General features: G+C 46.6%; 5 protein-coding genes and 1 long non-coding RNA gene across 19 annotated transcripts; 3 read left to right on the top strand and 3 right to left on the bottom strand.

Annotated features, from left to right (window-relative positions):
* Positions 1 to 4,504: 4,504 nt before the first annotated feature.
* LOC124488749 (tumor necrosis factor receptor superfamily member 27-like) lies at positions 4,505 to 8,638 on the top strand. The gene is made up of 11 exons (XM_047051404.1): positions 4,505 to 4,648; positions 4,956 to 5,021; positions 5,312 to 5,425; positions 5,535 to 5,713; positions 5,824 to 5,951; positions 6,061 to 6,111; positions 6,194 to 6,304; positions 6,434 to 6,578; positions 6,694 to 6,838; positions 6,942 to 6,981; positions 7,255 to 8,638. The coding sequence occupies exons 2-11, from the start codon at positions 4,989 to 4,991 to the stop codon at positions 7,563 to 7,565; spliced, it is 1,257 nt and encodes a 418-aa protein (XP_046907360.1). The 5' UTR covers positions 4,505 to 4,648; positions 4,956 to 4,988; the 3' UTR covers positions 7,566 to 8,638.
* A 139-nt stretch (positions 8,639 to 8,777) lies between these two features.
* Positions 8,778 to 32,598, top strand: map7d3 (MAP7 domain containing 3). Of its 11 annotated transcripts, none has more exons than XM_047050433.1 (21): positions 8,817 to 8,916; positions 15,240 to 15,350; positions 15,722 to 15,802; positions 16,149 to 16,312; positions 16,766 to 16,877; positions 17,370 to 17,453; positions 18,209 to 18,316; positions 19,324 to 19,425; positions 19,995 to 20,093; positions 22,411 to 22,536; positions 24,693 to 24,811; positions 26,961 to 27,091; positions 27,241 to 27,500; positions 28,211 to 28,340; positions 28,634 to 28,814; positions 28,902 to 29,006; positions 29,121 to 29,174; positions 29,283 to 29,403; positions 29,509 to 29,695; positions 29,906 to 30,192; positions 30,508 to 32,598. In XM_047050433.1, the coding sequence occupies exons 1-21, from the start codon at positions 8,871 to 8,873 to the stop codon at positions 30,513 to 30,515; spliced, it is 2,616 nt and encodes an 871-aa protein (XP_046906389.1). In that variant the 5' UTR covers positions 8,817 to 8,870; the 3' UTR covers positions 30,516 to 32,598. The 11 variants fall into 11 exon arrangements, with proteins under 11 accessions (XP_046906800.1, XP_046906389.1, XP_046906316.1 ...); XM_047050360.1 differs by having other exon boundaries at positions 24,669 to 24,811; XM_047050511.1 differs by lacking the exon at positions 17,370 to 17,453 and having other exon boundaries at positions 24,669 to 24,811.
* On the bottom strand, positions 20,352 to 20,777 carry LOC124489017. Its single transcript, XR_006958748.1, has 2 exons — positions 20,716 to 20,777; positions 20,352 to 20,679 (listed from the first exon to the last, which is right to left on the bottom strand). It is a non-coding gene; the product is annotated as an uncharacterized LOC124489017 (long non-coding RNA).
* Positions 32,599 to 34,135: 1,537 nt separating the features above from the next.
* On the bottom strand, positions 34,136 to 44,088 carry fhl1a (four and a half LIM domains 1a). 2 transcript variants are annotated; one of them, XM_047051543.1, is made up of 6 exons: positions 43,983 to 44,088; positions 35,820 to 36,001; positions 35,028 to 35,205; positions 34,688 to 34,857; positions 34,421 to 34,607; positions 34,136 to 34,343 (listed from the first exon to the last, which is right to left on the bottom strand). In XM_047051543.1, the coding sequence occupies exons 2-6, from the start codon at positions 35,973 to 35,975 to the stop codon at positions 34,189 to 34,191; spliced, it is 846 nt and encodes a 281-aa protein (XP_046907499.1). In that variant the 5' UTR covers positions 35,976 to 36,001; positions 43,983 to 44,088; the 3' UTR covers positions 34,136 to 34,188. The 2 variants fall into 2 exon arrangements, with proteins under 2 accessions (XP_046907499.1, XP_046907416.1); XM_047051460.1 differs by lacking the exon at positions 43,983 to 44,088 and adding an exon at positions 38,407 to 38,541.
* A 2,390-nt stretch (positions 44,089 to 46,478) lies between these two features.
* slc9a6a (solute carrier family 9 member A6a) lies at positions 46,479 to 56,715 on the bottom strand. 3 transcript variants are annotated; one of them, XM_047051303.1, is made up of 17 exons: positions 56,323 to 56,715; positions 55,675 to 55,874; positions 55,082 to 55,159; positions 54,798 to 54,874; positions 54,570 to 54,682; positions 54,207 to 54,312; positions 52,647 to 52,788; positions 52,132 to 52,237; positions 51,843 to 51,931; positions 51,554 to 51,667; positions 51,209 to 51,320; positions 50,786 to 50,939; positions 50,513 to 50,543; positions 50,306 to 50,394; positions 49,950 to 50,055; positions 49,414 to 49,722; positions 46,677 to 46,711 (listed from the first exon to the last, which is right to left on the bottom strand). In XM_047051303.1, exons 1-16 carry the CDS (start codon positions 56,606 to 56,608, stop codon positions 49,462 to 49,464), a joined length of 2,064 nt encoding a protein of 687 aa, XP_046907259.1. In that variant the 5' UTR covers positions 56,609 to 56,715; the 3' UTR covers positions 46,677 to 46,711; positions 49,414 to 49,461. The 3 variants fall into 3 exon arrangements, with proteins under 3 accessions (XP_046907179.1, XP_046907336.1, XP_046907259.1); XM_047051223.1 differs by having other exon boundaries at positions 46,479 to 49,722; XM_047051380.1 differs by having other exon boundaries at positions 46,479 to 49,722; positions 50,306 to 50,391.
* A 357-nt stretch (positions 56,716 to 57,072) lies between these two features.
* On the top strand, positions 57,073 to 58,492 carry pfdn6 (prefoldin subunit 6). Its single transcript, XM_047020184.1, has 4 exons — positions 57,073 to 57,286; positions 57,537 to 57,607; positions 57,705 to 57,829; positions 58,132 to 58,492. Exons 1-4 carry the CDS (start codon positions 57,223 to 57,225, stop codon positions 58,250 to 58,252), a joined length of 381 nt encoding a protein of 126 aa, XP_046876140.1. The 5' UTR covers positions 57,073 to 57,222; the 3' UTR covers positions 58,253 to 58,492.
* The last annotated feature ends 2,456 nt before the right edge of the window (positions 58,493 to 60,948 follow it).

The raw sequence follows: 60,948 nt of genomic DNA, 5'->3' as shown, positions 1-60,948 counted from the left end.
TTGGCTGAACATCTACTTGTGTGTGCCTGTGGATTCGCATGTGTGCAAATGTGTGTGTGTACTCACCTATGGGCTTTACGATAAGGGTGCCGGGGTCTGCAGTCAGGGTGGTGGGGCCAGTGATGAAGGTTGGTCTCAGCAGATCAGATATGTTAGCCTGAACCACACTGACATCTATCTCAGGTTGCACACTCACATAGACCTCGCTGAGGAAACTACACAAAGACACACGCAGCACAGCCATCGTCACCACAAGTATCATGTTATTCATGCAGTAATATGTCAAATCAAACACACAGTGCAGCCTTGCGTAGGCTTCATTTAACTGGTTTTCTGTACCTGTCAGAAGTTGGTTTCGACAATTTCTCGATGTCCTAGAGAAAAACAAAATATGTGTGCTTATAATTTAAAGTGCATAAAGGTCTGCCCTGGCGCTGACAGGCTGTATTTAAGTACACATGTGACCGTGAGGCATGCAGGAGTGTCTCATCAATCACTGTTGAAGGAGAACCCTTCTTGTGTCTAAGGTGTCCTTCAGGGGCCTAAGAGTGTGTGAGGATATCGCCCTTATTGGGGACAATCCAATGACATCAACATACGGTACCTGAGCTTGTTGGATGCCTTGTATAACTTCATCATTACTTCCACGTGAGACTGGTCTGTGTGGAAACACAGATAACAGAGATTAGAGAAAAGGACTTGCGTCCCCGCTGTGGCTATTGCTTTGAATCATATAGATAGCACCTTAACGTGCAGACACTACATGTTTTAATAATGTGCATACTAAACGTACACTTCTACGGCCTCAAAGATGTTCAACTAAATTGCTTAATGCAGACACCAATGTAGACAACCAAATACCTAAACCCAATATCCTGCACATGTGCACAGCCACATACACACATACATACACAACAGAAGTGCCATGTTTTCAACTATTATGACATTACAATATTTCAGCTACCTCAATGCTGAGACAAATATGTCCTCCACAAAGATGTTGTGAGTAAAAGCGCTGCTCAGCTGAAGGAGGAAGACACAGGAGACTGATGTTATCAAAGGACGGCTGCGATAGTTTCTATGATGACCAAGTCAATATTGCTCTCAAGACACATTCATGTCATTGAAAGAACACATTCTTGTTATACTCTTCTTCTCACCCATTGATGAAGGATTTCCTTCAATGGAGTTACGGGCTTTGGTGAAATGGTGGCACTCATTTGGATTTTGTATAGTGACCACTCTGAAAACATTTACATGATAAATGAGCTCACATAGGACATAGTACATGGATTTGCATAGTTGGTGACAATGACCTCACTGAACATGGATATATGCCATATTTAATAAATATATTAAAAGTATGATCAAATAGAATAGACTTGTGACACCTACTGCAGGTAAGGAGTTTGTCAGGTTTAGGGACACATGTATAGTTCCAGTTCCGTGTGTCCCAGCTTACTACATCACCATCTGTACAGGTCTGGTTTAGAAGCTCCTCAGCGGTTCTTTCCCTCGACCACATCCTAAACAGGCTTATGTCACCCACAAAGTTCCTCCCTGTCTCTACCATCAGGTTGCCAGCCGCATTCACGGTATGTGGCAGCCCGAGAGTGAGGGTGCCATTTTGGGCTAGTGGTCGGGCCATGGTCGCGTTAACAGTCGCCTCCAGCAGACGGCTCCCGTTGATGTACAGGCGGAGCCTGTCGTGGGGGCCGGACCAGGTGAGACAGATGGTGTGCCACTCGTTCAGAGCCAGATCCTTTTCCACAGGAAACATCTGGTCCATGAGCCATGCCTCAATGAACTTATCTTTGCCAGTCAGTCCTAGCTCCATGTGTCGCTCACCACAAGGCTTGTAGACAAAGCCAGTCCATTTGGGGACCTTCAGTTTTGGATGGAGGAGTAGACACACGCTTAGGTCCTCGAGGGCTGGCACCTTCTGGTCCAGCTGCCACAAACAGTTTGTTGCCTTAAACTGTACTTTTTTGCCCCAGAGGCTATGACTAGCCGAGCCTGAAAAACACAGAGAACCCACATCATATTCAATGATACATAAGGTTGGTAACGCTATAAAAAAAACACCTTACTCCCATAAATAAGAGGCTAAACTGCAAATGAAATTATACAACAAGTCAAAAACGCTTTAGGCATTCATTACTGTATTATCAACTGCTTCTAAATCCCTTTGTTGGGCTTCTGACCATACCAGAGCAAAGATGCCAGGCTGAGACCAGGACCAGAAGACGGAGAGCTGTGGAACAGCAAGTTCTTACTGAATCCATGGCCGGTCTGGAAGGACAGCAAGCATACTGTGAGTCACTGAATTAATTGTTAAACCTATCTGAAAAATCGGAACAATGCACATGAAGCACATGTTGTGCCCTCGTATTGTACAAATATCAGACAAACATATCCAGCTGTTACTTACCTGTGGGATTCCCTATTGTAGTCCAGAAGCACCTAGGTCAACCCAAAAGAAAAACCTGTTTAAAATGAATAAATGTATAGTGGACCCAAGAAGACACGTCTTTGGTGAAAGAGACAAATGTTTTTTTTCCATGCACAAACCTCCACGCCTTCTCCCTTTTGTACCCTGAGTTACTTATTAATCACTGGAAAAGCAATAAACATAACTAAGGTCACTCATGGTAGTTGAACATGGGAACTAAAACTATTGTTATTTTAACTAAGTTTCACACACATTTCAGTGGGTTTGGGGAAAGTGGGATTTAACTGTTTTAATCAAGTCCTCAATTAATGTAAATGTTTTCTTACATACTTTTGTTCTCTTTGTCACTCTGTAGGAGCTGTCAATGATTTGTTTGTTTAAGTCAAGTTAAACATGTCTGGAGAGTGAGTCAGAGGGTAATGAAATATTGTGTGATGACGCTGTTTGTAGCCTTAAATACATAGATGTGTGTACACAGATACACACTGATGTAAATCATATCCATACTGAGATAAAATATAATGATAATAAACCATCACTATGTGCTGAGAATATAATTGTTACGATACATATGAATGTAAAAAGGAAAAGGATTCTGTGTGTGTATGTGTTATCATATGCAAAGATGGAGTAAGAAATGCTAAGCAAACATGAATGAATGTCTAAGGATAACCCCTCAAACAAATGTAATTGGTTTTCCTGTCTAGAAATCTGAAGTCCTGCTCTCCTCCAAAGACTGGATGGAGGGAAGCATCCAGTTCTCCTTAAACATCCTGCACTACCACCACCTAGTGGTCATCTAACATCACTAACCCCTTTAGAATCCCTCTCTTGTCAAATTAAAATGTCACGTCCTCTATAATAAAACCTTGCTTTGTCTGAAAAAGAGGACAGAAATCTTAAATGTCCTGGCCTGAACGTGCAGAGCGGAGACAAGGACACTGACCGTGAGGAACCCGAGAAGGCCAGCTCTGACTGGCTGCCCAGGTGTGCTGGCAGAAACTCTGCTGGTAGAAGCAATGTCATCTGCTTACTCCCTCAGTTAGTCCAAGGGAAATGTGGCTATAAACAGGCCAGTTGTTTACAAAGGGATATTCAAATAAAGTACGTATTTATTGTTTCAGCACATCTGGTTTTTCAGGTCAAGTTATCATCAAGTCCATGTTAACATGAGGATTCTGCCTAGCAACAGTTGGAACATGAGCATACAAAATGAGACTTTGTGCTGTGCTGAAGGTGGTGGTGATCACTGAGAGACACCATCAACTGTCTCTTCCACAGTGGGGGTGGATGGTACTCCCAGAAAAACCAAATGCATATCAGGAAAATGTTGTGAACTGAAAGTGATGATTGTCATGTTATCTCTTTTTTTATTCTGTTTATGAGCGTCTGTGGTCTGTGCATCCTTGTATAAAATGAACTCTGCTGATTTGATAAATTTGTCTCTTCTTAACTCTTATCGCAAACAGTGGGCAACAGCATCTGTTTGCACACCTGTTCTACCTGTGCTTGGATTGTTTAAACAGTATGCAATCAGTACTTGTGATGTCCACCTTCCTAGTTCCAAATGACCGTGCAATATTGGGTCCTCAAACAAATCTAATTGGCTTTCCTGACTGAAGGTTTCCTTAGCCTTTCACCTTCTAACGCCACCCAGTGGCCATTCAGCACAGATGCTCCCAAAATGACACACAGAGGGCTCTTTATCTGAAACACAGTGCAGTATTCAACAATTTCCGTAGCATACCTGCACCTTCCCTACCTACCTGACCATGCAAAGGAGGGTCAAGGAGACTCCCCAGGGGGAACCTGAGAAGGCCAGTGGTGACGTGCTGACCAAGTTTGCAGGCAACAGCCCTGGCTTTCCTTTCGCCTGTGTTGATCCGGCAGGGAACCTCTCCTGCGTCACACAACAGGAATGCCAGATGGAGATGTGGGGGATTCCCACGCATCAACTGTAACTGTATGTGCAGAGTGGTAAGGGAGGAAACCAACACACCCATCGCAGTTCCCACCCCTCTCAAGAACTACTCCAGAGCAAGAAGGAAAGCATTGTAACATTAAATACAGTTATGGTGAGATCAGGTCAGCAACAGGTGCGATTTCCTCTCATGGATCAATACATATTTTTTTTTTATCGTATTCTTCTATAGATAAAACCTAACAGTACCACGAGCTACTGTACATCTACTTCAGGTAAAAACGTCTTGCAACTGGACACACTGTTAAGGCATGGTGATTTACAACAAATAGTGTTCATTCTCCAAACCTCAAGGGATACACACTCTACATCTCAATTGAAAAGATATGGATAACTGGATTTTTTTTCCTTTTTTTATAACTGCTAATAATCATAACTGCTGTTTTTAACTACTCTATCAGTGTGTGTTTATGTCTGCCTGAACATCAGTGGACAGGGGTTAGAATGGCTAGGGGTGATGAGCCCATTCTTTTAGAATGTCCCCTTATAGTACAGTTAGCTGTTCTTTGTTCTTTATATAAGGCAGCCCAGAGGGCAAGTGACCTGGGTGTGTTCATGGAGTCCAGTCTGTGTGCAGGCCTGCTCATGGTATGTTTCTATAGCCACTGTGTGTTGTAATATTGCTTTGAAGTTTATCAACCACATTCTTGTTGCTTATTTGTTCGAAGAGGTTCAAAAAAAAATTACAGTAACATTTTATTAATTAAGCAGATGTTTTTATCCAAAGCACTAGACAAATTATGCATATAAAGTACACAAGGAAGGGTCTGTATGCACCAGACGCACTGCCAAGTTATCACATCTCAGATGCCGGGCACAATGCAACAATCACAGTATCTCAACCACAGTGCAACAATAACACACACCTGCATTATTAGGTATCCAGTCTTGTAGCGCTGTCTGTACCCAGCTGTGATCAGACCCAGTTTCTGGACCCTAATGGCACCTGTCTGGAGTGTCCTGTGTGTGGTCCTGGGGAGCAGCTGTCTGAGGTATCCTATGCATGTCTGTAAGTCTTTTTGCATTTTTGTTTGTTATTCTATCCATCTGCACACTATGTGTTACAGTTTCAGTCTAACAACAACCTTTGTCCTATCCCAGGACTGTGGCTTTGGGGATGGTGGCGAGGGTTTCTGTGTGGCGTGCGCTGAGGGGCAATTTAGTATTGAGACCGGCCTGGCTCCCTGCTGGCAGTGCACTCAGTGCAATCTGCTCAACCGCCAGGAGAGGGGGGCATGCTCCCCCACTAGCAACGCCCTGTGTGGACAGTGTGTCGTAGGGTGAGAAGAGTATCACATGAAACACAAGCCATACATATGGAGTTAACTCTGGCTGTTGTCTTGACTCCGTCCATACCATCTGACTATATGTGTGTGTTTTGTGTGTACAGGTATTATGAGCTCAGGAGCATGAGAGGGGAGATAGAACTTGTATGTATGCCCTGCTCCTCAAGCAACTTTCGGAAGGAGTGTTTGCATTCGCAACCAACAGGTAAAAACACCACCACTACCACCGCAGGTAAAAACAAAAAAGATGGGAACACATCAATGTTACTCTCAGTCACTTCATTTGAAAAGGACAGATTTAGATGTTGGGATCTACAGATAATCATAACTTTTCCACCTAGATTTGGCAATCCCTATTTCCAAGAGGAAGTTCAAGGGATTTACACAGCAGAGTGAGTGAACTAGATTAGTTAAAAATATCTGTAAAAACTGCCACATTTTGTTCTCAGACTGTTTCATCTCTTTCTCCTTTAGAGACAAAGACAGTCCAAGTGTCCATGGTTCTGATTGGTTCAGCCTTTGCCTCCTCCATTTTCATTTTGGTTCTGTTGCTTTGGGCCTTTCTGCTGATATTTGAGAGTCTCAGTGAGTATAATTCCTGACATGAAATAATATCCACACTAGATAAATCCTAGTCATGACCAAAACAAATTAGTGGTCATTTTTTATGTAAAGTAAAAAGGGATCATGGATGTTCCCCATGTTTGTGTTTAGAACAGGTGCCGAAATCTGAAGGCCTGTTCTCTGGAGCAGACTCAGATTCTCCACAGTGCTCACTCCTCCCTGACCCCGTAGAGACAGGAGAGAGTTCACCAGGTTCTTTCACACAGACATCCCTCCCAGCTGAAGATCTCCACAGGTTCCTAGAATGTTCCTGTCCTTGTTAATAAAACTAGAATTTGACATTTGGATTAACTTCTGATAAATCTTTGTTACGTTTTCTTGATGAATAACAATCTCTCTCCACCACTCAGAGGCCTGGGCTCATTGAGCATTGAGAATGAGGTGCATCCAACCTCTATTGTTATTAGTGTGACCGCCAATGTCAAGCCCTCCAATCAGCATGAAGAAGATAGGCCTTGGGAGGGACACAGAAGCTACTATCACATGTTAGAAGAGGTTTGCATATCATATTCACTAGGTGCAGTACAATATGGTGTTGGGGTGATGAGGAAAATACACCACTTCCAGTGACTGACTGACTTTTTAATCTGATTATTAGATGGAACAGCAACTGATGAAAATATGCTCTGTGGCTCAAGGTAAGTTACCTTGCAACTAGAGATGGTCAAGATGGTCAGTAATCCCTACTTCCCCAGATTGTGTCATCACTTACCAGAAAAGCTTAGTTTATCACTATCACCATCTACCACTCCAGTGTGGTCAGATTTTTGTGCTTCATTACTTTCAAGTTCTGATTATACCTGCTGCATTCTACATCCTTCTGCATTTCCATTTTGGCAGTGACCAAAAGGTGTCTGTTGCTAAAACTAATGCTATCCACCTACTGCTTTTTTGTGTTTTGTTGTCAAAAGGTCAGAGTCTGGAGAGTCTGGACTACGACACAGTCCAAGATGTGTCTCTGCTCTTGGGCCCGGGGGGTTGGGGCAGTGGGCTTAGGAGGTTGGGTTGCTCTCTGGGGGTTCCCTCTGAAATCCTCACCCACCTCCATAGCTTCCAGGATCTCTTCCAGTATCTCCGTACATCCACCTACACACTGTTGCCGCAACTGGCCCAAGCGGCTGCCCTCATGCCCCACCCCGACATTGTTTCAAGGATTCACCGTGCTCTTGTGGCTAAATGTATGGAGGCAACTCAGGGATGTTGTCATGACACTGACCTATAAGATAAATCATTGTTCTTCTTGGTTCGTGATGTGCTTACTGCCTTAATGGCTACTTTGCTGAAACAAAGGGAAAGATGAGGAGCTTTTTTAATGTGATCAGAATGGAATACTTCTCATAAAATGGACCATTGGGTTAGAACCACTGAAGGCCTATTATTTCTAGTCATTGCTTGATCCATTTATTTTGTTACATGAAACTGCTTCCCTTGTACTGCATCACAGTGCTATCATTTGTCTGTGGACAATGTGAATAGTCTATTTGTTAGCAGTGTTCTGTGACCTAGATACACCCTATGTTCTTTTATGTATCGGCATCACAGGATTAAGAAACAGACAGCCACGTCATCATGAAGCACATTGAAATATAAAAGAAAGTCAAGCAAGCTATGATTGATACAGCAAATATACTAAAGCACTACCCTGTCCTCTCTCTGGAACTTTGGGCATTATTTGTTCAGTAGCACTGGACTGTTAATGGCAGTGTGACATGTTGCAGGACTCCACAGTGTTATAGAGGGAAGTGTAACTGACTGAACCCAGTGTGCTGTTTCTCCCTGTTTACTGTGTATTTTGAATGAGATGCCCGCTGGATAAGGCATGTGAGAAAGGGAGAGACAGTGACGCTAGTGTTGGATGGATATAGAAAGAACACGGCGCTGGGAAAATGTGCTGTTTACTTTTGGGGAGGGATTAGATAGATCTGGAATAGAATAGGGCTTCGCTTCTGTTTGCCATCAGAGTTCCACAACACACTCCACAAGGTAAGTGTTCATGATGTAGACCAATGCATCAGACTAATGGGTAGAAGGGAAAGCTTTCAGGGTTGAGGTTGAAATAGGCTAAATGTATATTATCCAAATGTATACTGAAACTCAATTTTTAGAATTTTGTATAGAACAGTTTTTTCTTTTTTCTTTTTTTTTACTACAGTATCAATAATGACAAGCATGCAAATGTAGGATTAGCCTATACAAATCTCTGTTGTTTTCACCTAGGAATTGTGGGCCCGTGTTAGCCTAGGCCTATAACCGGATGTGTTTAAATCGTATGAATAAACATTTGTGTTAACTGGTGCTTGGTAATCTGCGTTAAATGACAAACTCTAAATGATCATGACAGTTCTTCAAATCATAAATGGCAAGCATATACTCTCAATACTCTCAAATTATAGATCTCACAATAGGTGACGCTGTTGCCTATCAATGTGCTCTCCCTCCTTTTACTTGAATGTCCACGTATCCGTCTGTTGCGCGCCTCTCATTGAGTCTGAAAAAAAAAAAAATAGAGAAGGAAAACTTCACAGAAATGGCGGAGGGTGCAACGTCTCTCAAAGGGTTGCGAGCCCAAATGGGTAAGAAACATATTTACCCAAACTGTTAATATATGCACAATTTGTTAATAGCTTTGTTATATTCTATCTTGCATATTTTCTAAGTTACATGGGAACGTTACCCTACTTGTACTGTGAATATTAGCTAGTTAGCTAAGCAGCCTTAGCTAGAGTTATCCGCTGACAATAGGGGTGGATGTCTCCAACTTGTATCCCCCAGCCGGCTAGCTTACAGTTCAGTTGCTACTAGCCATCTAGCTAGCTAGCTTAACGTTGATTGATATCGTTTGTTCGTGTCTGATTCTCGCTTGGTCATTTTAGGGTCTGTTTGCTGTTGACACTTGCGGAGAGTTTACAGTACCATTCAAGTATAATATTGTTATATTAAGTAAATTACTTTTTTGACCGGCGGTTGAGAGTTGTGTTACCATGGCGCGCCATAGCAACTTTACGCTACGCTATCAGGCTAGCTAGCTAAGCCAATGACAGCGACACTGACATTGTGTTAACTAGCTAATGTGACCCTTAGTTGATCGAAATTTTGCCTCTTCGTCACAGTCAGCAAAGCTACATGAGGCTATACTGATTGTTGGTTGTTGATTTGTTAAGTAGATTTTTTCCTGTTATAATATAGACCATGCATGTTAGTAAGTGTAAATCTTTCGATTGACAGAGCAGTTACAAATCTATAAATCAGAGAAAACATCTAGATTATAACCAGTGTAGCCTCCACAGTGTCGCCTAGAATTGTGTTGACAGGTGGCATAGCCACCACATGTGTCTAGGCTAACTAGAACAAATATGATCTGATTTTGCACTGAGATGCTGGTCCTGACACTGAACTTGCACACTCAGTACTGAGCAGTTCTGCTGTTTTGATGTAAGGATAAAGTTGCCCAATAATATTTGATGAGTTGTCTTGGGTACCAGACAGTGATAAGGCAATATCTCTGTCTGGACTCTGTTGGTTGATTCCCTTCATTGAAGAAAATATTTTACAAGCCAATATCTAATATTTTGTACTGTAGCCTTTAGGACTCTAGAAACTGCATAATTCCTTTGAATTCCTCTATTTCTTCAGTCTTCAACCAACCTCTTCCTGAGTTGATGCCAAAGGCACAGATCCTTTACTGTGTGTCTGCATCAGTAGGTCTGAATGGCGGGTTTGTTGTGACTCAAGCTGGTAGATTAGGCTAAGATTTGAGTGTGTTTGTGTTTTTCCCTCAACATACCCAACTTGGGTGTAGGCCAAAACATTTTTGTCCTGAAAGTAGTCCATATTGTAACTACTCTTAGTTTTGGGGTTTTCCTGCAATTTTCCATTTTCACTCTTAGTTTAAATGACCATCAAACTGGGATGGCTGTTCAGGAGGTGTCTTCAGCCCTCATACCCTGGATTTGAAGGCTAACAGAATAATGTCTGGAATCTATTCTGAGGGACAAACACCCACATGTATGGTTATCTCCTCAAGAACGTAAGCCAGGAGTGTGTGTACCCTGTCATCATGAGGACAGATTAGACGCCTGTCTTGTTCTTGCTGTAGGGCTATTGAAACCCTGCCTGTGCCTCAGCTGCAGCACAATCACAACTATGACAACTATTTCAAAAGTGGTCTAAGTTAACCAAAGGAAGAAATTGATCTTCCTGTTCATTTTTGGGGGGTTTTGCTGGCCATCTAAGAGTTGTTTTTCCTCAAATGTCCAGTCCTGTTCCCTTTCATAGGACGAGTTATCCCTGTCTACAGAGTTCAAAGGTCATGACATATCTCCATAATGGAAAAGCATTAGTAACAGTTCAATTTATCACCAGATGAATAGCCAGGAAAGCTATTGGCCTAGCTGGGTCAGTGATTCATGACATGGAGTTAAAGATAATCTTATATAGTTATGTGATATGCCCACTCATGCAAAGGCTTCTCCCCACCTTGTTTTACAGCAGATATTTGAGTAGCAAATCTAGCCAGCTTCATTTGAATATCCTTGTCCATCTCACATTCGACTGATGCTGATAGAACCTGGTCAATGGTATACCTGTGTGTCTACCAGTGGGCGTCGGAGAGCCATGAGGTGAACCTTAACTGACCCTAAGCCCTGGTCAGCACATTGGCATTAGCTGCTGAGTATGAAGCATTGCCTTCTGTTGTCAGCGTGTCATCATCCCTGTGGCTCTGGAAATAGCCCAAGCTTACCTTTGCGTGAATGTGTCCCCTGTAATCCCTGTCATGTGTGTGTGTGTGTGTCACATACCCTCTGAAGACCTGCATTATTAAGCAGTGTGAACACGATACAGTCAAGACATCTGCAGCACTACATTTCCTGCCAGGCAAGTAGCACCCGGCTAATAGGCCTTTAACCAGACCACTGCTGTTGTCAGGACAGACAGACAGAGAGAGGGAGGGAGGTCCCAGCCCCTCAGTGACCCACTGAACTAACTCTTGGTTCAGTTGTGTCTGTGGGAGAGAGTTTCTCAGAGTGGGTGTCTGCCTGTGATAGAGGACTGATGATTGCAATGTGAGTGTGTGTGTGTGATCTTTTGTGCTTTGTCTATGGGTTGGTTGGAATCGTTGCCTGTCTGTCCTTTGGACGCAATGCTGGAAATTAGCATGTCATCTGAATTCTTGTGAATGCCCTCTATTCCTGATCATGAGAAGATTAGCACAAATGCTTGGTGTTCAGATTGGCTGTGCCTACACTGCTCCCCCTTGATCCTTGCTTGAAATGGCATCTTTTTGTGGTTAACAAACATGTCTATTGATACTGTTGTCAATGAGCAGTTCCCGACATGTCTGGTTGGGTTTGAAAGAGAAGTTAGTGCTGGCTGGTCTGTTTCCTGTTCATGGAGTCCTGCGCCCCCCAGCCTGTAATGTGTGTGTGTGTGTCTGTGTGCATGTGTTTTTATGTTGTGTGTGTGTGCCTGTTCATCAGCAACCCCCTGATGAGAGAGGGGTATTGGTACCTCCACATAACTGCCTGTGGACATCTTAACTAATCAGTACACTCTGTCTGACTGCTCTCAAACGTGATGAAAGGGACATGTGCTGTTGAAGCTTTGGAAGATGCCAAAGCCTTACAGCATAATGCTACCAAGAAATCATGAATTGGCAAGTGATATGGCTGATCTGAGGCAAACCCTTTACAATTTGAGTGAAACTATGATGCATTTGCTGGTGATGATGGGCTTAAAAATCTAGCAACAGTGTTTTGCATGAGGAAAATGGACTCTTGAGGGGAGTGGTTAATGGGCTTTGGCTCTGCTGCTGAGCAAGGCCCCATCCTGACTGTTGTCCTTACGCAGTCTGGGGTGTAGCTAAGCACACACCAGCACCACTGCTGCTCTCAACCTGGCTTTGTGTTGCGTCAGGCTTCAGCCCATTCAGCTCTAATGTATGCTTATCAATGCAAATCTCCATAGTGATGGAGTGAGGGAGATGCTAGTGGCTAGGTGCTCCTCCCGCCCCATGGTTGCTAGTCTCTGTCCAGGTGTCACTGTGCACCTGCTGGGGCTTCATGTCCACATCACACAGGGGCCTCACTCGGCTCATATACCAAGCTCCATGAGTTCATGCTGAATGTGAATGTCTTATGTTATGATGATGTTTCGGTAAGTAGAGGCCAACCTGCTCTGTGGAGCTGAACTAAACAGACTAGTACAGTCCTTTTAGCACGCCTTTTCTGTTCCAACTGGTCAGGCTGTTTTCCAAAGCATGGCTGAAGCTTAGATCAGGGCCAAGAACGTGTCTGAGATTTAGGGCTAAATTGTCGGGCTGCCCTAGAAAGAGAAACTCTAACTTGGCTGCACTCGTTTTACCTACTCAGCCCTTTCCCCTGCCTCTCCAATTTCCTGTCTGCTCTCCATTCCTGCGCCTGGACTGGCTGGGCCAAGGAACTCTGCCTGTTCCACTTATAAGAGGTAGTTCTGTAGGCTTGAGTAGTTAAACTAGCCTAGCCACATCGCAGTATGTGGGCCCTTCCTAACTAAGCTGTTAAATTAGCAGCACTCTTGAGGGTATCACTCAGTGTTTACTCTGATGCATTGTGAGCCTTTGACCCTGAGATATAGATACACCTATTATCTGTCTCTCGAGCCGTTTTATGCATCCCTCAGCAACAGTTGCCATGCAACCGAGCTACTCTGGTAGAGCCAAGGACACCAGATACATCTTGATTGGTTTTACACACGACTCACTTTTCAAAATCAAAGATTTATGTATTTGCCCCATTCACATCTCCCCCATCTCCTCTGTTGAGGGACTTAGTTGTTTATCTGTTTTTCTCAGCACCTTGTGTTGTTATTCTCCTGTATTTTCCCCTCAAGGGGCCGATGGGTATCTATATTAAGTAGCTCATGAGACTTGCCACAACTGCCTTCACCCCCGAATCCTTCCTCACTGCCCTCCACTGTCCAAAGGCCGTAGATGATTAGGGTTGTTGTTCAGATAATTGATCAGTATTTGAAGCTCTCCAACAGCTAGCAAGTCACCCCTGCCCCAATCAAAAGGTCATTATCCTCCCAGTAAGCTAACACCCTTAACCTGGGCTCCATAGCCGCTGGAGCGTGAGAGGAAAAGCAAACGAATGCTAGGCTTCCTATGGGATTAAGGAGCCAGCAGACTTTGACCCAGCCTCTAATCTTTGACCTGACTGCATTGATGCCACTGTTGCTTTGTTTGACAGATATTGATGCTCTCTTGTTTGTTTGTTTGTGTGTCAAGAAGCTTTGTTACCGCCGCTGGCCTGGCAAGGACGGTGGCCTCAAGACCTGCCATCACTACAAGCTAGATACACAGGATGTTAGTCAGTTTGGGACTATTGAATCCTGAGGTCTATTGTTCTGCTTTCAGTTTAGTTTGCTTCTCACCGAACATATCTAGGCTAATGCTACTGAGCTTTTTATATCGTAGCCCAAAGCCCCTTTTAGTGCCCTGTTTGTTTCCTCACATTCACTGATAACCTCTCTCTTCGTTTTATGGTGGTCATTTCCGCTAGTTTTTTGTTATTTTTTCCACCTTCTATTATTATTTATTTTTATTGTGTTTTCCCCGTCTATCTTTTCTGCAGCGTATAGACTGTGTTTCCAAGCAACCTTCCTTAGTTCCAGAGTTTTGCAGGCTGCTGTGAAGTGTGCAGTTAGGGTGCTAGCTGTACCAGGCGAGCCCACATAGGATGACTATGGTGTTGACTTGACTCTCTGCCTGAACACTGTCAAGGACAGGGTGAGGTAAAGGTGCTGTGGGAAGTAGGCCTCATGGCTCTGTCTGGATCGTGAGATGACCCGTGCTGCTGGGGGGGGGGGGGGGGGGGGGGGGGGGGGGGGGGTTGTGCTCACTAGTCTCATAGCCCAAAGCGCAAAGTGTTCCCTAGAGTCTAATTATGACTCTAGGGGCGACACTGACACACAATAGGCTCCATGCTCTGACCGTGTAGTCCTGGTGAATACATGATCCTCCCAGGGGCCTGGTGGGCTTTGTGTCCTCTATCAACAGGATCTAAACAGGCTCAAGTCAAGCAGGAGGTCTGAGCAGGTCCTTTGCTCTTCTTTGCATCTCTGAGGGTGAAGGACAACAGGAGGGAACGAGAGGAAGTTGTTTCGCCCTTGTTTGTTGTTTCATCCCTTCTTTATCAGCAGACAGCGCTGTATCACATGATGACCTCTATGCCACCCTGTCAGCCACTCCTACACACACACACACACACACACACACACAAAGGGCACCATGAAAGTGGCACGCTACAAGAGATCAGTGAGCTTTTGTTCACATCCTTTTCACTTCCTTGGACCCCCCCCCTTGACCCGCTCTCACGCCTTCCTTTAGGCTGCGCTTGCCAAGTTAGCCAACTCCCACGCATGCCCACATTTGACTATGCAAGGTGGTGCCTTCATCGTGTCTCCTCTGCACAGCTCATATCCTTGTGTAGTGTAGTAGTGGGGTAGATGGGTGACTGGGTTTGGTTAATGACTAGTCCCTGGGTTCGGTGCCTGACTCCACTGCAGGCCCACTGTCACGTCCTGTGGGCCACACGGCACTGTGTGCAGTGCACGGCTAGCCAAAGCATTCAGTGTTGGGGAGGAGGGGCAGAATGCTTGGAGGCTGAATGGCTGAATTGTTCTTAAGCTTTCAAATCCTCCGGATCTGCCTAGAACATGCATTCCTATGGAGGACAAACAAGACGCCTTCTCCACCAGCTCCAGACCTCCATCTGCTCTAAGCGCCTAGAGCAGTCTGGTTGAGATGATTGAAATCCTTGCCCTTGCTATATTAAACAGTGTGTGTGTGTGTGTGTGTGTGTGTGTGTGTGTGTGTGTGTGTGTGTGTGTGTGTGTGTGTGTGTGTGTGTGTGAACAGCTGCAGCTGCGCAGGCGCAGGCAGAGGAGCGGCGTAGCCTATCAGGGAACAGCCCAGGACCTGCTGCAAACACCACCACCACAACAGCCAAGACTCAGGGGCCCAGGCCAGGTAAACACACTCTCACTCACCTGACTGCTTCATGTAATGATGAAAGCGGGTTCATAAGAATGGTGCTAAATGCCATATAATCCCCTAATGGGTCACTCGCACCTCTCAGCATTGTCATCCTGTTTTATAGCCCGAGTTGTCATCATCTTATTACACTAGCAGTGGTCAGCAAAGCTCCTTAATATGAGTCACACATGAACAGATCTGCTTCCCAGGTGATTAACGCTGTCCCTGAATGACACTGCAGGCCATTGTGAGGCTCGCCAGTCCACTTGTGTGCGTGTGTGCGTGCGCGTGCGTGCAGAGGGCCGTGTGTACGGACACACAACGTGTGTAACAGCACTGTGTCTCTCTCTCTCGTTGGTCTGCAGTCATCGACGGCGCTGCACTCAGGATCGACGACAGACTGAGAGTTGCCAAAGAGAGGCGTGAGGAGGCAGATAAACAGCAAGGTAAGAGAGGGAGGCAGCGTCTGCATGGTCAACATCTGCCATTCTTTAGCTACAGGTCATAGTGCTAGAGAAAAGATAAGATCTTATCAACAGACCAGAACTCTAATCTAAGTTATTTTGGGTCTGTTATGTGCAAGTGGAGTACCCTGTCCAAGCAAAAAAGTAAACCAGAAAAGTTGAATTTGATATGGTTCAATGGCTGACCTGAGGGGAGAGGGGACTGGACACACACACACACACACACACACACACACATGGACACACACACACACACGGACACACACATACACAGAGTAATCAGACCAATGTATTTGACCCATGTCTGTTTCTCCACCCACACTCACAGCTGCGCGTGAGTCCCAGATCCTGGAGCGCGAGCGGAAGGCCAAGCTGCAGGTGGAGCGCCAGATGGAGGAGCGTCACAGGAAGCTGGAGGAGCAGCGCAGGAAGGAGGAGCAGAGGCGCTCGGCCGTGGAGGAGAAGAGAAGGCACAAACAGGAGGAGGAGAAGGTGCGGAGCATGAGGACCAGCACACAGGAGCTCTAATACAACCCTGTCTCTCTCACCCTGCTCAGATGGGCTATTGTTTATATCTCAGAATCAACTTCATCTCCCAAATTCAATGTCATTCGTTTCCAGACTTTCATTGTTGAGCAATGACACTGGTATGACACGCTTGCTGTAAACCTCCAATGATATGACACACTTGTGATGTGGAGACATTTCGTCCTACAGCATGAGCACTCTGAGCATGAGCATTTTGACCACCTCAATTTGGTATTAGAAATAATATTGCTGTAGTGTGAATGACTTTGCATTCTTTTCTCCCTCTCATTCCCCCCTCATCCCTCCCTTCCCCCCTCCCTCCCTGTCCTCCCTCCCTTCCCCCCTCCCTCCCTGTCCTCCCTCCCTTCCCCCCTCCCTCCCTGTCCTCCCCCCCTCCCTCCCCCCTGTCTGCTGCAGGAGCACTACGAGGCGGTGATGCGGCGCACCCTGGAGCGGAGCCAGCGAGTGGAGCAGAGGCAGAAAAGGTGGTCCTGGGGAGGACTGTCCACAGACGTCGACGGCCGACCCGGTAAGCAGTCCTCTCTGTCTCTTCCCCTCTCTCTCTCTCCATCTCTCTCTCTCTCCATCTCTCCATGCACTTGTGGCTCAGATCAGACGGCGCAGCCCCCTCTCCTCATGATATGTTAGCAGCAGAGACCAACCGTGACGCAGGTCTGTAAACCCCTGCTTCCTCTGAGGCTGCGAATCCTGACCTGCGCTCCGAGTTCCAGGCAGCCTCTCTGGGCCTCCTGTATGCTTGATCAATGTGTCTGAACGCTGTCAACAGGGCCTCCCTGTCGACAAGGCATCCACAGAATGGATGCGACATGCTAACATGAATGTGTTCAACTGCTTTGCGTTACTGTGACTCAGCTAGAAGAGTCTAATGAGCTGTTATTCATTGTACTGTCTGCACCGTGCCATGGATGGGGATGCTAGCCGTTAGCCATGTGTTAGCCTTACTGTGTGTCTGGATGGATGAGAGGGAGAGCCGTCCTGAGAGCTCTCTTCCCCCCCACAGGAGACTCCGACGGAGGTGCATCCTCACCGGTAGCTATAGTTATCTCCCAGGCGTCTCCAGAAAAGCCCCCCAGGACCCGACAAGGTGCTGGCCCTTCTTCACCCCCCCCCCCCCCTCCTGTAGCAGCACGGCACAGACTGGCACTGGCACTGTAACCTAGCTAGCCCCTGGCCTGTCTAACTCCCACTGCCTCACTAACTTGCTCCTGGGTCTAGGAACTCTGTCCCCCCCCATGAACCTTGGAACTCACGGAATGGATAAACCCACGGACTGTGGCCTTGCTCTCTGTCCTGCTCTCTGTCTGTCTTTGTCTCACTCACTTGTTCATTGTCATACACTTCTGTGTTAGGGCGGTCACATGGCGTCTGAACCCAGAAGGCACGGAGAGGTGTCAAAGCGCACCACTATTTATTATTGACTGTTTCCAGCATGCGGTGACCAGTGTTGTTAATGCTCACTAGATCTTTGGTGTGTCTTGAATGGGTCATGTCTTGTGCATTCCACAGGGAGTACAGCTCTTCATACTAACTGCTGTGCCTAAAAACTGAATGGCTTTGGTTTGGCACTTGACAAGTTCAAAATGAGTTTTGGCTCACATTTTGGCATGTGGGACAATGAATAATAAATGCACCATAGAAGCACATTGGAATTAGAAAGGTTTGGCTTTTTTAGTCTCTAGTTTTATATACTCCCTAAGTAGACTAAATGAGTGAATGTTGGTGGTAGGACAGTAGGACCCTGCAGAGCCCTGTCCTCCCTCCTCCTTTCTCAAACTCCTCTCCCATTGGTCAGGCTCCTGTGTAAACCCCTGCTCCCCTGTGTGTCGTCCTCCTCCCTAGTGGATAAGCGCTCCACGTCCACCATGAACCTGAAACAGTCGTCCGAGGCTGGCATCAGCAAACGCCTCTCCTCCTCCTCCGCAACCCTAATCAACTCTCCCGACAAAAGTAAGTGCCCTCCCTCCCTCCCCCGTCCCTCTGTGCTCCCCTCCCTCCGCCCCTTGCCACTGTGAACTCTGACTCCTCTCCCCCCATCCTGTATACAGGAACAGCGGGCCTCCTTGCTCTCATTGGAGCATTAAGAGACTGGTAAACCAATTGCCTAAATTGCTGTCTCGGGTCCCAGCCAATGATAAAGCGGCATGAAAACCTGATTCCATTGCATCCTTCTTTCGTATACTCTGTTTTATATCAACTTTGCAGGAAATTGTAGCTGAATCATGAGGCAATGAGGGTGTCTGCTTACTGATCTATTCTACCTCCTGATCTAGCCCTACTCCTTTCTTCCTCTACATCTTCAGTTGTCCTTGTACTGTATCCAGCACTCTGATTTTTCCAATGGAATTCGGCCTGCTTTGATTCACAGGAATTGCTGTTTTAGACCCGGCCGAAAACGGTCCGTATTATAACCAGTGAAGTCACATCTCTCCACAGTTTCCTTTCCCTCCGCCGAGGCCAAGAGGCCTCTTAATTTTTTCCCACCTCTCTGACATGGCTGATTTCTCTCTAACGCCGTCCGTCTTGGAGCTCACTTCCCCTTGCCTGTTTCCTCCCTCACTAGGGTCATGAACATACTCTGAAATCAGGCAGGGCACAGTGTGGGTTTGTAGGTCACAGGGATAACCATCCCTCAGCTAGAATCCAGTCCTTTCTCTGGACTAGTGATATGGCCATTACAAGACAGACCACAGCAATGTGTGTGTGTGTGTGTGTGTGTGCGTGTATTTGAGAGAGAGGGAGAGAGAGAGAGGGAGAGAGAGAGAGAGAGAGAGAGAGAGAGAGAGAGAGAGAGAGAGAGAGAGAGAGAGAGAGAGAGAGAGAGAGAGAGAGAGAGAGAGAGAGAGAGAGAGAGAGAGAGAGAGAGAGAGAGTGTGTGTGTGTGGGTGGGTGTGCGCTCAATGGCTAGAAAAACTGCTGCGTCACATCTTCACCGTGGGTGTCTCATTGTCTCCCAGGTGTTAAGCGGAGGAGTTCGTCTTTGAACCGGTTGCCTAACAACGGCAATGCCTCTCAGCCAACTAAGGAAGCCAGCAAAAAACCTCAGGTGGAACAGACAGGTGCCTAAGACCCCCACGTACTACCCCAACACACCCCCACCAACACCCTGCGAGCGCCCACACGTCTTCCGTCTGACCCCAGGTCTACACAAGGGCCCGTGGAGTTTGGAGGAGAATGACGCCACTCACTGAGCTGTGCAGCCAAGTCTACTGTACTTGGTGTAGTCAGAACAGTCGTTTTGTGAAGCTAATTCCATCTCGATCAGCAGCCTGACGTTAGCAGTGCGCCACAGTGCAGCTCCTACTGGACATCACCATGCTGTACTGTAGACTACTGTTGCAGCTATCCAGCTGGGATCAGTAATCAGATTAGAGACAGACCTGTTCCCCTGGTCCGTCTGCACATGGGGGATCACAATGTCCTTCCGACACACCCTGTCAACATGGACGTCAGGCCTCTTAAGTCTCAGCCCGTTGACTTGTAACTGAATAACACAATCAACTAAATGAAATCCATGTGATGTATAGAATGCTGAGGATGGGGGATAGTGGGAGGGACTTCCTCCCTCTCCGCCCCTCGCTGTCCCTGATTGGCTGTAACCCCACCATGTGCGTTTTCCTGTCCGTAGGCCCGTCCGTGAAGAAGAGAAGCTCCTCCCTCACACGAGATGGCAGGGGTAAAACCCCGCCCCCTGCCAAGCTCGAGAAAGGGTCATCGGACGAGCAAGGTGGCTAGCATGACCAGTGGTTTACAGTCTCACCCCCCTTGCATCGCCGGGCTCCCTTGTGTCCATAACAAGCACACCTCCTCGTTGTCCTCTGCTCACTCACCCGCACACTCTGCAGCGTTTCAGACCATCAACGGCGGTTTGCCTTTTTTTAATGAGGTTGTGGCAGGATGCTGTGAAGTGCCCAGGCTACAGTGTTTTCTGTAGCCTGGACCTGGATGATTCTCCTGTCCCTTCCTCAGTGTGTGTGTGTCTCTCTCTCTTTCCACACTCGCCCTCGTCTCCAGCCAACCAGCCGTGCTCTGCCCTGGACCGTCTCCTGCTCCACTAACTGACTCCCGGCCCCTCTGTTCTACCTGGCTCTGTACAGGGCCGGCAGCCCTGTGTTCTACCTGGCTCTGTACAGGGCCGGCAGCCCTGTGTTCTACCTGGCTCTGTACAGGACCGGCAGCCCAGGGCCGGCAGCCCTGTGTTCTACCTGGCTCTGTACAGGGCCGGCAGCCCTGTGTTCTACCTGGCTCTGTACAGGGCCGGCAGCCCTGTGTTCTACCTGGCTCTGTACAGGGCCGGCAGCCCTGTGTTCTACCTGGCTCTGTACAGGGCCGGCAGCCCTGTGTTCTACCTGGCTCTGTACAGGGCCGGCAGCCCGTCTCTCCTTTGTCTCCCTCTAACAAATCTCTCCTGTGTTGTGCTCACAATGTCTCGCTTTCAGCTAATCTTTTCTTAACCTTTTGTGCTTTCCATTTTTTATATTGGACTCTGAGCCGCACAGCAGGAATGGCTCCTTTTGTCTGCGCTAACACAATGTTTTGTTTGTTTGTTTGTCACAATGTGTTTGTTGTTTTCCCCCTCCCAGATGACGTGGATTTGGCACGTAGGTCTCGTGCCCGTGGTGGTGTGTGTCTGTGCCAGCTCATCTGTAGCTCTGCCCCAACACCACCCACGGCCTCTGAGCTCTCACTGGGGAAACAGGCCAATGTGCTGCTAACTGCTCCTCTGTCTGTTAACCCTGCCGGTGTCTGTTAAACTGTGTGTGTGTGTGTGCTCTCATGACATATAGTAGGATAGCTAAGAAGTGTCTGCATTTCACAGGTGTCATTCACAGGACAAATGTTTCCTTGTTGCTGTTTTGTGACCCTAGCTGTGCAGTAATTCAGTCCTATACTTGTGCCTTCGACACTCACTCTGAAAGTCCCAATATGGAGTTGATAATCCACCGTAACAAGTTAAACCTGTCCATTCCCCAACTAGGCAGCTCCAGGCCCGCTCACTCTCCCAGCCCCCCTGCTCACCAGATTCCATACCCCTGGCCCAGGCCCTCAACTAGCCTGGAGCGGTAGTCAGCAGTGTTACAGTGGGCCTGGCTAAAGCCTCCCACACACAAGGGCCCCTGCCACTTAACAGCTAACAAACAAGTCTGTCTGCAACAGATGTCCCCTCTGTCAGAGTCCCTGAAGGAAGAGAGAGAACGCAACTCGCCCATACTCAGTGCCAAAAATGGACATCGCCTGGAGGACTCCTCTACTGCGTCTCCCACCTTCTGTTTTGATTTATCTCCTGGAACTGGGATCAAAACCCTTAAGGGCCACGGCTGTTTCTTCATTTCATGAAAGCGAGAGCTGTTTGTTTCTGCTGTCAAATTCAAGGTCTCCCCATGCCAAGAAGTAGATGTCACTTACGCAAACTGAGTGATTTAATTAAACAATTAAAGGAAAAGTTACGAGCACCACAAAGTATTTCACAATGTGGAATCTTCCGTCTGAAACACGGACAGAATCTGAGCAGCAGAAACAAGAGTTGCTTGGTCATGATCACTCTTGTACGTTTTAGTCCTCAGCCCCACGCCTCTCTCCCACCTAATTTTACTCTATAGCACCGCCCCCCTCTCTCTCTCCCTGTCTCTCCCTCCATCTCGCTCTCTCTGTTGAGCTCACTAATGGTCCTTTTTACCCCTCCAGCTCCCCATCTGCAACAGGGAGACACTTTTAATTTGACCTCATTGTTCCTCACTTCAATTGTTCTTCAGTTGCTGTACAATCACTCCTGGTTTGAGTCTCAATACTCCTCCATAGCTCCCTTTTGTCCCTGTTGTCCTTGATTATTACTGACAGACCAATGGACAGGGTCGGAAGCCATCGAAGACTATTGAGACTTGGCCACGGTTCTTATGTTGATTCTCTCCTGCTGGTTGAAATCACATAGTGACCCTTCCAATCCTCCCACCCCTTCTTTGTGTTTATCCCCTCCCCCCTTACCTCCTCCTTCTTCTTTCACGTTTCCACATTTTTGCGGGGTTGGGCTCGTTCCGGCCATGTAGCTCGCAGGCCCCTGGTCAGCCCCATGGACGGAGGGGTCCTCAGTCGCCTGCTCACCCCCACCCAGGCCTCACTAGCTAGGAGCAAGAGTGCCGCCGCCCTGTCGGCCGAAGGAGCAGACGCCCCAGGTAACCCCCCGCCCCCATCCCGAGGAGAGAAGACCGACCCCCTGTAGAGAGGGAGGCTGCTGCAAGGCACAGAGACCTCCAACCCCCCCGCCCCCGCCCCATCAGTCGTCTGTCAGATATCACCAGCCAGCTAACGTTTCCACACCTTGTCCCCCCCCCCTCCCTCATAATGTCACCAGCGAATCTAAAGCGTAAACCAGTGGCTTGGTTGTTGTTGTTGGTGGGTGTGTGTACAGAGCAGTGGTGGCTTTAGATTAGGTGCTGCTGTTTGTTTTGGGGCCCCTGCTTGCTGATTGCTTCTTAATTAGTTACATATGGGCCGGCCTAGCTGGTACGTGGTTAGTCATGCTTGACGTTCACAAGTAAAGTCGCATCACAGCTTTCTGCAGGCGCACAAAGACATGGTCATGGCCCCTGTTCACATGGGGGGTTTTTAATACACAATTGGCTTTTGTGTGCAGAGAGAGAGAGAGAGAGAGAGAGAGAGAGAGAGAGAGAGAGAGAGAGAGAGAAGGCCAGGGAGCCGCAGTGTGTCTTGAGTATCTCAAGGTCCATGCTGGGAGCTTTGCTCTAAGCTGCTTACCTGTGGGTTGCGTGACAACGAGAGTGTTGTGGTTTGTGTGTGTGTTTTACTAATGAGCGCTGGGAGTTGGGGACCTGTTTGAGCGCTACATCATGTCCCTTGGTTATAACACAGAATATGGCTGAATATTTTCTCTTATGAATCTTCTGGTTTCACTCAGCTCTTACCGCTTCCCCTAGATGGCTGTATTACAATATTGTTGGATGTGAAACAGAGCGATATAGATAAATTGCCTTGCTGAACCGACCCATTGGATATTTGAACTGCTGGCTTTTCTATTGGCTGTATGGACCCATTGACCTCCTTAACTTTCGCTGTCAATTTACTTCATAACCAGCCTGTTGGGTCTGTCCACCCACCAGATTTAAGACATGCAACCTAGTGTTCATCTAAAAGCTTTGTTGCTCTACATCGGCCACCCATTGAGAACTATTAGCGGGTTAGCTCTGGAGCGCCCCTGAGGGGGCTAGATGCTGGAACAGCATGCATCAGCCCTTGCTCTAGCAGGCTGGTTTCCCAGCCCCTTGCTAAGCGGTCAGTGTAAATGACGTGTCTGTGATGTGGTCAGCCCCGGAGAGATCCTCAGGCTCGGGGATTAGCACGGGTAATCCCTCAATCTGACACAGCAACACAAGGCACAGCTGAAGTCATGACCCAGCCAGCGGCCTGGTTAAAGGGCTAGTGCTAGGCTAACTCACAACTGAACTTAAGCGCCCATTAGTACCTTTCAGGGGGCAATACTGGGCCTTTAAGCTTGTTTGTGTAACTGTTTTACCACTGTCGAGCTATGAGACTGGTGCTTAGCTGTGGTATCTTGTTAGCTTATAAAAATTCAAAGGGATTCGTTTTTTGGATGGAGTTCAAGCTAGCAAGAGATAAAACATGTTTGCGGCAGTAGGCTCAGCTCTGTTCCTACAACCTAACAAATCTTTATTTTCTGAACACTCCGAAGCTGGAGATGACCTGGTTTTCATGTAACACTCAATGATCACTGCAAGACTGTTGCCTTCTCTGGTATGCTTTCATTGTTGCTAATGGAGTGATGTGGTGGTGTGTGTAGTGCCCTGTAGTGCAGAGCATGTTATGGATGTTTGTGTGTATGAGCTGCATGGATATTGGTGTGGTGGTGGTGGTGGGGGGAGGTGTGCTGTGTCGCTGTGTGACTATGCTCAGTTGTATGTTGCTGGTGTTCAGGGCAGGTGTGTTCAGTGTTGTGTTCAGCGTTGTCAACCCTGGAGCTTCGGCCAGGGTTGCCATGGGCCTGTCCCCCTCTCTGTGTGTCCCCTTTCCAGCCCCTCGCCTACGCCACCCACAGCACCCTCACCCAACAAGCCTGCGCCACAACCAGTTCTAAATCTAATACGCAGACGTGTTGTTTTGTCCCCCCTTTGCTCTCTCTCTCTCTCTCTCTCTCTCTCTCTCTCTCTCTTTCCTTCTGTCTCGATCTCTCTCTCTCTTCCTGCATCGGCTTCGCTCACCCTACTCGGCTGCTTCTCCTGCTCCCATTGGCTATGCCGCCCGGCCCCGCGATGACTGTGTCCCTTACCAGTGTGTCACCTGTGTCCTCGCTCAGCCTCGGCAAGCCCCATGCACCCGCCGCCGCGCGGGCCCGTGCGCAGCCGCAGCATCGACCGGCAGAAGAGCGGCATGCCCACCTCCGTCTCGGCCGACGGACCCCTGGACCCCTCCCTGGTGAGTCCCCTCCCCCACAGCCGGAGCACAAAGTGACCTCTTGGTGAACGAGGGTGTGGAAGAGACAGTCAGCTGAGCTGTTGCTTCAGTCTTCATGAATGGAACGTTTGTCCTGTCTACCGCGGCTCGGTGGCTGGTGGTGTCTTGACGCCCTGGGTTTCATCGATGACGGCGTGGTTTATTCATACATGTATAGCCTCTGTTTCTCGTCGAGGGGCGCTAGGGAAATGTTCACGCATCAACATCATGTAGATGTGTCATGCCTTCCTTTTTTTTTTCTCTTCCCTGAAAGGGAACCAGGATGGAAGTTACTGCCGATAACGCTTATCTCTGCCAGTCTTAAACGATACATCCTTAAAAAAATAAAGGCGGCCCGCAAATGACATCGTTTTATATGCACACATCCTGTTAGATTTGCCTGTCAAAGCAGCTTGCCTGTGTTCTCTGTGATAGAGAATGTCCTCTCTCAAATCCTCCAAGGACTGGAGGAGAGACCGCTTCACGCCAGTCCGCGTTGCCAGTCCGGGTTGTAGCTGCTAAGGTTAGCGTCCCGCCCCGTTTCCTACCGACGGCTGAACTGTGGAGAATAGGTGACTGCAGACCAGCCCAGGCCTTCTATTGAGCTGTTCTGTCTCATGACTAGGCGTGTCTCTCCTCGTTTGTACGTGCAGCCTGCAGGTCTGTGCTGCCCTGAGCGGGGCGTACCGCCAGCCTCTGGCTCCTGGCCTGGTCGCCCAGCCCTCAGGCCCCCCCTGTCTGTCTCTCACAGGCTGTCTGTCTCTCTCAGGCTGTCTGTCTCTCTCAGGCTGTCTGTCTCTCTCAGGCTGTCTGTCTCTCTCAGGCTGTCTGTCTCTCTCAGGCTGTCTGTCTCTCTCAGGCTGTCTGTCTCTCTCAGGCTGTCTGTCTCTCTCAGGCTGTCTGTCTCTCTCAGGCTGTCTGTCTCTCACAGGCTGTCTGTCTCTCTCAGGCTGTCTGTCTCTCTCAGGCTGTCTGTCTCCAGTGAAAGGATGAAGGAACACATTGTCACAGCCGTTGGACAAAGAGGTTCACAATAGCCTGGTGGTTAGAGGAGGAGCGGCCTTGTCAGACCATGCAAAGCAGCAGACCAGGCCGCTCCTCGAGGTGTGTGTGTGTGTGTGTGGCCTTCTTAATGTGAAATGTGAAGGCAAATTTGTGGGCGGTATTTGCAATGTTCCGTGGACTGTTGAACCAAAGCTCAAATATACATTAAGATAAACGATGGTGAGGTTAGCTGGCCCAGCTCTTTTCTCCTGCCTGCCGAGGACAGGTCTGAGGCAGGAAGTGGTGTGTGCGTGCGTGTGTGATGGAAACTACATGGGAAATCCAGAGCCCTATTAACGAGGGAGGAATGGCAGCTCTTCTGATGCGTTCAGACACTGATGTGTGTGAGAGAGAGCGAAGTCGTGCATGCGCATGTTTTCCTAGTGATTAGTTATGCGTTCCCTGGGTGTGTGCATGGAGAACACTGAGGTGACATAGATGGGAGATGGCAGAACTCCCAACAGCCTCTCCTCTCCCAGCCCCATTTCTCTGGCTCCTCTCTCCCAGAGTACTCCAAATAAAGAGGAGGACTCCAGAACCTTCTCAAGCCTGTTGGGAAGGCTGTATTCCCTTCAAAAGAGCCAAAACTTAATGTTTTGTGCTCAACAAATATATATCCTGAACTCAAACGTACACCAAGCAATACCTGACCACACCTCTCAGCATGTTTGCCAGCCTGACCGTGAGCATGCGGGCATTAAAAACAGATGACAAAGAATCAGGCGTGCATGATGACCTTCAGGGCTGGACAGGTTATTCCACAGGCCGCCTTTGCTGTTGAGGGAGAGCGGAAAAGGGAGACCTCAGGGGAGACTGTCTCTCAGATCCAGTGTCTGTGGTCTCTCTCCATGGTATTGATTGGAGTCCTACTGTGTCAGGGCTCTGTGTTGAGGGACTGCAGGTCTAAGTGGGCTTTCAGGCACTCATGTTTCATCCCCAGCAGCAAATGACGTTGGCTAATCAGGGCGACTGTTCTAGCCTCTGTGTAACCGTACATTTCAAGGTTGTATTTTCTGATGTCATGAACGGGTCATTTCCCTTTCGGGCTCACGCCGACTCACTTTCCCCCTGCCTTTCTCTCTATCAGAAGGAGAAAAGGTTCACCTCACCAGGAGGCAAACGCCCGGCCTCGCCCGCCAGCACCCCGGGACGCAACCGCTCCCCTTCCCCTGCCCCCCTCCCCGCCCCCAAGAGAACCCCCTCCCCTGCAGCAGCCAAGTAAGAATCCCCCCCCCACATCACCACCAACCCCAAATACACACATCACCTTGCTGTTTGATTGTCTAGAAAAGAGCAAAGTACTAGTACATCATTAAAGTTAAAAGCATGTTTTTTTTCACATCGGTTCTCTTCCCCCTCCCTAACAGGCACAGCCCCCGCAACCGCCCCTCCTCCCCAGGGGGACTCAAACAGCGGCCCCCGTCTCCCCACACCACGTCCGCCAAGCCCCCGCCCATCCAGAGACCCGCCCTGACCCCCACTGGGCCCCCCACGCTGAGGAAGAGGGACTCCAAATCCAAGGAGCTGGGCCCCGTCCTGCCCGTCCCCCAGTCCTCTGAGACCCTCCAGACCAGCACAACCCCGTCTCCCTCCCCCACCGCCACCTCCTCCAGCAAGACCAAAGAGGGTGAGAGAGGGAGCCCTCGCATTCAGGACCCACACACACACACACATACGTCCTCAATACAATACCACACCTTCTGTCTGTGGTGAATGTTCATGCCATATAACCCCATTTTGGTGTAAGCAGAGTAGCAGCCCGCGCCAGTCAGGATTCTACTCATGTGTGAAGTCCTGGACTCAAGTCCCTGATGCAGTGGGGTTGAAACCCTGTACAGCAGGACTCTCCTTTGCGGTCCATGTGTTAGACTGACGTGGAAACACAGCAGAGCAACACTATGTATTCTCTGTGGACCAGGAGAGGCCATTAACTCCCAGCTGGAGGCACATCCTGTCGCTCCACACTGCCCCCCTCTGGCAACAATCATGTCCTGCAGGGGAGATCTTTATTGGACCCTGGTAGGGTTAATGGTGTTTAGGTCTGTATGCTCAATACTGTCTATAGGGGAGACAGAGATAGGCCTATGTTATCTCCCCCAGTCCTCTTCTCTCTCCTTCCTGGAATCGACTCTGTGTGTCTCTCACCTCCTCTCCCTGCATTTCTTACTCCTAACACACCGTGTCTGTGTGTGTGAACAACCATAGCCTCCATTACCACACAACTGTCAAAGCTGGCACACCCCTGCCTCTGCATGTGGGAGCAGTAATGAGTGTGTGTGTGTGTGTTTGTGTGTGTGTGTGTTAACCCTGCGCTGCTGGTTGGCTCCTCTCCGTCAGACTCCAAGGCCATGGCGGGCACCAACTCCGCCGCCGAGGCTGCCAAGATCCTGGCGGAGAACCGGCGGCTGGCGCGGGAGCAGAAGGAGAAAGAGGAGCTGCTCCGCGTACAGAGGGAGGAGGAGGAGAGGTGAGCAGGAAGTAGAGGGGGAGGCACAGGGGGGGAGCAGGAAGTAGAGGGGGAGGCACAGAGGGGGGGAGCAGGAATAGGGGCGAGAGAGGGCGAACTGTCCTCTCAGCAATAATGATGTTATCTCTTGAAGGAAAGAGGAAGGAAGGGAAGAGAACCAGTTTAAGCTTTATAGATTTAGCCCAGGGTTTGATTCACTGTCTTCCATGGTTACCATGTTGGGCTTTCATCCTAATCCCTGTGTGGCCCCCTACCCCCCCGGCCCCCTCTCCCCCCCCCCCCCCCCCCCCCAGGCTGAGGAAGGAGGAGGAGCAGCGCCTGGCGGAGGAGGCCAGAGTCAGACGTGTGGAGGAGGAGAAGAGGCTGGCGGAGGAGAAGAAGAAGCAGGAGGAGGAGGAGGCTGTGAGGGCGGAGGAGGACAGGGAGAGGCTGGAGGCGGAGGAGGTCATAAAGCAGGCAGAGCTCCAGAAGGAGGTGACTGCCCGCGCACACGCGCTCCCTTGTCAGAACTGATGTGGGTTGGTTGGTTGTTTGACTGACAGCCTCTTTCTCCAATCCCAGCGTGAGGAGGCTGAGGCGCGGGCCCTGGTGGAGGCGGAGAGAGTGCGCGTGGAGAGAGACAGGATCATGCAGAAGAACCAGCAGGAACGCATGGAGCGCAAGAAGGTGTGTAGGGGTGAACACACTCACTGCATCTAACACACTTATCTGAACACACTTATTTCTAACATAAGTCTCTTTTTATTATTGTTATTATTATTTTTGCTTGTCACCCTTCAGAGGATAGAAGAAATAATGAAGAGAACAAGAAAGGGGGAACAGAACGATTTCAAGGTGACCTCTTTGTGTCCTACACCGTTCTTAATTCTGATTATGACGCATACTGAAAAAGGGCTATATCATCTTGTACATACTGTAACCCTCTCATCCTGTCCTGTACAGAGAGATGGAGAGGATGATGGAGAGGATGATGAAGAGGATGATGGAGAGGAAGATGAAGAAGATGATGGAGGTGATGGAGAAGAAGAAGAGGAAGTTGACCAGATGAACTGTGAAACCACGGGTAATTGGCCGCGTTGCAAATCCAGTCTTTTGACGTCTGTGTTTACACTGAACCGTTTGTCTGTTTGCATGTGCTTATGACTCATGCGCTTGTTTCTCCCTTCAGAGAACAAGATGGTGCCATCTGGAGATGTCGCCATGGAGACGGATATCGCTGATTCGGTTGGGCGCGGCCTGCCCTCGGATGGACCAATGGGAGAGCGGGAGGAGCCCGTGGGCAGTGTGAATGGAAAGCCGGAGGTGGACGACAAAGAAAACAACAATGGCAGCACAGAAGAGCCTTTGGCTGTTAGGTGTGTACTCTCACACACACACACACGAACACTCTCAACACACAAACTTACAGCTGCTTCTTTTGTGTCTGTCGTTATACCTGCACATTGTTGCAGTCTAAGCACACATGCTGTTTTCCCTCAGATAAAAGCAGATCAAAGTCAGTGTATCTCTCTTGCATACTTTTCCCGGCTAACCTCTGTACCTGCTGGTGTTGCTCTGTGCTCCAGTCCCGTGCCTAAGGGCCGTCTGGTGGAGGGCTCTGAGTTCCTGAACGAGGACTCCAACAAGCTGGTCCCCGGCCTCAACGGCAAGCCTGGCCCCTGGTGCTTCGAGGAGCTCATCGACCTCAACGTCCACTCCAAGGGCCGGCCCCTCCTCCAGGCCCCTGAGGGACTAGGCCAGGGCCTCATCGACTGTGACGCGGGGCCCGACGCACCTCGGGTGGCCTTCGAGGACAAGGGCGCCCCCGTCCCCGGCCTCCACCCTTCTAGTCAACCCATGGAAGCCCTGTCAGGTTCGCTCGAGGGCTATGTTGGTTTGTGCTTGTTGGGAAAGGAGACTGAGAGCATCTGTTCCCCTTGTCTCCTGGGTGAACCATTTTCTGAGCCTGTGCAAATATTGTTTCAGTATTTCAGTTTGTATATATATATATTGACATTTTCTCTCTCCTTTTCTTTCTCATTCTCTCTGTCTCTCTCACTCTCTCTCGCTCTCTCTCTCACTCTCTCTCTCTCTCTCTCTCTCTCTCTATGTCTCTCTTTCTCTCTCTCTCTCTCTCTCTCTCTCTCTCTCTCTCTCTCTCTCTCTCTGTGTCTCTCTCTCTCTGTAGAGATGTGACACTGCGGCCCCTCCTAGAGAGACCTGTGATTATTGCACTCCCAAAGTTCCAGACCAGACCCCCCCAGCCTCGTCTGGACCACCTCAGCCAGAGGAAGAGCACAGGCAGGGAGAGGGGGACTCACCCCCCCATCCCCATCCCCAAGTTTTAAGAAAGAAAAAAAAAACAAACAAGATATGCTTCAGGGAAATCCTCATGTATTCCTTCAATGTGCTCGCTTCACGGCCTCTCCGTTACATGACTCGGTTATCATTTTGTATCTCTGTATGAGTTTCTGTTCATATTGATTTATCTTTCTTTTCCTTTTTGTTGTGTTTGGGGCAGGGGCGTGTTGCTGTTGTAATTTATTAATTTTGGCTTCTTGTTATGTAATTAATGGTTCTTATGTTTAGTATTTTTGTTTCTCAGTTTGAGAATATTCCAGAATGAATGCATACTTGGCTCTAGAATTGGGAGGTGAGCATTTTGAGGTATGAGGAAGTCGAGCAATGCAAGGTTTCAAAGCGCATTCTGATTGGTGGGGACTCAGTTGGGTTGCCTGGGTGCTGTTGTCTCTCAGGTCCATCCTCCAGGAGTTCTCTCAGCATTTCCTGTAGAGCAAGCAAGGAGACAGACCAGCGGTACAGCTGCGTACCCAGTACACTGAGTAGGAGCACTGTGTCATCCCATCCAAATTGGAATCTGACCTAGAATTCTGGATTAGTCCGGCTTCTTTTTCTAGTATCCAGTGACCCAGCCTTACTTGGGAGTAGGGCGAAGTTATCCCTTACTGCTTTGCCCCCCTAAAATATGCTGTCCCCACCTCTCCCCCCCTACCCTTCCTCCCTGGACCAGCAGGGGGCGCACATGACCCACTTCACCTGCCAGGCCTACTGCTTTCTCATTCAAACTGAGGGATGTAGGAATCGTCAAGCAAAGGTAGATTGTCTCGTGAATCTTTCTTTCATTTCACATTTATGGCCTGTAGGTTTTCCCCTAAAATGTTGACACTTGGTTACTGTTTTACATGTACATAGATATACTGTTTATGGTTAGCTACTGCTCATATCAAATTCAAATTGAATTGCATCCTGATGAAATGCTGAGGTATAACTTAACCCCCACAGCAATGACTGCATGGATCTATACTCAACCATATGAATGACTATATTCCAGGATGATTAACCTGTATGTTTGGTTAAGTGCACATTCATGGTCCACATATTTCATTTTGAAGTCACTTCAGACGTCTTCTGAAGGGTGCGTGTGTGTACAGTACTATAGTCCCCAAACTGACACTTAAATGGATTGACGTTCCCTCACGACGCTCAAAGTTCCTCTGGGCTAAACACTGTTGTCAGCCGTCTCAGACTAGCAAGCTTCACTGTGTTTGTATGCAGTCACACATGTCTGTCTGTCTGTCTGTCTCCATCTTCGAATTCCAGTGCTTGTCCACTAAAGCCCAATGATCCTATTTAACATACTAGCTGCTTCTTTTCTACCTTACCTCTCTTAGCAAAACATTTCAATTATTTTTGTAATATATAATTTGGCTGTCTGTTTATATGAAAATATATTTCAACATATTTAAGTGTTATTGTATTATGTATATAATCAGTATTAGGCCAATGCAGCCATGTTGGGTGGGGTCATGTAGGGGGAACGGGTGTGGATCTAGTGTGTATATGTCTGGTCATGTGTTCTAGTTGCTGTCCTGTTGTGTCGGACTCGTGTCCAAGGCCAGGGTAGTTTGTTCTGTTACCACAGTCTGGTCATGTTAGGATGTTTTCATTTACAGGAACACCCCACCAATAGGGGGAGCTCTACTCATTCTGTGTCCTGTGTGATGGGAGTTGTCAGTGGAGCCCAGTTAGCCAGTCTGGTTCTGGAAGCTTCTGCTTGTCTGAGCCCCAGCCCTCTTGACATTGCCTTGGTAGGGTGGTAGGGCAGACTGATGGAAGTCGAGGTGCTTTTGTGATGTGACGTGTGGATACATGCTGTGGAAGGTTGCAGTCGGATACAAATGTTATTCGGTCAGTCTGTGATAGTGTTTGTGCCGTCTTTTGTTTTGGGTTTCTGAAAAGGTTGATAATAATAGAAAAAGTAAAGAAAAAAAAAGCTGTGTTGAAGCTTGAATTCCCTATGCTTGAATCGTCCAAACAGAGTGGTTTGGGGACCTTGTTTGTTTTTTTCGCCTCATAGCCTATTGACTCAGATTGTCATGCTATTAAACCAGAAGGCTCTGAAACGGCTTTATACACACCCCATCTGTCTAGACTAGTGGCCCTAGAGCTGAGCTTTGATTCAGAAGCATAAAGAATGTTGCAGACTTATTTAACAGCCCATAATCCATTAACACGCTTAGAGCAGCCTGTTTTTAGGTTTCACAAGCAAATTGTTTTTTTCTTGATGTTTCAAAGGCGCATGAAGGCTTTCTGAATTACTGTTAGGTTCATGAGAAGAAGCCTTACTGTACAGGCCCAGTTTAGTGAGCGAGTTGTGGTGTTTTCTAGAAGTAAATGAAACATGTTTCTTAACTGGTTCCTTCAAGCCAGGCCTTGTTTTCAACCCCCATCTGAGTTCTAACAAACCTTCATCTGTTTATTCCAAGAACGTGCGGTTCCCAGGTTCTTCAAATGAAACACAGGGTCGTAACTGTTGATCTGCATGTGTGCGTCGTTCACTTGGTCAGTGGAAACCCTCAGTCCCAACGAGAACCTACAGGGCAGACGCTGCTTCTAGGAACATAGTCCTGGTCCTGTTCACTGGTTTCTGCCAAAATGGAGTTAATTGTTCTCAATTTTATGACAGACGCCATTACGGTAGAATAGAACAGTGCCTTAGATTGAGAATAGGTTTTATTTTGTTACAATTACTAAAAAGAAATGTCACGCGTCCTTACCTCGGCCATGACAATCATTCTACCAGATCCAGCCACAGTGTGAATATGATTTGCTCTCCAGTGGCTCTATACACCTAACAAAGCCCTGTCCACAAAAATATATTTGTAAATATCTCTAAAATGTACTGAGAACATATGAATTGTTGAAGAATAAAGTTTTGCAAAGTAAAAGGCTCTTTTTTTATTAGTCTGGTTGCATTGTAGCACGTGCCTGTTTAAATAATCAATACTGCAATCAGTCGAGTGTTTTATTTGCCTTTATTTGGCCATGTTGTGCATTTACTACAAATGGTCACACCTCCTCAGAATGCTATATGAGCAGAATGAATAAGCAGAGTCCTCTTTGGGTCTAATGAAAACCTTACAATACCCTTCAAGAGATACCTTACACATCTCTGCACCATTATCCGATAAAGCATGTATAGTATGTAATTCAAGAAGCATTTGTAACAAGTAAATGTCATATTTGTTTTCTTATAACAGTTCCAGTGAAATATGGAAAAGATCATTTACTAATATGGCTACACGTTTCTGAATATTGGCCAAGCTTTTTGGTAAGTCACATTGCAAGCCTACGAAAGCAAACCAGTTGTTTGTTAGTATTCGACAACGTGCGCTGAAACTGAACACTGAGAGATACCTAGGTTTATATTCAAACTTCATTAAATCATATTCATGCTCTGCAGTTTTAACTATTTCCTTTCAGAATCCCCATACTGGTCCAGTATACATCAGTTGTTTTGTCCTATCACTAAACAGATCACCGGAGCACCTGCCCCTCACTGGGCGGCTCACACCTTCTTGGCACAGTCGGGGCAGTAGATGTCCTCCTCGTTGATGACGAAGCGCTTGTTGGCCAGGGAGAGGGAGCACTTCTTGCAGTTGAAGCAGTACTCATGCCAGGAGTGACCCTCATAGTTCACCACGTTGGTCCCGTGGCCAAACCCTGGAGGAGGTGAGTGAACACCAGGAATGAGTCCAAGATCTGAGTGTGTGCGAGTGTGTATGTGTGCGTTACCTTACCTGTGATGGGGTTCTTGCAGGCATTGCACTTCTTGGCCACAGAGGTCTTGTAGCAGTCCACACAGTAAACATGCTCCTCGTGGGAGGTGAAGCGTGCCCCGGCCAGGGGCTTACGGCAGGTACGACACACAAAGCACTCAGAGTGCCAGGGCTGGTCCTGGTAGCTCAGACCCCCTGAGGTGATGGCCTGAGGGAAGGAGGGGTGGATCAGAATCGCTATTGGAGCTCAAAAAGACATCATTAAGGGTGAAGGTATCTCGTGTTTACCTGCTTGCAATGGAAGCATTTCTTGGCAAACTTCTTGTCGTGGCAGGGGGCGCAGTAGATGTCATCGCCCTTAGTCAGGAAGCTCTCAGTGCCGATGGGCTTCTTGCAGTCATAGCAGGTGAAACACTCCTCATGCCACACCTTGTTCTTATACTCCACATTCTTTGATCCTGCAAGTCACACGTGTCAGAGTCACTCTAGAATATAATAGAAAAATGCATTGTCCACACTCCAGACATGCTTTGGTTACTGTCACATGGAAACATGCAAAACACATCTGACAGTGTACATAACAGATGTAACTGAAGCGTGCCGTATCAGAACCCATGGGTGTACCGACCTGGCATGACCACCTTGTAGCAGCCCTGGCACCGGTTGCCATCCTCGCGAGAGCCGCACTTGCCACACATGATCTTGCCATCGTCCCTGGCGCTGAAGGACTCGCTGGCTAGCGGCTTGTAGCACTTGGCACAGCGGAAGCAGTCCTCGTGCCAGTAGCGGTTCTTATGGTGCAGTTCCTGGACAGGAAAGAGAGGAGGAGAGGGGGAGGAAGGATCACATGATACCGAAAACAACCTTCTCCCTCTTCAGTCATTTTTCATGGATTTACACTTATATTTTTACATTTGACAGGTTTTCTGTTGGAGAACTGAGCCTGTCCCATTTGGAAGGCACTGAGTGTCAGTTGGAGAGCAGCGCTCTCCTCTGTGAAGGGGCTGGCAGCCCACATGTCCACTCTCACAGGACGAGAATGGACACGGAACAAACACCTCAGACCTCATTAGCATTGATAGTGTGTTCATCACACGTAAGGATCTGGGACTGGAGATCAGTGTCGTGTGTGATGATGCTCATGGTGGAGGAGGGACGAATCATTGAATCCAGGCTTTAATCTGGGCATCTGAACCAGAGCCCAAGGGCTTGGTTGCTGATTCTATTATTGAGCCATAAAAACTAAGAAAGATGCATGTGCACAAACACATGCATCTCTCTCTCTCTCTCTTTGTTTCTCTCTCTCTCTCTCTCTCTCTCTCTCTCTCTCTCTCTCTCACTCTCTGTGTCTCTCTCTCTCTGTGTGTCTCTCTCTCTCTGTCTCTGTGTCTCTCTCTGTCTCTCTGTCTCACACACCCACCTTGGCATCGACACCAATGGGACGGCGACACTCGGCGCAGGTGTTGGCACACAGTTTGTCAAAGCACTTGGTGCACACGTGTTTCTCATCCTTCTTCACGTATTTCTTGCCTTGCAGGTTGTCACGGCAATAGTAGCAGTCGAAGCGTTCGGTCATTGTGGAGGTGAGATAGCTCTTCGGCCCTTTAGAAACATGACACAGGGATGAGATTTAATGGCTGACAGACTTTCAAGGCTAGTTCCACAGACCAGGTTAAGTGTAGTCCTAGATGGGACATTTTAATGGTTTCTGTTCATCAAGGGAGGCTTCTTAATTTAATACTTAATTATGAAAATCCAGGCAGTAGATTTAAATTATTGTGTTATGATGTTGAACTGATTTACCACAGAGGGGCAGTGTTGTCCATATTTAGATTTGATCAACATCATACCAGACCCACTCTACCACTGGAGAGAACTCACCATGCAATCCATAGCTAATATACCATCTTAGTACTTTAGTAAGATATACATCTCTCAACACTCAGTATGATATAGTACTTACAAGTAAATCCCTCAAACTTTACACAGCTGACTATGACATCATCATCCATCCATGTGTGAATACAATAAAACTACAGTGTAAACGACATGCTCCTTAAAGATATTTCAAATAAACACACACACACACACAACCCTGTCCTGTCCACCATAACAACACAGAACAGCAGGAAGGTATGCATGTTCAAGATGTACCCCCACAGTGTGTCCTCTAATCAAGCCCAGCCGAGCACGGCTTAACCACAGCATGCCAGACCGCTGAGGGAGGTGTGTGGAGCCCCGTGGGGGGGGGTCAACGTGGCTCACAGATGTCTGAACAGGGCTTCACTATGAAGTCATCCACTGTCTCCACGGCTGCTGCTTTATCAGGCTTTGCTGGAAAGTTTGTCATCTTATTTTTAGAAAGCCTGGCTCACTCCCTCACTCCATTCCATCTCTCTCTCCCTCTCTTTCTCTCTCTCAACCCTTTTGTCTCTCGTCTAGCTAGCGAGATATCATTGGTTGTTTTTGTAAACAGAGTAGTCCCTTCGCTCCTCTCATCAACATTCCGGCATTCCCATCACAACGGGCAGCAGGGAGCATTCACAGGCACCACCAGAGTACAGGCTCTCCCAGCTTTTTCGAGCGTTTGGTAAGGGTGTGTGTGGGAATGTGTGTGGGTGCAAGAGAGAGAGAGAGAGTGTGTGTGAGTATGTAGCTTCTTGCCTTGATTGACCTTTCAGTAAAGCTGTTACCTGAACTCTGATTTAAGACTAGTCAGGCAAAATTCTGCAACACAGTGTGTCAAAAGGATAGTCAACAGTTCACACATTTAGTGATTTAGCAGACGCTCTTATCCAGAGCACACAAGCAAGGCTATAATTCCATTTTACCTGTAATTTCTTTGACATTTATGTTAAAGGATTGTCATCTCTACTTTCTAATCCTGTTTTAACCACGAGAGTGGTAGAGGGGGGAAATACCCTTGACAAAATGACGTTATATTCTGGTAACCATAGGAACACAGCAAATATTTATGAGAATGTTTTGCAGCTCTGTAAATGATGTGTGTCTGTGTGCGTGTGTTGAGGAGAAGCCTCAGGCTCTGGTATGTGCTCCTAGCTACAGAGGCTGGTGGAGATGGATGGATGGACTTGAATCCAATCCAATTGAATCCAATTGGCAAGAGCAGGCCAATGGTCTAGTCAGAAGGTCAGTGTCATGTTATTTTAACACAATGGAGAAAAGCCAGATAAACGATCCAAATGATCCAAATTCCATACTGAGTACTTGAGCTCACATGTAGACTCTTGGTCTGGGGAAGATTTTGAGGTCAGAGCCACTGGAACCATTGTTAGCATATAAATGTCCAGTGATTAAGCACAAAGCCTTTCAGAAGGGGATTATAAAACAGCTGCCCCCACGGAAACAGCCATGGTATGCACCAACAGTAAGTTCAGGAGGGGTTGGAGTTTACCACTTGGGTCTCTGGGGGGAGAACACTGCACTCCACAGTGAAAGGTCAGAGTGAGAGGGATGGGTGGTGAGTCAGGGTGGTGCCAGAGATAGCCACACACTGGTGTAGATGGATGCTCTTACGGTTCATCAAAGCTGAACCACTCAACACAGGGAGGTGGTGTGAGTCAATAACATCAACAGCTCTGGTCTTAGGGCCATCTGTGACCTCCAGGATATTACAGAACAATCAAACACACTGTTAAACAGCTTGCTCACTGTCACATATAGTATGCCTGTAGAGAGCTCATTCAATCACCATGGAATTAATCCTTGTTGTTCAGTGATGATTAAAAGCTATATAACCAAACGCTATCTCTTAAAACTGCATCAATACCACAAAAGTGCATTCACCAAGCCTATCCTTGACATAGCACAAACTGCCAGAGGACCTCAACTCATGCACTTTAAGCCTCACTGATGTTAGTAAATCAACTTCTCCAGCTCCAATGTGAAAATGATACTGTAGCCTAACTATCCTGTGTTAACCAAGTGTCATCCCTGGAAGAACCATTTCAGCATCCCTCCACACCTCCCCCAGTCCCCTTCTTTACCTGAGTGTCTGTAGGTCATGGTGAAGTCCGGGAGATGGAGAGAGAGTTAGATAGAAAGACAGATGAGAAGACAGAGCCCAACTAACAAGGAGACAGTAGTATCCACAGAAGACCCAGAGACAGGAACACCCCCCCACACCAAGGTATGGGGCTATATACCCTCCTCTGACCCATGCCCTGCCCACCCCCATCCTCAACCCCCAGCCCAGCCCATCCAACCCCACCCCACCCCCCAATCCAACCATGAAGCATCCTCTCCATGTAAGGGTATCATGCCTCTACAGAATAGGGTGTAGTGGGGTCAGTGACAGACCTAGGCGAGGATAGTAAGAGAGATCTGATTCCATGGCGATGACATCAGAGGTACTACAAAGGGTTTGAGGGATCTACAATGAGGACCCCCTAAGGACTAAAGATAAGCCCACTGGCCCAACGTCATGTTCTGCTAGTGTTGAGGCAGTGTTGACGTCCACACAGACTAATTAACACAAAGTATCAAGGGAGGAGTCATGCAGCAGAGAATGGATACTACTAGGCTGGCAGGGGAGCGTCATGGAAACAGTATGTGAATCAGGTCTTGGGTACACCTCGGTTTCTGTATGGTTTGCATCATCACACAAACTTGTTGTTGGTCTACTCAAGATGCTGTGAATATGCCTGTGTGTGTGTGTGTGTGTGTGTGTGTGTGCAGCCATGCGCATGCTCGTGTGTCTGCAGATAAAATAATGATGTATTCTGAAAACTATGCATCTGTGAGGTGCCAGCCGAGGCTCATCCGGTCTCACACACAAGAAAGTACATTTACTTCATTTTTCAATGTTGAATTCCTCTCCCTCATGACCCAGCAGCCCTGAGAAGCTATTTCCTTGAAAGGAGTGGGGTGGTTGTGGAGCTCTGATCCGGGTGCAGAGCACAGCATGAGGGGCTTCCTGGGCAACACACTGCCCCGTCAACACTCCTACTATCCTGTCTGAAGCCTGGAGCGGACATAAAATACAGATGATAAAAAGAGGTAAAGCTAGAAAAGGGTTAAAGAAAGAGAGAGCGAGAGAGAGAGAGGAGAGACATACAGAGGAGAGAAAGATTTTACGACAGAGAAAGAGTGATGCCGAAGAAAACTTGGTAATGATGGGAACTGGGGTGGTGAATTCTAGAACATTTACTGGGCCAGGAACCCAATGAGATGATTAAGAAGCAATATAAAGTCAATGACCCAAGTAAATAGTTATATTGTCTATTGTTTTCAATGGTTGATGACTCTGTCACATCTTGTAAAGCAGAAAAACAAAGACACACTCCTGATGTAACAGGTCAAAGATGTGAACACAGATGAATGCATGTGAATGTGAGTGTTTCTGCATATTTTTGTGAGTTTGTACTGAATAAAAACTGCAGTAGCAGATTGGATCCAGCCAATTACAAACTGAAAGCTGTGTTAGTTCTGCTTGTCCACATGTTTAATCGGTCCCTTTATCGGCAAATCCACATAGAAACATTAATAATCAGGCCAGCGCCAAAGACAAACACACCACTTACGCCCCCTCGAGTTATTTTCTGTTTCCGTTAATGTACTCACTCTAATTTCTCTTCATTTTTTTCATCCCCCAATACAGCATCTCTCAGACTCTACCCTGTCCCCTCCCCTCCAGCCGCCCTCTCTTCCTGCCTCTGGCAGCTGGTGTGTTGATTGAAGCTGTCCATGGTTTGTGTCATTCATCAGCTGTTGTAGGCCACTCATGGTACCCTAGTCCTGGAGGTCAAATGGTTCCAAAGACTGAGTGCCGCAAGAATGCCACGACCATCAATATAGAATGTCTGTTTATGCAGTTGTGACAACAGAAGTACAGGTGTGTATGTGTGTTTCTATGAGTGTGTTTTGTGTGTGCGGCGTTTGACGGCGATCAGACAGGCTAATTTGCGGGCAGTGTGTGTTCTCTAGGCAGACAATAGGGTTGGAACACAGCACCCGCCCCCCAGCCTGTCTGTCCCTACGGCCCTGCCCTTACGAGGGACAGAAATAACCACGGCCACCCACCCTGGCAGAGCCTGGAACATCACAACAACCCAGACTGACACCTTTCCAGGTAAAAGCAAAAAAGCGAGTTAAGCTAAGAAAAAAGCATCAGTGTTGAAATGCCTTTTTCCTTAGGACTAAAGCAATCTACCAAATCATTGAGAAATACCAAACTGTGAAATAATCCTCTTGCTCTTGTTTTGTCCCTCTTTTTTCTCTCCTCTCTCTCTCTCTCTCTCTCTCTCTCTCTCTCTCTCTCTCTCTCTCTCTCTCTCTCTCTCTCTCTCTCTCTCTCTCTCTCTCTCTCTCTCTCTCTCTCTCTCTCTCTCCGTCTCTCTCCGTCTCTCCGTCTCTCTCTCCCTCTCTCTCCGTCTCTCTCTCTCGCCTTCTCTCGCCTTCTCTCTCTTTCTTGCTCATTCTCTTGGGTGTGGTCTTCTGCTTACTTTGAGATGAAAACCAAATATGACCACAGCTCTGGTGTGTTATTATGATATCATGGGAGAAAATCTCATAAAGACGACTTCACCAGACATATAACTAAACTTAGTCAGTGTATGTGGTTCATGTTAAACTTCCGTAAACTCAGAAACCACATTGATATAATGCACGGTATGAGCCATGGTTTTTTATGTATGAGCTTGGCGTCCTGCAAAAATAAGATGTTTCCAAAATATCTACCTCTCTAAAGACTGTGAGAAAGGCAAGGTAGACAGTGTGTATGAGTGTGTACGTGAACATGGGATAGCTTTAGAAAACCAGGAAGTCTGGAGGGTATCTACTTCCTGAACAGACTGATGGAAGGTCTCTAGGGTCGTTAGAGCCAGAACAAGCCTCCTCCTGTGTCTACATTGTGCACTGCAGCACTTTTGACCACAACACCAACTGATGTGAACTAGACAGCCTTTCATTCTGGGTTCCTGTTTTAGTCTGGTTTTATATGGCTGTACTATTAACTGAAAGTGATCGTTTAGACTCTACAATAGATTCATAAACCCTTCTTTTGAATGTTTTTGCATTCATATCTCCAGCCAGTTAGTCACTACTTTATGAGTTTGCAGATAGCTAGACTATCCCAGACAGAAACAAAAGGCCAGTCTATCTATGGATTCATTTCTTTAAAGGTTCTGCTGTGACTCAGTCCCCCTGCTCTCCTGGTCAGTGGACAAGCCAGCAATAGACCTACCTAATCTCTACACACAAACCCTCACACACACAGGCCGTGACAGGGGCTGCAGGATTCTATCAACATTAGGTCACCTAGCAACAAAGGAAGTGAGGGTGGAGTTGTGAGGTTGACTGCGGCCAGATACGTGTGGTTTCGAAAGAGACGCTCAGAGTTCAGCCTGGTGGTTAGCTCAGTGACTACATGGCGGTAACTTCCTTAGTTACAGGACGTGATACGGATATTGAATCAACATCTGTCAAGCCACACAGAACTCCAAAGGGTACACAAAGGTTACGGTCTCTGGACACACACACACACACACACTGCATTTACATTTAGTCATTTAGCAGACGCTCTTACCCAGAGCGACTCACAGTAAGTACAGGGACATTCCCCCCGAGGCAAGTAGGGTGAAGTGCCTTGCCCAAGGACACAATGTCATTTCGCACAGCCAGGAATCGAACCAGCAACCTTCTGAGTAATAGCCCGATTCCCTATTCGCTCAGCCATCTGACTCCCACACACATAACGACATGCCTTTCAACCATTTGTGTTTGCTTTCCCCCACAAAACTCTTTCTGCCATTTCATAAAGCACCAACACTGAATCACACACAGACACTCCCAGATAAAGACTGGGACCGGACAACACTTCAGCCACCCAACTCTCACATGACTCACTCTTCTATCGACACTACAAAAATCAAACACTGCACGTCTGCTTCAATGAGACTGTCTGATGCCAGTTACGGTTAAAGGGGCAGTCAGTGGATTAAAGGCTTTTAAAACACCTTCCCTCTCTCTTTCTCTTCTCTCCTTCACTCCCTCCCGAAGGGGTGAGTCTCTGTTTGACCTCTTCTTCAACCCCTCCCTATCGTCCAGTGGATGACTGTGTCAAATTGCATAAGAAACGTCCAGCCAACTCCCAGTCACCGATGTGAGGAGTCTGGTTCTGTTTGTATAGCAGTTACACATTATGTCTCTAGAAAATAGGAATGAAGGCAATAAGAGCTCTTACTGTGAACCCCAATCCCCCCACCCTCCACTCCAAACAGACACACTAACGCAAATAAACGTGTGACATATTATGGCTCTTTCTCTCTCTGATAATAACAGAACTCTTGAGGACAACGTTTTGGAGGACAGACTATCTCTGCAGAACAGAATGTGATGGCAGCTCACTCTGTCTAAGCCACACACACTGACAGCCACTGCACATTGCCTAATTAGGATCTGCACAGCAGGGAGTTGGAGAGCTAGTGACTTCATGGTTCCATGTGCTATTCTCATTGACATAAACACACACACATAGCAAGGATGTACAGTAGGGCACAACTGTAAGAGCGCTAAGGCACAGACTTGTTCCAATGTACAAACATTGAAGAAGAAGGCTTCTAGGCAGAAAAGATGTGACTTTAATTCCCCAGGATAAACAATGGACTAGGATCAAAGGCTGACTGTGCCTGGTATATGGGACAACACAGGGAACAGGCCCCTGCAGTAACCATGCCCACCAAGCTTATCTTACAACACAGGATAGTGACAAGGACACAGAAGAACACAAAGCAATACATTTTGGTTTCCAGTTTGAACTGGATGGATGAAAAAATAAGCAACAAAAAAGTTATAAGGAAAAGTGGGCACTGAAACCAGACCACATACTAAAGTGGTTAAAGGTTTACCACTTAATATTGCTTAAAATGATGATGTCATTGGGCCATTGAGAAGGAATCCCAGACTCCATTTAGGGCCCAGGTGTCAAAAAGCTGCAGAGAAGAGGTGACATCATTCATGGGGTCTGGAAGCGGTCCAGACCAGTGGTAAGGGCAAGCTTTTGTGTTTCTTAAGTGTTTAGGGCCTAGAACAACATTGTATTGGGCAATCTCAATCAATCACGGTAGTTGTCTTTTCTTGACTAGGTGAAACTACATGAAATATAGGAGATGTGTTTGGGCGTGTTTGTAGTAGTACGAAAAATGTTCTTGATTAAAAGTATTTTCGTAATTTCGTTTCGATTAAAGGTCATTTAAAAGAAGGTTTCATTTTATTTTACAAGTGGATAGAAAACATTTCGAGAGGAAAAAAGAAAACAAGTAAAGGGAGCAAAAATGTGACGGTTTAGGAAGTCACTCACCACAGTCAATACAAATTCCAGTGACATCGATATCAGTCCACTTGCCAACAACTTTGAGCGCAATAGTTTCATATAATTGGTTCATGTCTAAAACGTCTAACCGAACATGCATCTTTAGTTTCTAAGTGTTTAGAGATACTATTTAACGATCTTTGTTTTGTCCACCTTTTAGAACTTAATGGCCACATAGAAAAAAGTTTAGCTTAAGTTGAGACGGTGGATTATTTATGGTTAAATGGAAATTGCAGATAGGTATAGACTCACCTTTCCACGAGCTTAAAGGTGCGCTCCTTTCTCTCAGCACTTGTGCGTCAAACTGTTTTGGCTGAGTGGCTACGGCGCTGACGGTCTTTAAATGCAAGAGGGAGCAGCGAAAAAAACCTGCAGGATATGATCCAAACCTCTCTACGAATATCAACAATGACCTCAGCCAGGAATTTACAAGCTGTCGCTATAAAGTTCTCGTTGGCTATACACTGGTAATGGAAGAAATACGCAAAACGCTATACGTTTTCAGTAAAGTTGCAGTCATGCATAACAAAGAGCAAACGTTCAAGCTTTTATATGATATGCAAATCTTCTTTACATTATTTGTATTTTTTGTCATACTCATGCAAAAAAGGTAACCGTTTCACAGACTGAGTGTTGTATGCTTTTTGTATCATCTTAGGTTGTTGGTGTTCCTTCATCTCCTTCTTTGGTAATGCACATCTTCTACAAAGAAAGCTTACAGCAAGATGAGTCACTCTGAGCCGAAAGTAAATACACCAGAAACCTTTCTTCAAGCATAAACAACTGAAAAAGAATAGCCATGGTAAATGTACCGATGTAGCAGAAACCAAATTTATAAAACATGTTTTCAGTGGAATGCATCGATTCTTAATGGTGTCGACCATGCAAGGATTTCCATGACTTATAAATCCTGTTATTGTGTTTGAGTGGGTCCAAGCAGGGATGTTTTAGCTTGTGAAGGATTAGCCGTCTCAAGGGCCCCTAGGAGGTATGACAGAGAACTGCGCCTGTCTGACTGGAACTATCCCCCCTTTAAAATAGTTACGGTGGCGGTCCAAAATGACACAGACTCAATGTAAATACCTCGTTTTAAAGAGTATACACTTTCATTGGCAAGGTAGGCAGATTGGTGAAGTCTCCCAACACCACTAACAAATCATGAGTTTAATGCCAGCTACATGTTTCTCTACAACATTCCACAACACTTCAAGAATCCAAAATTTAAATCATACAAATCTCACTCTCTGGAGGTTTAGGGGTCACAGGTGGTGGTCGACCCCTTCACCCAGGCAAGTGGAAAAGCAGACATTTTGGTTTGCGTTCAGAGAACTCAGAACTGGTCGTGTCTCGGTGTCTGCAATGTTTTATAGGTGTCTGAGTCTCTCCAACATCAGGGTAGAAATATGTGTATTAATACAGAACTGGTGCGCCACTCTGGCACAGGCGGAGGAGGGAGAGCACAGAGATCTGGTTCCTGTCATCTAACGGAGAGAGTGGGAGAGAGGGAGACAGAGTGAGAAAAAAGAGAGAGGTGTCAGCTGAACCAAACATGTGGTCCATTAGGGCATGAATTCTCTCCTCTGCCTTACAGAAGATTACAATCGAAATTTGTTATAAACAATACCTGTGTAACACAGTGAGTTACTGTCAACACATACTGCTTAATTGTCATAGCCAACCATGACTCATGCTTCAGGAGTAAAAACACCTTTGTTGACAACGAGGAGACAATTATCTGGCCTCAAGTCATTAATTGCTGAATTCTAAGACTAACAATGAATGGGTGTTCTAGTGAGGAACAATGGAAAGAGAACAGATCACTAAGGGTCAACAGCAGCTCTTCCCGTTGGCCCTGCCAAGTAACTCCACAAATCTTGCTTGAGTGATAGATAAAGGCCAGGTTTAAAGAGGGGGCTGTTGTGCCATCCCCCTTGGGAGGTGAGATGTGGAAAAGGTGCTGAGAGGTTGCTAAGTCACTGCACATGCTATCCCACACACAGAAACTCCACTTCAAGTCAAATGCAAAGGGGCCTCTGCCCAATGGTAAAGTTGTGAGAGGAGGAATGAGACAGAGAGTGAGACAGCAGAACGAAGCAGGGAGAAAGAGGAAGATAGTCCCCCTTTAAAGATGATATTACCACTCAGGACTGTACCTTCACAAAACAGGCATTCTTCAAGAAAGTCGTGCCCATATTAGGACAGCAGTATCTCCTATCTGCTCCAAGGAAATGTGTTGGAGGGAGAAAGCACTTCTCACACACTTCTCGCTGCAGAGAAAGCTGCGTCCCATCCATAGCACTCACACTCCCTCGCAAGATGAATGAGATATATCCACTCAATACCAGGTTCAGAGAAACCTTTTACAAACCAGGCTGACCTACTGGAACTCCCGGAGAAAGCTGAAATCCCACCTTGGCCCGTGTGCTTAAGGAAAAGATGGAAATATCTCCAAGAAGGGATGTGGAGAGGAGAGGTGAAGAGTGGAGTTTTGAAGAGCTGTCCACCTACGGGGAATGTGGTCCAGCACCAGGAACAGAGGCCAGAGCTGGTGGATGAATGACAGGAATGACTTAGGAGGATTTCCTGTCCCATTCCAAGCCAAACCTACAGGGACGGACCGTGGAGGAGAGTCTCTGGAGATGATTAGCCTCATTCTTAAACCCAGAACATGCTCATGTCTGCACTCCACACAGCTTTTAGGGTGCAGGGCTAGGATAAGGAGGGGAAATAAGGAGATACAGAATAGGGTTTAATCAAAAGCACAGGCTTTTGTTTATTGAACATTGCACGCACATGAACAGGTGAGGATATTTATACAGATGTAAACAGTCAGTACCTGCAACACAGAGGCAGCACAGTGTCAAAGACAGACACACACCCACACACACACACACACACACACACATACACTCGCAGGCACAAGCCACCACACAAACACACTCGCATGCAGGCACACATGCACACACGCAAACAAACACATGCGTGCACACAATCACACACACACACACACAGCTATTAGTCATTATAAACACGGAACACAGTCTGAAACAGAGCACAAGAAGCTCCTTTGGTCAGATACTTCAGATTAGAGTCCAATGATTAAGCCAATTACAAGTTAACATTCAAAAATACAGAAATTGGACATATACTGTCAGACCAGTACAGGCTTCATGTGTGTATGTATATAGGTCTTTTGCTGTGTCAGTCATAGAATAATAGTAACTCAACTGGTTTTAGTTACAAGACCGGGTCTTAGATCAAAGGTATGGAAAATGAATTAGGCGGATCATGCTTGGTCTATGCCATGGAACTACTATGGAAACATGGGCTTCTTTTGGTATCAAACATACGCTCAGTAACATCAGAATGACCCGCACAAATGTTAAATCAATGCACACACATTTTTTAGAGTTTCACTTCTGATCAAGGGGTGTTCTTCCATACGTCCGATCACCTCAGAAGATGAAGCCACCACACCCGGAGGGAAACGACAGCAGATCAATAACTAAAAAAGCTCCACAAACCCATCCTTTACTGGACTGATCAGACTGATCAGAATGATCCGAGTGATCCAAATTCCCTCTAAATGTTCTTTGTTCTTCAAACATGTGACCATTCAAAAGCAGCTAACAAAAACTTGCAAGACAATGAAAAGCTAAAATCAAACAAACTATTCTCAATACCATAGTGCAAGTGTTTTTTTAATTTTTTTATCCTTGATTTTATTCTCTCAATTTCCCTTCTACTTAAACAAAACTTTAAATGGTGTCGAGAAAAAAGAGAAAATGTCCTGCACATAGTAGTGTCTAGGGGCATGCCTGATAAATATGGAGAGAACATGCTCAATAATGACTTCCTGCATGGCAGGAGATTAAACTGTGTGGACAGCCAGGGCATGTCTGCTACTCTGCTGTCACCCCTGCTCCTGTACCCTCTTCCATCACACACACACACACACACACACACACACACACCCTCCTGCCTACCACTCACCCTCTCTCTGTTCTGTTGTTGTCTGGCATGCGGCCTGCATCCGTCCACATCAACACTGCGTTGCTAGGGTGGCGTCCTGTCAACGCTTCCTGTCACAGTTCATCAACAGCTGCCACTGATCCTGGACCAGCCACAGGGCAGCAGGACGGCAAAACAGCCTCTGCTCACTAGCGCCCCCTACCTCCAGCATACACAAGAGCATGGTACAAAGGATACACTAACATGGTTTTTGTACAGTAGAAGTATAACACAAGCAGGGATAGACTTTCATTGTGTGCAACCGGCTGTCATCTTCAGGTCCCTAATCTCTCCACATCCTCATCAGGAACATGACTTTGTCACTGGAATGATTTTTAGCATATATAACAAAGCACTTGTTCAACAATCATGTCAATGAACTCCAAAATGATTTTCCCACATATTCTTTTATAATCTCTCAGTATCAAATGTTTGATTCGCGATCCCTTCACAACACAGTACCAAGCACCATACTGTACACTAATCTATTATACATGTCTGTCTTCTTATCATATTTACATGAGGCAGCACATCTTCAGTATATTGTGGTGGAGATACTTACACCAGTCCACTAAATTAACAACACTCTAATTGATCCTGACCCACAGCAAAGGATTAAGATCATATCAATATTAGTCTCTTAAAACATTTCAAACTGACATTAAAGTCAATAAACCTTTGAGCCTTCAGGTTCTTTATATGTAAAGATGGTGACAAGTTACACGAATATGTAGCAAAAGTGCTTCATGCTAATGTTGCAAAAAGGATACAAAATAGAGGTGGACTGCATTTGAATTTCACAAAAGATCAATGCAGGAAAAAATGGCACTAGCTTTCATCGCCGAGTCAGACCTCTGGTTCAGAACAGCCCTTTCTGTCTACTGTGAGTCCCATCGGCTTATATAGTAAGGTGTAAAACCCTCTCCAAGGTCACAGTCAGAGGTCACTGGTAGAGATCCAAGACTTGTGCCGAGTCAAATGGGCCGAGTGGCAATATATTGTCACGATTCTATTTTCTACAGACAAAATAGTTCAAACTCACACTGTCACCACCTGGTGGACCATGGAGTGTACTTAAAACAAATAAGATAGGCACTTGATTGTAACCGAATTCACAGCAACGCGGAACACCAAGGTCGACAAATATCTGTTCACACTGTCACATCTGAGAAGGCAGCAACATTCAGGGTCACACCCAACCACAAAGCTACACACTCCAAAAAAAAAAACGTTTTGCCACCCGCAGACAGATTAAAAAAGATTCACAACTTAGCATGCATCTGTTAACTGTATACTACACTGTGATATACGCAGACAAATAGGTTGGTCTAGGCTAACTGCTGTACTGTCATTTCAATTAGTAGACTAATGCATGCTGATAGACCTTCTCTTATACGGTGATTGCCTTGTGGTAATGTCGTAAGCCAAACAAACACATTCACTGTCAACTGGAATGCAAAAACACTTAAATAACAGTGTATATGACAGTGATGCCAGACACGGCAAGCCGACAGGGATGAGGTAGAGACAGTGATTAGCCACTTCAAGAACGAGGAGACAGTGGAAAGGAACGAGTGAGAAAAGAGTTAAAGAAAGATGAGGCAACGGTACGGAATAGGATGGCGAGAAAGAGTGACAGAGAGAGAGATTGAACCCGTCTTTTTCTCTGTCTTGTCAGTGGGCGGTTAAGGAGTGGAGTGGTCGGGGCTGTGGGACCGCCTCACATGTGCAGGTGGTGGGGGTCCGTAAAGGGGGGTTCGGAGTCGTCCATGGGCAGGACGAGGCGCGTGCCCCGCATCACCAGTTCGTGATCCCCACAGGTCAGCTCCCGGTCCAGCTCCTCCGAGGTCATGGCCGCCGGTCCGCCGCTGGTGTGGACGCCGCTGCCGTCCGTGCTCACCGTGATGTCGCCGTAGGTCAGGTTGATGTCGCCGTCCGTCAGGATGAGGTCCGAGTCGTCGTCCTTGAGCTGGCCCTCGTTCTGGGGGGGAGAGGGATGAAGTGAGATATCCCACTCAGGTCAAAAACAAGGAGCGAGTTATACGTCTCCCTCTCTCTCCCCACCCGTAAAAACACCTTAAAGAGTTCCTTTATACTCAATAATCAGTGCTGTGTACGTGTCAGTACATCATCATCTCCTATTTGTATGCACAGTACAATGAAGTCATAGGAGGACCATGCAGGCTATCAGTCTCATGCGGAGCTGACCTCGTAGGCCTGTGGGCTGGTGAGGCAGCGGGCCAGGGGCCCACAGCAGGCAGGCAGGGTGGTGGTCAGGGGGGGGCCGCTGTGGGTCAGGATGGGCTTCAGGTAGCTGGAGAGGGTTGAGTCAAGGACTCACCTGCTCACAAGTTTAGAGATTCACAGTCGTACAACATGTTGTGTATGTTACTGCTGCACAAGTGTTTGATTTGTTTGAATATCAGTAATACATATATATACACATACATACATACACACTATATGACTCATACATATGAAAAACTGTTTTTATCGGCAGTGGGGAACTTTTGGGTACATTGCACTCGTGCTGTTAAATGCTGGTCAGTACACTAAAAGGATACTTGTGGTCAAAGTTGTACCAGATCCTGAAGAGCCAGGCGCTTTCATGCTTGGTGCTTCTTCTTTCTGAACCCTCTGAAAGGCTCATCTGCTGACATACAAACACACACACACAAACACACACATGAACACACACTCACAGCTTCAATTACAACACGGCTGGATCTATCATTACACAGTACTCATAATAAACATGTTGCAAAACTTACAGAATTATCTTGGTCTGAGTCCACTCCCACACTGTAAAGACACAGAAAAATAATACAAGAACTTTGATTAGAATAAACATACATTTACAAAAGAACATACTCATATCTAAAAGGCATCAGATCTCCCGAACACATCTATCCTGCCCCCCCTGGTCCCCTGGCCGTGGCCCCCTGCCCCCCCTGTCCGTGGCCCCCTGTCCGTGGCCCCCTGTCTGTGGCCCCCTGTCTGTGGCCCCCTGTCTGTGGCCCCCTGGCCGTGGCCCCCTGGCATACCGTATGCGCTGGCAGGAGAGCATCTGGGTGGTGCCCCCCCCGCAGACCCACACAGTGAAGAACACTACCAGCAGGGTGGTGCTGAACATCATCTTCCTGGCATATGTGGCCGTGTCTCGTATGGACAGGGCGAAGGTCATCGCCCCGCGCAACCCTGCACAGGAAAGACGCTACGGTCAGACGAGTGTGTGATTCACAGTTAACAAAATCGATGTCTGCATCGGTGTGTCTCATCCATGGTCCATTTAGATAGATAGCATGGATGTTCAGTCACACAGTCAACCCCAGGCCTCAAAGAAGACGAGAGGGTAAACCACTTACAAGAACAAAACAAAAAGCTCTTAAACACAGATAACAGTGAGAACCCTCATCCACAGAGGAATGTGTGGGTTGCGAAGGCATGTCTGTGGTAACCCATCGTACCAGCAAACATCATCATGTGCTGGAAGTTGGATCTGATCTTGTTGCGTCTCCCCAGATTGAGGAGGAAGGAGAGGGGGTAGATGTTGGCGGCCCTGCCCAGGAACACAGCCAGCTGGAGGGGGAACAGGTCAAGGAAAGGGGCCTAACAGAGATGGGTCCTAAAACAACCTCTTGTAACCTACCATACTTAATACTCAGACTTACTTTTTAACTTTCCATTAAGTCTGTAGCAAAATGTGTTTTTGATAGATTCAAATACAAGTACAAGTTGGCTTGGAAATGATTATACACCACAGTCCTGGGTAGACCAATCATCGAGAAACCTTTCAATTTCTGATAGGATACAAAGGCCCCCACGATGAAGCTGGGGTTGAAGATGTGGTTCTGGAAGGTGAAGAGCGCCAGGCCCATGTAGGAGAAGATGAAGTTCTCCGCCAAGAAGTTCAGCAGTTCAAACAACTACCAGGCACAAAAGCAACAAGTGTACTGATTCAATTCCCCTTAACAACTCCATGGAAATAGTAGCTAGATGGTTGGTTTCAGGTCCACTAATATGCATTGAACAATAATAATACATAAATAAAATATATATTAATAAAATACATTAAAAAGCAAACTTTTTCTGTGGTCTGACCTGTTTGGTTCTGTCCTGGGACTCAGGAGAAAGGTTGTTGAAGGTGTAGTGGGCCTGAGTGATACCACAGAACAGCACGGCAACCACGCCTGGAGACAGGAGGACACACACACACGGTGGTTCAGGTCCGACAAGCTGCACATGAATGTAGCTGTGTATGTGTGTCTGGATACGTGCGTGTGCGCGATGGTTAGCATGTCTAAATACAGTGTGTGCCTGTGTGTTACGAGTGTGCTCGAGCCTAAACACAATGTGTGTGTGTTGGTGTGTGTGTTGATGAGGACTGCACCTGTGAAGCCGCAGGCCTCTGCCAGTAGGAAGGTGCTCCAGGACATGAGGAAGAAGAGAGCCGTCTCCAGCAGCTGGAAGTCCCTCAGCTTGGTGAACTTGGTGACGTGAGCACGGTTAAGAACAACACAGGACGTCAACCAGCTCTACTACACCGCCCTTCCTGGACCCTACCTACTAAGACAGGTAGGTATGAGAGACTTCAAATATGGTTTTATTCTTTGGCTTTCGAGTCAGTTTAGGGTCACACGTGATTACTGTAATTTTGATGTTTGTCTGTTGTTCTTATTCATTGTTGTTTTGCCCTATTTGATGATTTTGTACAGCACTTTGGTCGGCATTGGCTGTTTTTAAATGTGCTCTATAAATAAAAATGACTCGACTTGACAGTGCACTTCCTTAAAGGTAATACTAAGAGACTAAAGCTCAATGTGAACATGCTGACAGCACTAGCTGGTGAGGTATTCCTGTTCCCAGAAATGGAATCAAAACATTGTGACACTCGAGGAAGGATATGAGGGCGGTGACGATGCCTGTGGCCACTCCCAGAGCGAAAGATCCACTGAAGACCCCCAGAAAGACGCCAAAGGACTTGAGCACAGCCGTGACCTCGAAGGTGTGGCTGTTGTCCCCCTGAGGCTGGTACGCTACGATGGACCTGGGACACACACACACAACAGAAATGGTCAATTTATATGACAATGCATTGGCACTGTATTAGAAGGACAATTAAATCAGGCTGGCAACACATGATGAAAACACATAGCTGCTCACATAGATGATGTGTCGGAGTATGTTCACATCAGAAATATGATTCAAGTGCAGGTGGCTCCATTAGGGAAAGAACTACTGGAGGGGTTGTCTCTCCCAACTGACAAACAATATTGAAATATCTGATATGATACTTTACTATTTGTCTAACATTTGAATGTGGAATATGTGAGTGTTATTAGTTACCATGCATATGGATTACATAAACAGAAGGGTGTATAGTCTAGACTACACCTTATCTGCCCTTGCATAGGGGAGTATGGTCATTTCCTTTCACTAGAACGGGGGCCGCTGATTAATGACAATAACATGTATGGGAATTGAGAAACCAAACATGCATGACCAGCTGACGCTTTGAATCCGTAACGTTAGATAACTAAGGAATCCCTATGCCTAATTCCAGCTCAATCTATCAAAATGGCTGCGAAGGAAAGCCTTGTAGGTCTCCATGTGTAAAATAAGAGAATATGTGACGTTAAGCTTGTGGATATTTTTTCTAACAGCCTCCCTCTTGTAAAGGAGATTACAAGGCTGGGGCGCTTGGCCTCAAGGCTGGGAGTAGAAGCAGACTGAAGCTGAACTAGAGAGGACTGGAGCTGGGAGTCACGGGCAGCAAGAGAGGATCATGCTAGCTGGGGACAGAGACCCCTTCCCCCCGCACGCACACACACACACACATCCCCACTCCTATCACGCGAACAACAAATCACCAGACCTCCACCATCCCCGGTAGCACCATGTCAGACTGTTGGTGCACTTTAAGAAACCCATTTGCCTTTTCAGTGGGATCATATTGGAGACATGTTAGACTGCCTATAGACATATTGCGAGACTTTGACTCTTCAAATGTATCTTCTTTGATGTTTAAAGGGTAAGGTGTCTGGTCATTTGCTGTATCAACTCAAGCCACCGCAAAATGTCCAATCTGAGCTATCACACCCGTTTATGGGCGTGTCCCAAGTCTCCACCACGACCTCTACAGACTGATTGGTTCTTCCAGTGGGGTGTTGTCCCCATGCACTGTGACGACCGTAATAAAATATTATTCTGAAAACAATCACAGAGTTCCAGAGGGAGGAGAGACGAACTGTTAGGGGTCTCACACATTCCATATCACACTGTTAATGGAAAAGTCATTGTTTAGTAATACATTATCACACAGTCAATACCACAGACTAATATTGTTTGTGTGTGTTGCTTACAAACACCACACTATGGACAACAAGGCTTTACAATGAGAGTGTTCAGAAGACAGACGGACAGACGGACAGACGGACAGACAGACAGGTGAGGCTGAGGACTCACGAGGACAGCACCACGGCCACTGCATCATTGAGAACGCTCTCCCCAAATAGCAGGGCGTACAGATCCACATCCACGTGCAGCTCGTTGAAGATGGCCAGCACAGTGACTGCAGGGACAAAGGGCACAGTGGACCTCAGACTAGCACATAGTACACAGCGCACCCCCTTTGTGAACGTAAATCAGCCATTTCTTCTCAGAACACCTAAAGTTTGGAACCGTTTCGGCATGGCAAGAAAGCAGTCCCCCGAGCCCACGGTCCCATCACGGGATGCTACACCACCTGATACAGCTGTCTGGGTCTCTTACTGGTGACCTGTTTGCCTGTGAAATGACTGTGTGTGCTACAAAGGTCACAGCTCCTACCAGGGTCAGTGGCAGAGACGATGGCTCCGAAGAACAGGCAGTCAGTGAAGAAGAAGTCTCCGTCCAGCTGACCCACCTGCTTCATCAGCGTGACACAGCCATACATCAGCAGCCTGAGGACAGGCCATATCTCATTACACCCGCAGCAGCCCTCCTGCATGTGCCACAGCTCAGCCGAGTGGCACACGCACACACAGGCAGAGATGCGTCCAGCCCGTGGATGCTTACCCGATTACGAAACAAGATATTAGTGTTCCCAGGAAGGCATACGCCAGGATGGAGCCCATGTTCCTGAAGAAGTGTCTCTGAGAGAGAGAGAGAGAGAGAGAGAGAGAGAGAGAGAGAGAGAGAGAGAGAGAGAGAGAGAGAGAGAGAGAGAGAGAGAGAGAAAGATCACACATAATATCCATCACTATCTCAAAATTTCATCGGTACTGCAGCATAACCACAGCATGGTCCATCTTTGGTTCGTTGGGCCGGGGGGGGGGGGGCTAGAAATTGTAGCCTCTTACCCGTTTTAAGCTGTAGCCAGCATGAAAGATGATAGGGGGCAGCAGAATGTTGAAGAACACCTCTGGATCAAAGGTCACCTGTGTCAGCAGACAGAAACATCATAAACACAGCTGTCCTACGACAGCTAATTCAAGCAAACATACCTTTAGAGACATATTTCAGAGAAAAACTAGCATGAAAAGTTTACAACAAACCCAGTTTCCATGTGGTTGAAGGAACAATGATTCAAGTCAGTTGAGAGTTACTGAGCAGCATATGCATGCCCTGTCTGGATCAGTAGGCTTTCAGCCCAATCCACAACAATGATTTACAAACATCATTCTAATGGCTGACCAAGGACAAAAATGATCATTGTCATAAAAGAGAAGTTTGTTTACTCTGATCAGGTGACCAGCAATTTAGTTCCAAAAGACTAAATGGCACTATGACTCAGAGATGAACTGATTACATTTGTTTTGCACCCAGTTAGGCTTAGTATAGAACAATTAATCCTATGCGTAGACCCTAAGCTATACCAAAACTCAATAACTGTATTAACACACTGTTTTGCCATTGTAATGCCGTCAGTTTGACAGATTGGGTCCCAATGTACCTTGCGCAGCATCTCGTTGTCCTGAACTTCATCCACCTCGTTGGCATTGATCTCTCCCTTCAGGGTGTACTCGTAGTACTTGCCACTGACGTTGATGAGCAGCGTGGCAGGGCTGGCGTTGACGTGGCAACTGAGAGTGACGTTACTGATGTCACGGGGCACGTGGATGCCATAACGCAGGACCACTCCGACCAGTACGCCTGGTGAGAGAGAAACAGAGAAAGTAGAGAAAGATTTGTGTGTCTGTGTGTGTGTGTGTGGGGGGGGGTTAATGGGTGTGGATGACAAGCCCACTCTCTGGCTCAGAATTTGTCCCCATTGCAATATGCATTAAAGATGTTTTATTATTGTCTTTTGCGTGTGACATTTCTGATGCAAAGAGTTATGTAACATCGGCCAGAAACTATGATTTAGCAATGATCTGAGGTCTCCAAAAACAGTCGGTCAACAACAACACAACAATATTCCTGGAAAATTACTTCCTGGCAGATCACATTCTTGTCGTGCCATTGGTCTAGCGAGCTACAATTTTACGAAGGAGTATGCAACATTTTTTTTATTTACATTTGCCCAGAATAAAACAGCAAACATACAGTGTGACGAGTACAAATGAGATGACATCATCAGTCTCCAGACAGTTTCACTCACCGTAGATCATAGCCAGTCCTGTTTCGTGCAAAAACCTGAATCGGCGGTGTTTGAATAACCAGATAGTTAAGATCGTTAGGGTAAGGAGCATGATAAATATCAGCAGGTCTGCGCTATCTTGTCTGTGGCTTTCTTCAGCCTTCTTTTCTGTAACGATGTTTTCCATGGCACTGTCCTCTGCTGTTGCTTTGCAAAAACATATGCAGACAGACAAGAAAACTAGACTTAGGAGCCACATTGTCCTCGATGCCCGACGAGCACTGCTGACATTTAATTTAAAACCCATGTCGGCGCACAGCCTTCAAGTTGTAGGCCGTCGTTCAGTGGTCTCTCCAGCAATATTTCATGCAGGCTGAGGCTTGGTAAAGCAGCAGACTATTCGAGAGCGACAGAGCGGCGAAGAAACACACTTCCGGTGGCGTAGTTCGAGTATTTAAATATATAGCACTAAATATCGTGCAAACAAACGTAGGCAGCAATGTAAAACATTCTAAAACACTTTAATCAATAACAGAAAAACATTCCAAACGTTACTAAATTCGTTCCAAACGGATTTATTATTACCAAAATGTTGGATAAAACCAGGAGGATCACACGAATTAATTATATTATAACTTTCAGATCTTGAGTAGATATTGACATTTTGTAAAAAGATAAATATATATGACACTCATAAATGTTGTTAATGTATTCTTCAGAAGTTTCAGACGATATCACCGTTCATCGGATTTTGAGGGTTGCTGGATGACTCGGAAGTAATTCCGTCCATTTAATTTAACACTTCACAGAGTGAGCTAACACGCTAAGTTAGCAACTACTTAATCTAAATCATTTTTGTATAACTTTGTCTTGGTTGTGGACATATACGTTACTGAAAGAGTCTTTTAACACCACGTGGACATGGCAGAGGCAATCCAGAAAAAATTACAGTCGGAGCTAGAAAAATACCAGCAGATGCAAAAAGGTAGCAAGCTACTGGATGGTTAGCTAACAAGCTGCCCAGACCAGTGCATGGTCCTCATGCTGTGGATTCTGCTAGCGAGCTAACCAACGCCCAGCTGATTCAGCAGAGTAATCGATAGCTAGATAGCTAGCATGTTAATGAGCCAACTGGTTGTATGAACAATGCTGCAACGATGTCTAAACAACCTTTGCATGTCTAGAACAGAAGCATGCATTGTTGCTAACCCTAATCTACGTTTCCTTCTATTCAGATGTCAGTAAGAGCATGTCTGCCAGACAGAAGCTGGAGGCTCAGCTGACAGAAAACAATATTGTGAAAGAGGTGAGAGCACGATATTTTGTGGGTAGTAGATGCATTTGTCATGTGAACATTATTCTGCATACCCATTAATGCTTCACTGATGCTTTACACTTTTAAGGAGTTGGATATGTTGGAAAACCAGAACACAGTTTACAAGTTAATTGGCCCAGTTTTAGTAAAGCAAGACTTGGATGAAGCCAAGGCAACAGTGGCAAAGAGGCTAGAGTACATCAATGGAGAAATGTAAGTTCTGAAAATACATATGTATGTAATATCCTGCTGATGTTGCAAAGAGGATTGGGAACAATGCCTGTTTTTGTAACATGAGACTTCTCTGTAAAACCCCTGTTTGTCCACGATTTTTCAAATTCTCCCTCAGATAATTGGGTATGTTTGGGTCTCACTTATGACACTGAGCATTACAATTAGTGCCTGACAATATTTTTGAAGACATACTGATGAATCTGCTTGGAGCCAAACAAGTTGCACTTAAATGAAACAAAGATCCCACCCTGGTTGCCATCTCACTGAACTTTTGTTTATAGTCAAAGGTATGAGACACTGCTGAAGGAGATGGAGAAGAAGTCTGATCAGCACCGGGAGGTCCTGTCCAGTCTGCAGCAGGAGTACCAGAGAGCCCAGGGTCGAGCTGTGGGGAAAGTCTGAGCTATAAGTAGAACGGATGGATACACCTTAAATGCTCTTAAGAACAGAAAAGAAGTCCAGTGTAAGGAAGAGCTTGTCTTGCACCCTATGGCATCACCAGAGATTGGTTTTGTTTTCATTGTAATTCAGCAGTTGTTGGTGTTAGTGAGGCTTTCCACGTGCTGTCATTAAAAATAAGTGTTTTTTTTTCATTTTGTGATGAACGTTTTTTTCATTAAAATAGCCTATTTGTGGAAACAACTTGTCAGTGAGTAGGCCTATACATGTTCATGGTTATACTTGTAATGACAGAATTATTACTCTAGTGGGTAAGCATTGTCCAAACTACATATCTTCAATTTAGGCTTGCAGGAACAACTCATGGTACGATCCAGTAATAATGTGTATGTGCAATGTGGCTGCATTACACTGCACGGCGCTGAAAATATATGCCTTAGAGGAGTTTAATTGTGCAAATATGTTTCTTCAATGCGGAGGCGCTTTCGGTCCTGAAGAATGGTCTGACGCCCCATGGTTTTCTTGAACGTATGGTGGGGAGCAGCAGTGGAGCGAAACATTTGCTTTAATTACAGGGGCAGGCAAGCGGTCCATGCGACCAGATGTTTACCAGAAGGATCTCATTCAGACCTCCACTCCTTAATTCAGGTGCACTAGTGTCTTGGTATTGCGCACAAGCAGTGGGGCGTGTCCCCGCCTAAAAGCACGCACCCCCGCAGCTCCGGTCACTATTCGTATGGCAATGTAAAGTTGACAGAGCACAGCGGTGCACCGCTTTGTCAACCGTCTAACACAATTAATATCCAGTGTAGGTAGATAAGCCATTCCCCCTTCATTGCCCTCCTGCAGAGGATTTAAACAACATGAATAATGAGCATGTAAAGCCTGCGTAGCAAATTGTAAGAATTGAGATAATGCAATCGAATAGCCTATTTATTTCCCTCCTAAAAATCCACAATAATTCAATGTATAACCCTTTCATAATGATTAACCGAGACTATAGGCTCGCCGTTCCCAAAACAGAAAAACGCTCATGTCTGGTCTACACCTTGTTAGGATGAAGATAACCTGCATAATACAGCTTTCGTCTTTTGCATCCCTTTTATTAAACACCATTGTTTTTGAATTGCATTATATTCTAGCGAGGAAAAACTATAGGCCTTGGGATCATGGCTGTCATGGGATTAAGAACATGTCTTAAAGCTCTCTCTTGAAAGTCGCTTTGGATAAAAGCGTCTGCTAAATGCATAAATATAAATGTCAACTTTAGAAATAACAGATGTATTTGTTTTCTTTGATCATCAATGCGTCATAATGTCATATTATTCATTACAAACCAAGACAATTTACATGAGTCGGAATCTGAAATCATAGCAATTTTTTTCAAATGAAGTGCTCTGTCTATTTACAATATGCATGCCTATCTCAATATTAACATAAATCGTTTCGTCAGGGCCATGGTCTCCACATTGGGTTGATTTGTGTGGAGGAAGAAGACTGGCGGTGATCTAAAGTTGGTATGTGTGGACTCTTGAGCTTGTGCCCTGTCAACTGTCCTCCGTGCTGTGGAATGAATGCATCCCTACGCGCAGCATTATGCACCGACGGTCCTTGGGGCTCCTGTGAGTTTAGGCTGGGGACTAAGGCTGTGTAGCTGGAGAGCTGATGAGAGAGCGCTGTGGATGTGGTCTTGTCTGCCCTCGGCTGCTCACTTTCCGTCCGCAGGAACTCAGCAGCCTTGTGCAGGCAAGCGGAGAAACCACCCTGGAAGTGTCCTCTCTCTCGCTCTGCTCTCTCACTGACTTTCATTTTAATAAACTGGACTGCGTACTCCAGAATCTCGGCTTTCTCCAGTCGGCTGCCAAATAATCCCTGAAGAACAAATATAACTTCAGTAGGGAATGGCAAACTTTTAGAAAGATTTTGTGGTGAACGGTTATTTGGGTACTATAAAAGTATGGGCTATTTACCGGGAGATGCCGCTCCTGCATGAGTATAGTTCTAAGACTATCCAGACTCCTGTTCATTCTTTCTCTGCGACGTCTCTCGATTTGTGGTTTAAGATTCTGCAAAGAATTATAGGGCTAGAGTTAATATTGTGAGATACAGGCTAGGCCTAACGGCAATCCAACCTAGATGTATTTGAAATACGCTACCACATAAACGACTGCAAACTTTGATCTTACCTTTTTAGCTGTATGTTTAATTGCATTTCGAGTGTCTTCAATCGGTTTCATTTTTCTCCAATTCCAGGTAGGCTTTTTAACCGAATGTAGGCTGGTTGCAGTTGAATCCTTGTGTGAGCGTCTACAGCATCGGGTCATGAGGTCAATAGGTGTACTGGTCACGCCCGTTTACGCTCCACCTCCACTGACTTTGACGTTCTTTTGTCTTGGTTCCGATGATTAGGCTATGAAGGCAGTTGCATTTGTTATTCTTAACCAAGGCATACAATAAGACGTATTTTACATATTTGATTTAGCACATATGCTACTGGCTACAGAAATATTAATTGTTTTTATAAAACTAAAAGTATATAGCCTAGCCTAGGCCTATTTGTTTACCATATAGGAAATTTAAATTTTCAGTGTACCGACATCAGTTCAGCAGTCGAAAGAATGCGAGATGCAAATTGTTCTTTATTCTTGTGGCCCTTTGGCTCGCACTTTGGGGGTCCGCTAAGGTGTCAAGCAGCTGTG

Source organism: Hypomesus transpacificus, chromosome 1 (assembly GCF_021917145.1).
Source record: "Hypomesus transpacificus isolate Combined female chromosome 1, fHypTra1, whole genome shotgun sequence".
Classification (NCBI taxonomy): domain Eukaryota; kingdom Metazoa; phylum Chordata; class Actinopteri; order Osmeriformes; family Osmeridae; genus Hypomesus; species Hypomesus transpacificus.
This window is presented reverse-complemented; position numbering and strand designations above follow the sequence as displayed.

Coding starts and splice junctions, on each gene's coding strand:
- LOC124488749 (XM_047051404.1), top strand. CDS start 4,989: ATGGAGTCCAGTCTGTGTGCAGGCCTGCTCATG. Junction 6,579..6,693: donor CCAGCTGAAGATCTCCACAG/GTTCCTAGAATG, acceptor TCCACCACTCAG/AGGCCTGGGCTCATTGAGCA. Junction 6,839..6,941: donor ACTATCACATGTTAGAAGAG/GTTTGCATATCA, acceptor TCTGATTATTAG/ATGGAACAGCAACTGATGAA.
- fhl1a (XM_047051460.1), bottom strand. Junction 35,206..35,819: donor CCATTGGTGTCGATGCCAAG/GTGGGTGTGTGA, acceptor TTTCCTGTCCAG/GAACTGCACCATAAGAACCG. Junction 34,344..34,420: donor CTGCAAGAACCCCATCACAG/GTAAGGTAACGC, acceptor CACCTCCTCCAG/GGTTTGGCCACGGGACCAAC.
- slc9a6a (XM_047051223.1), bottom strand. CDS start 56,608: ATGGGTTTTAAATTAAATGTCAGCAGTGCTCGTCGGGCATCGAGGACA. Junction 55,160..55,674: donor ACAACGAGATGCTGCGCAAG/GTACATTGGGAC, acceptor CTGCTGACACAG/GTGACCTTTGATCCAGAGGT. Junction 50,544..50,785: donor CTCTCCTGCCAGCGCATACG/GTATGCCAGGGG, acceptor GTGTCTTTACAG/TGTGGGAGTGGACTCAGACC.
- pfdn6 (XM_047020184.1), top strand. CDS start 57,223: ATGGCAGAGGCAATCCAGAAAAAATTACAGTCGGAGCTAGAAAAATAC. Junction 57,608..57,704: donor AAAACAATATTGTGAAAGAG/GTGAGAGCACGA, acceptor TACACTTTTAAG/GAGTTGGATATGTTGGAAAA. Junction 57,830..58,131: donor GAGTACATCAATGGAGAAAT/GTAAGTTCTGAA, acceptor TTTTGTTTATAG/TCAAAGGTATGAGACACTGC.
- map7d3 (XM_047050360.1), top strand. CDS start 8,871: ATGGCGGAGGGTGCAACGTCTCTCAAAGGGTTGCGAGCCCAAATGG. Junction 16,878..17,369: donor AGACGTCGACGGCCGACCCG/GTAAGCAGTCCT, acceptor TCCCCCCCACAG/GAGACTCCGACGGAGGTGCA. Junction 28,815..28,901: donor AGGCAGAGCTCCAGAAGGAG/GTGACTGCCCGC, acceptor CTCCAATCCCAG/CGTGAGGAGGCTGAGGCGCG.